This window comes from Glandiceps talaboti, chromosome 16 (genome assembly GCF_964340395.1).
Source record: "Glandiceps talaboti chromosome 16, keGlaTala1.1, whole genome shotgun sequence".
Classification (NCBI taxonomy): Eukaryota; Metazoa; Hemichordata; class Enteropneusta; family Spengelidae; genus Glandiceps; species Glandiceps talaboti.
The window spans coordinates 19,697,626-19,769,714 of record NC_135564.1 but is presented as its reverse complement, the minus strand read 5'-3'; the positions used below and the strand labels follow the sequence as shown (position 1 = coordinate 19,769,714).

At 35.5% G+C, this 72,089-nt stretch overlaps 2 protein-coding genes and 1 long non-coding RNA gene across 3 annotated transcripts; all 3 read left to right on the top strand.

Annotated features, from left to right (window-relative positions):
- Positions 1 to 19,262: 19,262 nt before the first annotated feature.
- On the top strand, positions 19,263 to 24,169 carry LOC144447205 (uncharacterized). Its single transcript, XM_078137108.1, has 5 exons — positions 19,263 to 20,083; positions 21,112 to 21,316; positions 22,632 to 22,730; positions 23,196 to 23,348; positions 23,870 to 24,169. The coding sequence occupies exons 1-5, from the start codon at positions 19,263 to 19,265 to the stop codon at positions 24,167 to 24,169; spliced, it is 1,578 nt and encodes a 525-aa protein (XP_077993234.1).
- Positions 24,170 to 39,936: 15,767 nt separating this feature from the next.
- On the top strand, positions 39,937 to 40,812 carry LOC144447204 (uncharacterized). Its single transcript, XM_078137107.1, has one exon. The coding sequence runs from the start codon at positions 39,937 to 39,939 to the stop codon at positions 40,810 to 40,812; it is 876 nt and encodes a 291-aa protein (XP_077993233.1).
- A 16,721-nt stretch (positions 40,813 to 57,533) lies between these two features.
- On the top strand, positions 57,534 to 65,652 carry LOC144447301 (uncharacterized). The gene is made up of 3 exons (XR_013482011.1): positions 57,534 to 57,858; positions 59,047 to 59,491; positions 65,080 to 65,652. It is a non-coding gene; the product is annotated as an uncharacterized LOC144447301 (long non-coding RNA).
- Positions 65,653 to 72,089: the final 6,437 nt, after the last annotated feature.

Here is a 72,089-nt window from a genome sequence, read left to right as displayed (position 1 = left end):
TAAAATTTACTAAGGAAACAATACATTATTTTCCTAGGTTGATATTAACATACTATTGAAAAGTTTTGCATTGTTAGATTATTTTAGTGAAGAATTCCAATATTGAAGAAAACGACGTCTCGCGGCAAGATCCATGGCTTGATTAACTCTTTTGTAACATTCATTTATATAATTGAGAAAAAGAAAGTGACATATGTAGTCGATTCCACGTCTCAGAGTCCTGAGTTATGTTCAAGGTACTCTATCATGATAAGACACTGTATTTGCGCAGTAATCGGGTCGGATGTCTTCTCTTCCTTCCTTTTCGTTCGCGATACATTTAATGGCGCTTGTTAAAATTATCAATTTTATCAAGGATAAAGAAGAACACGATATACTCAGGTATGTCAATCTACTTCTTACATTATAAATTTTACATAAAATTAAGTCGTGTGTTTATGTTTTGTTAAGTCTTGTCCATATAATAGCAGTCATGAATTCAAAGTATACACACATGACACACACTGTGTGATGAATATGTTCAGTATTAGTGATTTGTAAGATAATTTTATTTATGTTGAATTATAGCCTCATTAGTATTTCTAAATTAATGTAACCTTTGATAATCGATAACATACTGTTATTCTTAACTTCTAACTGGTTATACTTTTCTGTTTTTTTCAACAGGATGTTTGCTCCACTTTCTCTCTCTATCCACTTTTATTTGTTTTTTATTTGGCCAACATTGATTGGTCTTTTTGTTATTATAATTTCAGTTATTTATTTTCCGTTTCTTTTTTGTGAATTTTGATTCACTCCAATATGACGTACAGAACGCAGAAACTGTTTTTTTTAAACCGCTACGCAAAGCGCGTTTTTTCTTTTCTTTTTCCTTTTTAAATATATTTTTCATGAGTCCTCGAAAGAAATTGCAGAAAAAGAAAGACAATGAACAAGATATAGGAACAAGGTAGACACTTTATAAGCTAATCAAACGACACCGTATATACAATTATATATACAATTAGAATATTTATTTTGAATATATGTAGTATGTAGTTTTCGGAGCTATACGTTTTGTGGTATCATTTGCTATTACTATTGCACTGTACAGTATTGTGATTATGTTCATTAAGGTTTGTTAGCACATCTTCAATCTCTCACTTTCGGTGCAATCTACATGTCTGTCCAGTTTATTTGTTTCAGATTTTATCAACAAGTGCATTCTAAGTCGCGTTAGACGATGCCAAAAGGAAAAAAAGCTCGTAAACGAAAGGTCAACAACTCTCCGTACCACAGGTAAAATACTTTCAAGTGCACTTGGTGGCATATTCTTATGATTCAATCGGATAATTAGAAGTGGGATTATACTAGCTGATTTAACGATTAGACAATTTTAATCTCAATGGATTACAGAACTAATGAGAATTAATTAATTAACTTACACACCAGTAAGATGCAGTATTTTGTCTACTTGCAAGCATTCACTTTAATCTTTAAGTTTTCAATGTTTGCATGAAACTTAGGAATAATGTTATCCACAATAATTATGTATCCGTGAGAGTCACCGATCAATGAATGCACATGTAGATTTCAATACATAGACAATATCTTGAGGAGTCCTATATTGCAGAGTCGGGCTTAACGCCACCATCCTGTCGACTGAGCTAAACTTAGAGGCGTGTATGTTGTCATAATAAGTCATCGATGATTGTTATCAATATTGGAACTTTGTCACATGACAACTCCAAATCTAACATAAAAGTAACTACAACAAATCACAAAATTTGTCATGTTAATTCATTTTTCAGACAAACAGATGGTTCCCCGGTCAAACATGAAAATCCAACATCATTGACTGGCCTGCCGCAACCAAACTTCATTTCAGATTATGTGGCAATGCTTTTTGATATAGCACAAGAAATCAAGGATCAAGAACTACGAAAGATGAAATTTTTGCTTGGTAACTAAGTAGAGGAATTATTTTAAAATGTACTTGTGGAATATTGATGAGTTCTTGAAAGAATTAAGTGCACAAGATATATAGTAAAGTTGATTTAGAATGTTTAAACATTTTCAGTATAACAGAATTGTTACAAAGTAGACACATTTTGAAAAAGATTTAATAACACAAATACGATACTTGGATATTATTTTGAGCGTCCGCTTTTATTGTTACAGAGTAATTTGTTACTTTGCTCATACATATAATGGCGAGCGTTCTTTAGGTTACATATTATGATAACCACAAATTGATTTAGTAGTAGTAGTAGTAGTAGTAGTAGAAATATAATATAATGACATGCAGATTTACAATAATTTACAATAAATATACGTATAGAGATAAACATCTGCCCAGTCCCTTCGGACTTATAAGTCACTTTTTTCAAACAAATTAAACAAACAGAGAATCTGTAAATGTACATACAATATGTAAACATAGACGTAAAACACAAAGAACACATCTATGGCGATATTTAGCTAAACAATTTTTTGTCCTTCTCTCAAAAGCATTATTATACACATATATAGAAGTAAAACTAGAAATAGAAAGTAACAGCACGTGTAAAAAGTTACACCAAACTCTTTCTCACCTATAGCAATTATGCATAATCCATGACACAAGTTCTAAACTCTTGAATCCACAAAGAAAAAAAGGATATGGCTGTGTGTTTTGCACATGAATTCATGTTCCCTGGAAGTCTTTGAAACTGACTGAACTGAACTGACAGAAAAACTGTCATTTTAAGGTGTTTGTAGACGCGTTTGTAAAGTTTTAAAACCTAGAATACGTTTCACAAACATGTCGTCTAGCAAAATAGTAAAAGTGAATGTAAATATTTTAAATCACCTTTAATGCTCTTTGAAAACTTCACAGAAAAAGCCTGATTTATATGAAATAAACATACTGAACATTTCCTTTGCTCAACAAGTATCATTATAAATCAAATGATAGTAAATTTGTCAGTTACAGAGGGACCGATATAAGAGATTGAAATCGTATGTGTCAGATCTAGACAGAACAAAGATAAAACATCATATTAAAAGAATAGTCAGTGGTGCTTATGCTTTGTAGTCAAACAGACATATTTTACTTATTTATTTCAGTTGACAAGCTGCCACGGAGAGATCGTGCTGAAATAGAAAGAGCAGAAGATCTGTTCGAGAAAATGTTAGACAAGGGTTACATAAGCAAAACAGATTTTTCATCGTTGGAGCAGTTGCTGTGTAAAATCGACAGACTTGATTTGGCTGAAAAACTTAAAAGTTTTACAAATAGATAGAAACCTTGTTATTGTGAATTTGTATATATTTATTTTGAATGAGAGAACCAAAATATGCAACACCTTTATTACTTCTTAGTGTCCAATATTAGTAACTGTGACTCGTTTAATGTGAAGCTGACTTAGTACTGTACACGTTTCCTTGATAGTGATTTGGTATCCAATGCGTTGTTACATACATTTTTTATATGAAAATATAGTAAAAGATATTAACTGATTTTAGGTTGATAAATTTGGAAACAGGCGAAATTCTAATACAGAAGTACAAATGTATCGATATAATGGATCCTATTGTTTTTGGCCAAGCACTTTAGCAAAACCAACACACAATTATAACTACAAAAGGGAACATTCCAATCAAGTACAAAGACACGTGAATAACAAAAGAATACAATTAGAAGAAACAATGGAAAATGCTATTAGTAGCGAGAACAATAAGTATCTAAAACCTAATCTCCGGTAATGTTATTATAGCTTTTGTTAGTTATAGTATCAAGTTCAAGTTAGAGTGCTGGGCTTGAAACAAAGGGAACCATTAGATTAGCTTTCAAAGAAGAGACTGGATGTCTGGAGACATCGATGTCGGCTAAATGTCAAACAAACTTATTACAATTTCAAAGGAATAGAATTTGTATGCATTCATAGTCGGCATTGACTGTCATAAGAATATATTGTTATAGAAAGTATTTGTTAAGATGGCAACGAACATTGATGCGTGGCAATGATAATTTGAATATCATGTGATCATATGTAAATATAGTAAACTCCCAACCAATCGGATGTTTGAAACGTCTCTTGACGCCGGATGCAGATTTAGAATAAGAATTGTGTTGTGATATTAATATGCGTTGCATATCGAGAAACGCCCCTTTTCTGGGCTATAAGATAGGATAACTATTGTAACTAGATATGGAGAGAGATGGGTGGAGTGATGGATAGGAGCTTGGGACTTGTTGGGTAGATTTTATATCTCCCGAACCTGTGTTGAAGTGGTGTTTGAGCCAGTGCTGAACAATAAATCATCTTGTAGTCATATTTTGGTCTAGTCCCTGTGCAGTGATTCTGAGAGTACCTCTTGCTAGCTAATTCCCTGCTAGAAGTTAAGTTGCTATATCGAAAGAGAATACCATTAACGAACCCATAGCAACATTTGGTGTAGCGTATCCGGGTCCTGTTCAAACTGACCAAATATACGACAAGAAATTTTAAGCACAAGAAGATCTAAGAAAATGGCTGCACAACCAGAGAATGCCGAACAACAAGTTGATGCTGAAGAACAGGTGTTGCCAAGAATCGATCTTGACATGGGAGAAAATGATTACGAAGAAGTCGTTGTAAATTACGAAAACTATGAAGCAGAAGACACAGAAACTGGTGACCATGACCAAGAATGGAAAAGTTATGTTATAAGCAGATCCCCCAGTGACTATGCAAGTGCATATCACCATGAAAGGACGATTGAGATGGTGACAAATATAGCAGCAGAGGACAGAGATAGTGATGAAGAGAGATCGATGGGAACATTTGTCAACTTACGAACACTGACAGTTTATCAAGTAAGATGTATTCAATAATGTGTTCAGAAGATAGTTTACTGTTCTTTTAATTTAGGATATTGTCATTCTGTTTAATTGTTCTAGAGAGTATATTCAACCAAAGATCACGACGTGAGAAATCCTTAAGTTTTCAAGTTTTTATATGTGGTTTTGAAAGTAAGATGACCAAGAGATGGTCGATGTGATATTTTAGGCCCAGACGATGGCCAGTGTTTAGTTAAAATGACCTAGGAGTGGTCGATTTGAAGTTTCTCATTGTCTTTTAATGGATGAATATATTCGCTAGTTACACTGATAGGATTTATATTTTAAATAATAGACTGTATCTATGACAACAGGCGTGTTAGTAATAAGATGTGGGCTTGTTAAACCATGGAGATATAGACAGATTTAGAAATGATACACTTTCGGCCAGAAATAAATTATTGCTCATAATTAGGGGGACAACATTTGATCACTGTCATTCACAGAATTTATAGTCTATTGAAGCGTTCTAGAGAAAATGTTTGACTAAGTTAAAGATGAAGAAAATACCGATAACGTTGTAGCTGTCTCTTTTTAATGACCCAAGGAGAGGTCGATTTATAGTTGAGATGACCCAAGGAGTGGTCTGATTTTATAAGGAACTACAGGAATGTTCCATAGTTTTATTTTAGGTTAAAGATAGTCAAGTTAAAGTATTTATTTGCCTTTTGTTTCGGAAAATATATTCAATAGATACATTGAGGTAGGGCGTTAATTATGTGAATAGTCAGGAGATCAAGAGTTCTTTGTCTAATTAATAGCGATACAATCAGTAAAAAGGCCATTACAAATGTAATTATGATTTCGGAGTTTATCGAGAAATTTTCATATTTATTAGAATTTTATCGATTCATCTGTATGGACGATGTAATATTTAGTTAAACGGAAGGGTTATTCAGCAAAACATAATAGTTGGGAGATTGAAAATAATTTAAATAGAAGTATTAAAGAATACCTTAAACGCAATCCTGTTAAGATAACTGGAAAGGCAACGGTGGCCGCATTATTCAAATAAATCTAATTCCATATATCTAATTAACTCGAACGGAATATAGAAATCCTATGTATGAGTGACAAGTCACTATAATGAATGAGTGCGAAAGTAAATGTCCTGGGATCCTTGTGTATAAATGAGTAAAAATGTGATGTGTGTTTGTGTAAATAGGATCTTCTTCCTCTAAATATGGGATATAAATGGTTAGCGAATGATGAAATAACATATCGTTGTCTTTTCCAAAATCTTCTTTTAAATAGGCATATGGCACTTGGCACTGCGTCTAACAGGGCTAGAGAAGGTTAGTGTAGATAAGTTTAGTGATGGACATTCGTCCACGGCAAGCGCGCAAATCCCTACAGGTTTAGGTAAAACGCATCAAGTAGATGTAGAGCCGCAAGCGCCCACTAACTTACAGAATATTACTGGTGATAAGGAAAACATAGAATTGAGTATAATGAGCGTCAAAGAATCGCAAAATGTAAGTAAAGATATTACTAGTACAGATGAGGGACGTATTATGATATGAGCGGGTTTAACGTAAGCTTGGACAGCGATAAATCTGCCTACGATTATGCTCGTTCTGCTCCCTAGTTTTATTATAACGATGAAAGCCGAACGAGGCCATTTTTAATTTTTTGGACGTCCATGTAAATATTTTCTTAATCGAATCTTTGTTATTTTTATTACTTGTAAACTATGTGTTTGAAGATTTTTTTTCGTGAACTTTATATTTACAGTTTCTTTTCTTTTCGATGACCTATTGTATCATGGTGATGGTATACTGTATTTTCAGACATTTTTTTTGAATTTTACTATTTTGTATTACTTGGTGGTTGTATAGACTAAGACTTGAAATGAAGGGAGTGTTACATATATCATTTTATTGCTGTCACTGCAAACCGGGACGTTTTGCTTGAAATGAAGGGAGTGTTACATACATTTTTTATATGAAAATATAGTAAAAGATATTAACTGATTTTAGGTTGATAAATTTGGAAACAGGCGAAATTCTAATACAGAAGTACAAATGTATCGATATAATGGATCCTATTGTTTTTGGCCAAGCACTTTAGCAAAACCAACACACAATTATAACTACAAAAGGGAACATTCCAATCAAGTACAAAGACACGTGAATAACAAAAGAATACAATTAGAAGAAACAATGGAAAATGCTATTAGTAGCGAGAACAATAAGTATCTAAAACCTAATCTCCGGTAATGTTATTATAGCTTTTGTTAGTTATAGTATCAAGTTCAAGTTAGAGTGCTGGGCTTGAAACAAAGGGAACCATTAGATTAGCTTTCAAAGAAGAGACTGGATGTCTGGAGACATCGATGTCGGCTAAATGTCAAACAAACTTATTACAATTTCAAAGGAATAGAATTTGTATGCATTCATAGTCGGCATTGACTGTCATAAGAATATATTGTTATAGAAAGTATTTGTTAAGATGGCAACGAACATTGATGCGTGGCAATGATAATTTGAATATCATGTGATCATATGTAAATATAGTAAACTCCCAACCAATCGGATGTTTGAAACGTCTCTTGACGCCGGATGCAGATTTAGAATAAGAATTGTGTTGTGATATTAATATGCGTTGCATATCGAGAAACGCCCCTTTTCTGGGCTATAAGATAGGATAACTATTGTAACTAGATATGGAGAGAGATGGGTGGAGTGATGGATAGGAGCTTGGGACTTGTTGGGTAGATTTTATATCTCCCGAACCTGTGTTGAAGTGGTGTTTGAGCCAGTGCTGAACAATAAATCATCTTGTAGTCATATTTTGGTCTAGTCCCTGTGCAGTGATTCTGAGAGTACCTCTTGCTAGCTAATTCCCTGCTAGAAGTTAAGTTGCTATATCGAAAGAGAATACCATTAACGAACCCATAGCAACAGCGTTAATCCATAATCATGTTTTTAATGCTGCACTAGCGGCAACTGAAAATTATATACAATATTTTACTCGACAACAATCACGACTTCAACCTGCTCCTGCACTATTTACGAATAATATCGCCCACCGATTAGACTGCACAATATCTAATTATTATTATCTTAACAATTTTCAGTGAATATATTGTGTTTGTCTGATCGAGAAAAGATACTACAGTTACAAAAATATGCAGTTTTAATAGGGTGACGGATTCAAACGAGTTTTAAATTTGTCACTACTACGTCATCTACTGATAATATTGACCACTAATTAACAAATACAATGTCTTTATATAAGTAACTGACCAATTTGACCAATACACGTATTGATAATTGTCTGTAATATATATATAGTTCGCCTAAAGCGATATGTGGTATACATGTAACTGTTGATAGCTGCTATAAAATAGTTCATGAATTTTGCTTAGAATGAACGTTAAAGCCCCGGTAGCTGTGGAAACGTAATGTTCTTGTCTTTAATTGTCAGTTTCTAGTAGATTTCATCTTCACTTCTGCACTTCTTTGTTAGTATTCCGTACCATGAGTGTGTACAAGTTTTGTGTACAATCACTTTTGATACGAAATGACATAATATTAATGATATGGTACTAGTCTATGAGTTTACATACTACTCGACCACTGTAGTTAACTGTTTTAATATGACGAACTTTACAATACCGGGATGCTTTACTGCAGAAATAATATGAAAAAATGTCATAAATTACATCTACCTAGGATTTAAACCTTATTGTATATACATTTCAATGACATAGATTTTGATAATTATGGAATATTCAAAACGTGCTTTTTTAAGGATATTTTCTGCTTAAACATATACTCACTAACTATATTCATCCAAGAAGTATTTTTGTATGGAAATCATTTTGAAAACAAAAATATAAATATGCCGTCTTATAATGACATGCAGGGAAAAATTACTACAGACGTACTTTGCGTTGAATTTATTTTATCTGTTTTTGACGATTATAATACACATTTATAGAGCTATTGACATTCCTTCTTGATCCAGTTATTATGAGTAATCCTAAATATGTTTACCTGTAAGAGTTTTTCTTTAGTAATGTTAGTTTTTATATTTCTTTTTTTTAATAGCAAGATTATTAATCACTAGTTTGCATGGTTTGTCAATATAGATACTAACACAAAATGGAGCTTTGAAGATCAATGTCATGTTATGTCAGTATACGTAATATAATACTTTGTAAATATATGATAAAGCTATGTATACACGATGAGTACATGTCAATCCTTTTACAGAGAATAATATCAACTTTACAGCGATTGTCACAGACTAGTATGTAATCTTTGGATGAGTGGATTTGCCATAGCATCACGACCACATGATGTATAATCATAGTCCTCAGTGTCATTTCGTTATTAGGCATTTTGTTTGCTTGCTTCCGGTTACCCGACCCCACCTAGTTTTTCGCTACCGACCCTAAAATTGTTTTTACATATTCAAGAAAAAAATAATGAAATCGCGAAATTTGTGAAGTCTTGCGAGAAATAGTGGACGTGGAAAGTGACATCAACTTAAAAAGACAATATAAAACTGTTCCTCCAATCTGTAATGGCTGTACATATGATGAGAAGAAACCAATAACACAGAGATCATATGGAAAACAGTGGAAAACACCTATTCTGAAATTGAGCGTAATCGTAACCACACATTTTTTAGGCCTAGCATTGGTAAATAATGATACTTAGACGAGCTCTCTCACTACACCACTTTGACCAAAGCACATGCGCTGAAGACTGAGTTCGTCGTTGCGGTCGCTCCACCTCAGCTACAGCTTCCACATTGCAATGTGGCGCCAGACAGGCACCTGTCCTTTGGTGATCAGAACCAAATCGGTACTCTCATTATAATTTCTGATATGAAGATGAAACACGTGTACAATTCACACATAAATGTCAAATCATGGCTATATAATTAAACCTTGTTATTTATGCAAATGAGAATTGTAAATAGGGGGAAATTGATTAGCTGCAGATCTTTAAATGTGTGGATGCACAGTATCATCGCACACATTCTTATAGATAGCGATTCACTTCGTCCCAATTTCAACTCGTCCCATTTCAACTCGCCCCAATTTCAACTCGCCCGATTTTCAACTCGTCCCATTTTCAACTCGCCCCAACAACACTAGTAAACGTTTATAAATCTAAACGATACATGGACTCGAAGTACGGGGACAGAAAAATTTACATGATTTTACCTACGTGACCAGTTGAAGCGTAGCAAATGTAACATTTCATAGCAGAAAGTGGTGTGGGTTTTGGCTAAATGTTTGGTACATCTAGAACTTATACTAGCACAACAACTTTCCTCAGTCATGGAATACCATTTTTCACATTAGGACTATGATATTTACAACCCAAATAAGAAATAAATTATGATGATAATAACCAGGGAGAATATTAGTGACTGACACTCTTACGACTTCCACGCGTACGGGTTTTGGAAACTTGTCTCCTCTCCCTAGCAACTAAGTATTGTATTTGTAGGATGTGTTTACAGCACAAGTGGTACTTTATAATAGTGGAATACGAGATAACATAGACCCTCCAAACTGAGTACTACTAGGTTCGATTTCATATATGCACATGTAAATTTTATTGTAAAGAGTTGGGGCGAGTTGAAAATGGGGCGAGTTGAAATTGGGGCGAGTTGAAATTGAGACGAGTTGATCCGTCACCTTCTTATAGTGGAAGTGCACCAAAGAGCAGCCGTCTAAACTAAACTCCAACTGTGAACATGTACACCCCAAAGAGGTCTTCTTTATAGGTAGAATTGGTGAAACCCTGTGGGAAAGAGGGCACTACACTGAGATCATCAGTATATCCCTTTCAAATCATATTAAACCTGGTTGTTGCTACAAAATACACAGTTCGCCTCAGGATACCTTGGTTCGATTTAGAATCACCAGGAAGAGTCCAGAACGTGGCTATCTAATTAGCCTGGTAATGTTGTTTGGCCGATGTTGGGCGCAAGATATATTGTCGAACAAGATGTATCGTAGCCTAGTTTTCGGGCCACCAGGAACGGAAGGCCATTCTCAGTGATTGCAAACAATAGTTATCATTCTTACCTAACCAACCGAATGATGGTATCAATAAGATATGCATCTACTCTCTGAAACTCCACGTCATTCACACCGTCACTTACATCCCATACGAGACATGGTAAACGTAGCAAGTCGATCAACCAACCAATACCGAGACATCCAAATGTAAACAAGTAGAGAACCGTAACGTCCAAGGTAGAAATGATGTGCTCCCATCCAGCCAAGAGGAATGGCCAAAATGTAAGTGTCAAACAGTTTCTTGTTTGCCATATCAAAAATAGTATTAGAGAAAGAAGCTAGATGAAGTATGACTCCAAAGTTACTTAGTCTGGTTTATAGACCTTGGATGACAATGGCGGAACTCTACTTTAAATTTCTGTTTCTGCTCAAGGTGTTGCTTTCTTTGTTGTTCGATGAATATTAGAAGACGGAACTGTGGCGGAATATTAAAGGGAACTTATTAAGTTTCATACAAATTGAAAGACTATGTTTAGAAAAGAATTGTAAGATATTGAGTAAAATTAAATTATACTCTTACATTAGTCCTTTCACTTATAAGATTAATGCATGGTCACTCAATTTTCTATGATCGTAGGATAGTATTCCTCAGATTGTTGAGTTCAAAGAGAGGTTGGATGGGGTTGGGGTTGGGGTTGGGGTAGGGGTGACTTCCTTTAACAGAATGAAAACATGGAAACTGTCGACAAAAAGAAGTGTATGCTAATACATATGCTATTTCACTCCATTCAGAGCTTAGGTCTGTGGTACGTATACGTATGAAACGAGATTGTGAAATTTGCACCGAAAGTTTTGGTATCCTTGCAGTAACGATTGATTAAACTGTATAAGAATTGATTGACGTATTTTATGTGACGATTAATTCTAATTCAATCCAGAACATTTTTGTCTTGAGTATCAAAATATCTGATAGATCCAGGTCCCCAAAATAACATAATAACCGTGATGTGAATTAATGTGATTAATGGCGTAAATAATTTTAACAATGATAATTATGTAGATTGAAAAAAAACGTGTCGTTGAGAGCGCTACACCATGTTCTAGCGACAGAAATGTGGAACGCAAACAACGACGAAGCTTTCTCTTGTTGATGTTACTGTTCTTATTACATTATCTACTCATTACTTTGATGGGAAATTACGTATATTTGCAATTTTATAATTAATTCTTTTGTATTCTAGATCTGTGGCTAGATAAAAGTCAAACATAGCACAGCAAGTATGGGTGCACTATCTCAACTTTGAGATTTTGCAGAATTTTGCATTAATATATGAAGATATAACTTGAATCATTTTCAATTCGTTCCAATCCTCAGTCTAATGCAGTGATAACAGAATCCAAGAATCAAACAAACAACCAAACAAACAATGGCCAGGTGAGATGCATTTGTGTCTATCTATCTATTTATCTCTCTCTATCTATCTATCTATCTATCTATCTATCTATCTATCTATCTATCTATCTATCTATCTATCTATCTATCTATCTATCTATCTATCTATCTATCTATCTATCTATCTATCTATCTATCGTTCTATCGTCTGTCTGTCTGTCTGTCTGTCTGTCTGTCTGTCTGTCTGTCTGTCTGTCTGTCTGTCTGTCTGTCTGTCTGTCTGTCTGTCCGTCCGTCCGTCCGTCCGTCCGTCCGTCCGTCTGTCTGTCTGTCTCATATATACATATATACATAAATGAGCAGAGCTTGGGGCACAGTAATGAATTAAAATTACTGTATGGGAAGAGGAAATACGAATTCGCAGACACTGGATATTAGGCAATTGAAGAAGGTTGAGACTAACTGCAACTGTTTAAACAATAAGGTCTTGAGAGAACGGGCGGAAGGATGTGAGAGACTTGGAATGACGAAGATCGAAAGGAAGATTGTTCCATGATGTAGGGCCAATATGAGAGAATGATCTCTCGCCAAAAGTCTTTGTATATATATATATATATATATATATATATATATATATATATATATATATATATATATATATATATATATATATATATATATATATATATATATATATATATATATATATATATATATATATATATATACATAACTCGGTGAGTATCAATCAGCTAAGACAGTGATCGATACCGCATTGGTAGAGCGCAATAGTTTTGATAGTTCTGGACTCTGTCCCAGAACTATCAAAACTATATATATATATATATATAACTATATATATATACATATATATATATATATATATATATATATATATAACTATATATATACATATATATATATATATATAAATATATATATATATATATTATATATATATATATATATATATATATATATATATATATATATATATATATATATATATAGTTTTGGTAGTACTGGAACTCTTTCTTGGTTGTAACTCGGAGTTTCACGCATAGTGCGATCATCAGACACTCTGAGGCCTACTCTCTGGGTGTGCTGTATATATAGGGTGTAGACAATAGAAATACCATCACTATTGTCTGTCGGTGGGTAGGTGTTGTATGTGTGGAGGTGTTGGTTGTTATTGTGTGAGTTATTGGGTGCGGACAAGTAAGTGTTGGCGGGTTGTTACATGTTGGGCTTTGATGTTCCGTTAGTTAACGGGTTTAGTTTAGGTGATAGATGCGCTATTGAAGTTGGACAAATAAAACTTATTCTCGTGTCGGCATTTGGATATCAACTCAGTTCTTTTGCTTAGTGTGGAGCTTTTGTCTGCTTTAATAATAGTTAGTTTTTCGGTTAAACACAGGTTGCATCGTTTTGTTTTATTGGTGTATGCTTGGGCTTTCTTGCTGATGGACCAGGATACGGAAAAAGGCTCATTGTTTCTTTTCAGTTTCCAAATGTGTTTTGATAGTTCTGTGCTGTTTTCGTGTTTTTCATGTTTGAATGACTGTTTGTGGTTGGCGTATCTCTGTTTGAAGTTGTTCTCTGTTAGACCGATATATACTTTTGTTTGTTTTCCGTGGACGGTGGCTTGGTATACGATGTTTTCCGTTTGGCATTCGCCGTTCAGAGGGCATGTGTCTTTCTGTCTGCAATTACAAGGTTTTTGAGTGGGTTTAGTTTCGCTGTTGGAGATGGTGCGCTTTCATTATGGTAGCCATGTTTGGCATGCAGCTATAACTGACTTTGACATTGTTTCTGTTGAATATTTTGTGTAACTTAGAGTCTACTGGGAAATGTTTTGCGATTAGGTTGAGGAATCGTTTGCCTACATTGGTGGCTACGTTTTTACTGTATGGTGGGTTAAACCAGATGGTGTTTCTATTTCTGTTTTTCTTGTTTTTCTGCGTCGGGGTGCTGGTGTACGTGATGTTCTCTTTGTGGCCGCTGGTTTTTAGTGCATTTTGGTACAGTGGGGCTGCCTGGTTGAAGATGTGTTCGTCGGATGATATGTCGGAAATTCTACGGCAGATGGCTGACGATATGTTCTTGATGATGCTGGGTGGGTGGTTAGATTGCGTGTGTATGTACATGGGGTTGTCGTTGGGTTTTCTGTAAGGGTAATATTTACCGTTGTTGAGGTTGAGCGTTATGTCTAGAAAGTTGACGGTTTTCAGATTGGTGAGTATGGTTATTTTTAACCCCATGGCTTTGAAGGTTTTAGTTATGTCTTTTCTGATACTTTCTGATTTACTTCCGGTGGTGTTCTTGAAGGCGGCGAGTCCGTCGTCCCTATAGAGACCTATGTTTTCTTTACCGTATTTTTGGGCTAATTTGTGTAGCATGAATATTCCGACCAGTTCGCATATTTCGGCCCCGTCGTTGCTTCCCATTGTGACGTCAAATGACCCATTACTATTCTTTTTTACCCATGGTTTGGTTTTATCAAAGAGGAGAGATTTCCGCGCGTGCATGATAATTTGTTTGTCTTCATCTGATATGGTGGTGTATTGGCCGGCAAATTTGAGGGATTCTAATAACAATTTTTCGGTTATGGACGGGTAAAAGTCGCATATGTCGAAGCAGGCGAAAGTGTGTTTGTTTTTGTCCTCTAAGTTTTTGAACCATTCGATGACTGACATAGAATTTTTCCATTGGTTGACGGCGACTATGGGTCTTATGTTTTGGAGGATGGTGTCAAGTATTTTTTTTGCTAATAATGCCTATCTCGCTTTTTGCGGGGTTGATTAGTCTGCAAGGTAAACTGTGTTCGAAATTGTCTTTATGGTCTTTTAACGTTATAAAAGCTTCTTTCTTGGAGAGTATTTCGGTCCTATCGTCTAAATCGAGTTTTTGTGCTATACTTTTTGCTTCTGCGTTAATGCTGTTGTAGGCTCTATCGCTGGCGGGTTTGTAGTGTTTGGTTATATTATCTCTAAGGAGTTTGTTGTATTGATCTTTTTGAAGGAAGTATAGGTTTCTGGTTTTATCGGCTGGGATGATCATTTCGCGGGAGTTTTTGATTTTTCTAACATCGTTTCTAAGTGTGGTTTGGAACGGGTCATTGATTTTACGGAATTTGATGTCTTCTATGAGTTTTAACATATCATTCTCGAATGGTCGGAGTTCGTCGATTTGTGGCGGGCATCTTTTGCTATTGAAACCGAAATTTGTTTTTGTAGTGGTGCTATCGTTTTCGCCTGATTGTTTTTTGAGAAAAAAGAATGCCTTCCAGTTTTTTTGTGTGTGTAAGTGTTCGAAGGTGGGAGGGGAATGTTCTTTAGAGAGTAGTTCAGGTTTACCTTTCGTGGCTGTTCCATTCTGGGTCTGGTAGCTGGTTGAGTACATATATACAGCACACCCAGAGAGTAGGCCTCAGAGTGTCTGATGATCGCACTATGCGTGAAACTCCGAGTTACAACCAAGAAAGAGTTCCAGTACTACCAAAACTATATATATATATATATATATATATATATATATATATATATATAATATATATATATATATATATATATATATATATATATATATATATATATATATATATATATATACAGGGTCGTAGCCTTACCAAATTGCCGGGGGGGGGGGGCAGAACTTTGTCTTGGTGAAATCATGTAGTTAAAATTTAGAAAGGGCCTAATTTACACACATTTGCATACAATATACACAATATCTATTTTAGTATACGTAATCAAATATCATATGTAAGGCCAGAAAAAATAAAAATGCCGGTCAACGGGTAACCTAACCCATCACATTGGGTATGTAGGTCGATTTCATTTTTTCACAATGCTTGACAAGGATAAAACAAACCATATATAATGACAGCAAAATATTTCAGGTCGAGTTTAGATAGAACTTATTTAGTCATCTTGTCTGCATAGCTACAGTTAGGAAATGTACACAATTTACGGTTAAGCAAATGGTGTAGTTCCTCTCACCCTCTCTTCTCAAAAAATGTTAAGCCCCGCCCAAATGAAACTCAAGCATTATTTTAACTACCCCTTCTGTCACCTACCGTACAGTGGAGATATAAAATCATATGGTACAATGATGCATAAAAATATCACTGATAGCCAACTACAATAATACTCCGAACGAGATTACTTTACACAGGATGTGGATTTCACATGCATTAGGAGATGTCTCTAATTAGCTCTAACCTATACAGGGAGGTACTTAGCCAGACACCTTCCATCTTGTTTTGGGAGAAAGAAGGAAGGAGACAACTCCAAATGTGAAACAATTTCAAATAAGTGTAGGAGGCCATCTAGAGGCATAAAATATCAAACCATAGACACAATTTAAAGTCTTAAAATGCTTGAATATGGTAATAAAATACCAGAATTGAAACAATTATGCTATGCATGACATGTTATCTGGAAGTGTATTTTGTTATGGCAAAGCTGAAAGATATTTTGCGGATGTGCACTTGCTAAATGACTTCTCCTGAAGTTTAATTTGGTTCCAAAAAATCCCGAATAAAGAGCAAAACATTTCAAGACTTTAAGACTTTTGATGGCCCAATGACTGCTCAGCCCACTCCAATGGTCGTAAACTTTTGTTCAATTCTTTTTAGTGCACATTGGATATGCAACAGCTTAATTTAATCTCAATACATGCTTGTATGCAGTCAAGTAAACCACTGTATAAGATATTATATAATTTGGAATAGACTCAAATGTATATTGTTACATGTACTATTCAGAAAATATAATTGCCCCAGAAAAATAAATATGGGTAGGTTGAACAGCTTTTTCATTTTTTCTGGCCTAATGTCGTATCTTTCAAAGTAGTTACCGAAAAGATGTCACATTCGAAAAAAAAATGGATGGTGCTTTCTCAAATAAGTAACACAACAAATAATCATTTTCTTTACCCAACTCCCAAAATGTTTATGGCCTCGTTTATGTCGGAACCAAAGGTGAACTCAGTGAATTCTCCTTGTCATTATCATTATAATGGAAATTGAAGTTTGGATTTTGATGTCGAAGGTACAACTCTATTTACAAATTCAGGGCCATTCTTTTCATAACAAATTGTCGCTTCAAAATGAATTGAGCGTAATAACGGTATCAGTGCAATGATATAATTATATCAAACAACATTTTAATCAAAGACAACGTCGAACATAATTATTGAAAGTGGATCTTCAAAGAGTGGGTCGAAACTGCGTACTTCCAGGGCCACCAAATATTCCGAAAAGATATCTGCAGTTTTATCAGTAATTGTTTTAATATAAGGAACAAGATGTAAATGAGATCGAGCGCATCTTCGGAGTCACTGCATGCAGCATAGCAGGCGACCTCATGTTGAACGACCTTTTCCGTCTTTTTTTTTGAGTTTCACTCGCTGACATTATACTAATAATTGCGACTTGCTATCTTCAAATGAAGGAGACTTTCAAGACTACTGTTATTAACGGAAAATGCACAGTGCATGTGCGCATTTCTTTTGTACTTTCTCGCACAAAGAATTTTTGATTTGCTGCAAAAAGTTATGATTTTTAACTGGACACATTTTTATTCAAAGTTAAGCCAGAGTACAATAGAGATATAAGATACATATTATCGAGGAATCAATGTACAGTCACTTTAGTGAACCATCAATTCAAATCGCGCATGCTAGGAGTCGTCACGTAAATAACGATTTTAATAACATCGTTATGTATTCAAAAAGTAGGTTTTTTCTTTCTTTTCTCCAAAATCTCGGGGGGGGGGGCTGCTGCCCCCCCCCCCTTGCCCCCCCCCCGCAGGCTACGGTACTGATATATATATATATATATATATATATATATATATATATATATATATATATATATATATATATATATATATATATATATATATACTTAATTCAAAATAAGGATGTTATAAGTCGTTACTCAGAGTTTCACTTATAACTGTATAAGTTATTACACATATAACATCCTTATTCTTATATTCATTATAATGCTCTAATCTGCTACTAATATTGCATTGAACTACTGTTCTCTCTAGTGAGACTTAATTCAAAAGAATAAGCATATAATAAGTCGTTACTCAGAGTTTCACGCTTCGAGCGATCATCAGACAACTAAATTTGGATTGTCAAAATCGGTACATACTCTTAATGTTTGTATGTATATATTGCGTATATACCGATCAAGTCTATAATGCTCTGTCACTAATATTTGCATTGAGCACTGTTCGCTCTAGCGAGACACTCATATTCATATAAATAAATAAATAAATAAATAAATAAATAAATAAATAAATGAATATATTATATATTATATATATATATATATATATATATATATATATATATATATATATATATATATATATATATATATATATATATATATATATATGTATGTATGTATGTATGTATGTATGTATGTATGTATGTATGTATGTATGTATGTATGTATCCTAACCCGTTGCAGCACCAGCTGACAATCTGAGACCTTTACTTTCTTACCATGTTTACACTGAGAACTATAAATGACACAATTCTAATATTTGACACAGTATTACTTATCAACTTGACTGCAGTCACATACACACCATTGCCTCCCTTTATATGATTGTGAGTGTTTTTGTGGAAATACTTCAGACTATTTAATAGCACAGTACACCTATACGTAATAACCACACCTTGTGCCAAGTTTCAATTGAATACCAAGGTGTTATCATGTCGCTATTTAGGTTAAATGTTTTCTTTAATAGCAAAAAATGTGGAGGTCAACAGTATAAATTGAAAAGTAGTAAAGTCAATGGTTGTATTGTATATCTCTGGGTGTAACCATTCACAGCCAACTTTATACTAGTAAGTATCTGTAGTAGGGTTTATAAACTCTGTCACCAGACGCACACCCAAATTTAAACAGATAGCCGTGTATTTGGGTTATGCAAAGACTCTAAATCAACAGTGGTAGTAAGTTCACTCTCACTGTCGGGAAGACACCGTGCGTTCACTGCTGTGAATAAAGTATGGGGAATTCGACGTCTGGAGGCGAGAATGACGTTCACCCAGGTTATCTACAACACCGCAGAGCGATGCAGGATTCGGCGGGGACGAACACGGGGACTGACAGTCATCAGAATCGAGGTATCGTAAACACAGGACAGGTAGAAGTCAGAACAGTACCGAATCTAGCTACAACTGAAGAGGTACGACACCGTCAACGAAAGTCAACAAGCGTTAACACAGAAACCACCCTTATACTCGCAGTTAAAAATGGAGTGAGTAGAAATAACAGCAGTACGGTCGAAGTTATACGTGCAGGTATCTCTAAAGAAGAAAATAACAGCAGTAAAGAGTTGCCTGAAGGTATAAGTAAACCTAAACTCATAAAGCCGCCGTCCACTAAGTATGCATATCAACAGAGCAAAACCAACAAGGTGAAAGGTCAACAAAGTGTTCCAGATGACGTAAAATATTCTAGTCACGTTGAGATAGATGTCAGCAATGCAAGACAAATCATGAAGGAAGGGAATGTTGATAAACAAACACCTGAAAGAAAATCTGGGGTTTTACAGTCCTCGGGTTCAAAAAGTCAAGAAGGTAAAATGGAGTCTGGTATTGAAGACACTCCTACAACGAGCCAGCAGCTAGGAAAACGCGGAACTGAGTATCAAGGGTTGACGTTGATCGAGTCAAAACCAACCCTAGAGAGGATGAATGGGTCCCAAAAACCAGAATTGGACGTAAATAGGTTACAAAGTCAACTACAAAGTCTAGAAGACGAGAATTTAAAGCTACAGCATGAAAATAAAGCATTGAGAACTATGGTGGATGAGTTGACGACAAGGTAAGTGATTTAGAACGTATTTACACGTACACGTACACACCGAGAGATATACATGGAAATAGAATCAAAAGGCCCATGACCCATTCCGGTTAGTGCTACTAGTATCTTACCAGTGGAGCCATATAGATAGGCTCTCTTTTTCTAAAACATTTACATAGCTGTATCTGACAAGTATTTTTCACATCTAAATTTAGTGGTTGCGGGGGTGGCGGCGGGGGTGTGGGGGTGGGGGGTGGCGGTGGATGGGGAGCTTTAATCTTAGTCTGAACTGCAGGAGTACTGTAATAACATGTACACAGTTCATATAATGAGAAAGGTCAATCCTAAATGTAGAGTAAATAGTTGTCATTCTTGACGAAACGTATATATTGACAATTACACCAATAATTTGTGTAAGGTTTGCTTACTGTCTACTTGTATTTTTCCATCACTGATCACGTGGTGTATTTACCGAATTATTTCACAGAATGACGTAACATGTGGAGATTATGTTCCCGTATACATATGGTTGAAAGAGTAACTGTTGTTGTTTTTAAATGCCGCCCTGCCACTATGAGAATTATCTATTTTAATCTACAAAGAGACTAGTAACTGTAACAGATGTTATATCTTACATAATAGATGTATTGTATTGGTAATATTTTGTTATGATAATATTACAGTGTATTAATGCGTAACAACCATAGTGGGGTGGAGGGGGGGGGGGCTGAGAGCATGGCGATTGTGTAGAGAAGATGGGAAAGGACTTGTTAGAAGGAATGCAATTAAAATAGTATAGAGGGGAGGAAAAAGAGAGGCAGAGATACATGAATATGTGTGTTTTTTCACTTAAAAAAATCGACCGATAGTTGCCATGAAAAAGTAGTCAAAAATATAACAAAAATAGGATCACCCTAACGAAATTTACAGTGAAATATGCAAATTACATTTTGGATCAAACGGATATTGATCTCTGTAACCAGTCACCCCCTCCCCAACCTCGACCGAGTGATACATTTTAATTAATGACGTCATGGGTATATCTCTAGGTATCTTCCTGAGTACAGTCGTAGAAGACGTCAGAGTGACTCTGTAAGGAAAGCTGACGATCTGGCAGAGATGGTCAAACAGTATAGCGAACTGTATAACAAAGAATGGATGACGTGTAAGAGAATGCTAGATCGAATTTCACCCCTTGGACGAGGACCTAAATACGAAGACTGTCAGTTGAGGTTTCTGTGTGACGTCATCGTGGTAAGAACCAATAGGCATCTTTAAATGTTCAGTGTATCATTGGTTACTGATATTATCACAACCTTTCACTCGTCATTTATAGTTTATCAATTCATCTTACTTTACTTCAGATAATGGTTTTGGTGAATTTTACTAGGTGCTTACAATCTTGATTTATCATTTGATTCTCAGACTTAAACATTGGCTGTAATAAAACCAGTACATCAAGCATCTTATTGGTCAATCAACAGGTGGTCGTGTTTGATATTTCAAAATTGCAAGAATTGATATATTCGTTTAGAGTTCTGTAGTAATGCCCATATCGTGATTTTAACGGCAGCAGTTTGCATAAAATGATTCCACTCGACATGAAAAGACAAACAACATTCATATGATAAGATCAGAAATGTTATGTCTACATTAATATTTGGACATTGGCATATTCTACCAAAAATAACCTGTGCCGTACCCATTTGCAAACAGAAGCGTGTTCATTATACATGTTGTATTATCTACTCACTCTGAATTGCAGTTATCTCTAGTAGCTAACAGTTGTCAAGTGTTTTTATAAAACACAGATGACTTGTTAAAACAAGGTGACTTGGTGATAACCAGATTTAGATTACTATTTGTATTCAGATTAATACTTGTTTTCCACTTTGCGTGATCAACATTTATCGTACGTGTGGCTGATTTAAAAATAACATGGTCTTAAATGTTATCTGGAATTTTCTGGTGGAAAGTTCACCTTTTTTAAGAGCAATGACGCTAGATGAAAGGTCACCCTCTCATAACAAGTTTATATTTAGAATAAATGAAATCAGTTTAACTTCAAGGTTATGAGTAGAATCATTTGTTGGGGGAAAGCTGTAGGAAGGGGGCCTAGATTCCAAATTGTGGTGTGCGTACGGGCGAGTGACGATACCAGTGAAACTAAGTCCTGACAAATCAATTCAAACCCGGTAGATCTTGATACCATATAATGACATTTAGAGCGGAGAATCAATTAATTTAAAGTTACGTTTATTGACCATATCAGAACGTAACACATATTGACCATTGAATCAATTATCCTATGACTTTTCAGACGACAATATTTTAATGGCTGGAAAGCCAATATTTCAATGGCGGGAAAGCCAATATTTCAATTGGCGGGATAACCAATATTTCAATGGCGGGAAAGCCAATATTTCAATGGCGGGAAAGCCAATATTTCAACGGCAGAAAAGCCACCGTACAATGAATTATCTGTCCTTGATATACAGTTTCTGATTGTTATCGTTTGTTATATCATTTCTTATTTCAATATCTTATTTTAGTTTATTTACTCACTTAGGTAGCATATGAAACCACACGTCGTGTAGTGCAAGTTTTTGAAGATAAAACAACAACGGTATTATTGAACGGCATCAGATATACGTCCAACAAGAATCAGGTATGGTAACAGTTAGCCCTGCTTTTATGGCGAGTGAAGGTCCATGACTCGATTCTGACTACCCCTACCCCCCCCCCCCCGTGCAACGTACACTACAGCCATACAAGTAGGGCTAGGTAACAGTAAGCTTGACATTAACCCTAATGTTGGAATATTTACGAAGACGCCCGTTGTGTCAATGTCTGGGATGTTGTGTATAAATTATCACATAAATCCAATACATTAAAATGCATTTGACAATGAGATACTTCACCCCACGACATATATACTGAGAGACAAATGACATACATTAGAGAGAGGTCAGAGGTCATCATATTTGATCAAAGTGGAAAGTACTTATGTGGATCGAAATTAATGTCTGGACGACGAACTTCACTGCTGGTATTACTTTCTCGTTCAGTAGTCGTTTTTTGTCCTGTTTTACTACCACCCCGCAATATCAATAAATGTTTCTTCTTCGATCAGGATGAAAGTTCTCCAAGTTCTGTTGAGGACCCCTACTCAACGATGGTTAAACATGACGAAGAACTGCAGAGGGCGCTCAAAGTTATGGGTGAACGAAGTCTGAACTTTGTTCGACTATTATCCCAAAAGTGTCCATTAGATGACATAGTACAGGTAATTTCACCAGTTAGACTACATTTATTGAACGTTTTTTTCAGCATTCAGCATTTAGTTATTCCTGAATATCACACTATATATGTGCAAGCTGTATTGTGTATAAAAATACCAATCGAATGGAAAAGTGAGGTACTTTTTTTCATTTCAAGTATATCTTGTGGGAGAATTATCAGTTGATACAGAACTTTGTATAAGACAGTGCCATACAGTTTCAATTTTCGTTTCGTGGGTGAGATTAGATACAGCTTTGTAGGATTTTAACTCGTTTAGTTGTATTACTTAAATATTTATAGTTTCAAATTTACGAGGTAAAATTTCACCACCACTAAGGCTGAGGGATTCTAATCTATTTTTCCGGACTTTCAAGTCCCGGGTTTCAAGTCATACTTGGTCGTTGGTTATCTCCATCCTGATTTGTCAATGAATGGCCATGGTTTGTCAGCAAGTGTTTCCGCTGAATCGAAGCCCGCCCTCATGCGGTTGGAAGATAAGTCATCTCTCTTTTGCATCTCTTACAGCGGGTTAACAGAGAATTGAAAGAAGACTGGTCGTCTGTCTTAACGCCAGCCGTTGAACATAACACAGATCTTAAGAATTACATAGAGAAGTCATGTCGTTTGACTTATCAAATGAACACCCTACGACCACCTGTAAGAATGTCGTACAACGAGAAACGTTTTGTTGCATTACATCACGACCCTGTCCTTGGGACAACCATGTCAGCTATAAAGAAGGGTATCGTTGATTTCCATATCTGGCCTGCATTAGTGGATCATGGTAATAATGTATTGGTGAAAGGAAAAGTACAGCTTGACTAGCAGGGATTTGATTGGGCGTAATGGCCATCAATTGCAATGACGATCCAATCAGATACAAGAACTCACTGAAATTCAAATTTGTGCATCACAATATCAACATGTCCTTCAGTATTCTGTAATAAACGCTGTATATATAACTGAATGTTTAAACTATGCCAAAAAATGCTGCAATATTTAACGAGAAAATGGTTTCATTCTTTAAAAAAAGTTAATTCCTTAGAATCAGAGGGGAAACAATATCATTTGTTTTAGTTTTTTCACATGGATCTGTGCAAGTTACCGTCGCGCTGGTTCTAATTTTTCCACACACTGACAATATATGTGACTAAACCAAGTCATGTGGGAGTTGAGTTTGGAAAATTATGATGTAAAGGGACCATTGTTCTCATTATTTCTCTGCATTGACATATTAAACATCAATTCTAGAATTTCTAAGACGTGAATACAATGTTATAATTGTTGAAGTAATCATTGCAATGTGACATGTATGTATTGAGCCATGTAATAAGACTCGCTACCCAAGACTGTCATTCCCATGATTGCACTGTCCAATACAGTCGTTGGTGGCGCCCAACACGGGATAGCACTGAGAATGGTTGGAGCACCGTCAATTACTGCAATTAGATGATATTTTCAGAGTCTATGTACTGAACTAGTCTATTATCCAAAACTCCAGAGTACAATTGCAAAATTGCAACTGCAAAATGGTTATAGACTTCCTCAAGTCGGATTTCCACATGTGTAAATCAATCTGTGTTCACCCCTGATGGCGCTGTCACGCAGAGGCGCACAGTTGATATACATTGTATACCTGAACAGGTTAGTCCTTTTCTTTAACTTTATTTGCTAATCTATTAACAAAATTAGTTTTTTACGTCCCTGCAAACTAAATGTATGGGACAGTCAGTGTGCGCTAAGTTTGATCCCGCACCCTGTATCACTACGCGAGTGAAAGTGCGTTTTGTCTACAAATATTCCTCATCTCAGCCCATGGGGTGTGAGATTCTATTAAGCTCACACAAAGTATATCACGCTGGGTTAAAGTACGAGTCATATGACTTAACGTCAACAATCGAAACAGTGTGTCATTTTTCCAAAGCAATCATTCAAACGTTTATCAGTTTCCAAACCAAAACCACCATGCACATTTTCAGATAAATGAACTAAATGATAAGTTGATTAAATTGTTTTGAAGTGTTTATTGATATCATTTTTGATAGGATGTGACATCTATGCAACCTGTCATCTATACTGGCATTGGCTGATCACGCGCACGTACAATTGGTAGTTTAGATGACATATATGGATACCATCTATGCTATCCTGTGACCCATACTAACTTAGTCTGCGTATGCTTGTAATGAGATGTGAACATAATTATAATATCGGTAGTAAAATATGGGCGATTTAAATAGTAATGCTAGGAACAAAACATTGGGAAATTCAATGCTATTGTATGTGATTGACATCGTCGGTGTCTATATCTATTTGACGTATATATATATATATAACTCGATGAGTATCAATCTGCTAAGACAGTGCTCTATACCGCAGTGGTAGAGCGCAATAGGTTTGATAGTTCTGGAACTCTTGCTTGGTTGTAACTCGGAGTTTCACGCATAGAGCGATCATCTGTTGTTAACTACATATATATATATATATATATATATATATATATTATATATATATATATATATATATATATATATATATATATATATATATATATATATATATATATATATATATACATACATACATATGCATCGGATTTATCATGATACCGGTGGCCTAATTAGTAGCCAATATTAAAACCATGGACATTCAATCATTTGCTCAATATTTCAATATTCAATATTTCTGTGAATACGTGACTGAGAATTATCTACGTATAAAGTTAGAAATCCTGCATACATTTCCATTGCATGTATACATTTTCAGTGTATTACAATATATCCAGTTATGCATTATCATATTTGACCAGACCTTAATATCAAGTGATCAGATTACTGCGATTTTTCTCGACAGAAAACTCTCTGCGTAGATTTTCCAATGATAGGAGTAGATGATTGGAGTATAAATCGCTGGTGATCAATAGGTCATCAGTTCAACTTAAATTGTTCCTTTACATCTACCAACTTTCTGAGTTTAGCTTGGCTGGAGATATAGGAAAGCTTACGCGGTTAGTACCAGCGCAGAATGCATTCCAAGTTATGTCACCATGGGTGTTCGAGAGAAAGCATTGGCGGTCGTTAGCTACAATAATTGTAGTGTCATATTTTGTTTGCTACTTTTTCAAATTCAGTTCAACTTAAATTGTTCCTTTACATCTACCAACTTTCTGAGTTTAGCTTGGCTGGAGATATAGGAAAGCTTACGCGGTTAGTACCAGCGCAGAATGCATTCCAAGTTATGTCACCATGGGTGTTCGAGAGAAAGCATTGGCGGTCGTTAGCTACAATAATTGTAGTGTCATATTTTGTTTGCTACTTTTTCAATTTCGTTTGGATTCGGTTTTGGTGTTTTCGGGATCATTCAAATCACTACAGTAACTAATTAAAAAATATAAAGCGATGATGACAAGTTATGCATGCCTATATCCCCCTTGTCCTCCATAAGGCTGAGGCAGAGGGGGGTACGTGTACTCATTTCTTCCTTGTTTGGTTTGTTCAGTAATAAGCGGTGCAGATGGATTACCGATGCCTCTACCAGCTGCTGTCTGGTCGTCTGTCTCCTCTTTGCAACAGCAACCACAAAATGTGCGACAATCTAGCGGTTGGTTTTCTCCAGTTTGCAGTGCGTCATTGGCGTCATTAACCAAACACACTAAACGAAATGCATCAATCAGCCAACCAATGATAAGAGCACCGAAGGTGAACATGTACAGAATTCCCCATTTACGCCTTCTTAAGTAGAATTGGTGAAATCCTGTTGTACAGAGAAGATTGTATATCAGTTTTATACACCTTAACATTGGTATAAAGTATGTCACATGTTTTATTCGAATTACATGACCTTCTTTAAAATAGAATATAGCCTGCAAAGTGATACTAGCTGGGTGTGCAGATACAAGTCAGTCAGTCTGTAAGTCTATCCATAACAAAATTGTATCATTCTCTGGAATGGTTGTAAAACAACACGCCTCAATACGGCAATGTTTATGATGCACTGAGTGGAAGAATATAAGTTTTAAAAGTTATTTTCATAATGAATAATTTTTAGTAATGGGGTAAATTTCATATAAGTTGGTGCTTATGTTAGTGATAACATGATATATTGTGATTGGGCAGTTTTTAACAACATGAACGCAGACACCCATCTAAATGGCGTCTCAAAGATTAAACATTCAGGTTTATTGAGCAAACTATAATTGTAACCCAAGTTTCAGATAGAAAGCTCATTCCTAAAACTATGGATCTATACATGTCAACATTGACACTGTTTGGCAAGGTCAAAGGTCACGGTATAATTAGAAAGCTTAACTATTAATAATATTGGGTTAGGCACTTGAATGGCTTCCTATAGTATGTATAATTTCTTTGTGAGTATTAGGCTCAATGTATATTTTATCACAGATATGGTCCCTTATTTCGTCAAGAAGGCCAAGGTCATGGAATGAAGTGACGTACATATGCAACCTAAAATGTTTGACATTTGTGACAGTTTGAGTTGAAATTGACTCAGAGACGGACGGAAGGAAGCAAGCACGCATCGACATTGGCCATTCCTATAACCCCGGCCCCCTCCAAGCTGGGCCGAGGCCGGAAGATACTACGTTGTGTTGTCAAGCCCTATCACACCTCTAAACCATGATTGTACGTTATCAGCAGATGCAGAAACTATTCTGCCAGTATGATTGTAATCTACATAACGACTTCTAATCACAAGTTCAAGGCAGGGCCTAAATCTTTTGATCTTGCATATCGTATCTTACAGACTAGGCTGAGTTCGTTTGGTGCTAATACTATTAATGAATTCGAAGGCATGAGAAGTGTTAGTATTAGGAGAATGAGCAGTGACGTATTCGTGATAGAATGGTGACGTTTTTAAACATTTTGTATTATTAAGAAAAATGGAACGTTTTTATGTGTTCAAACAGCGTTGTCTACATGACCACTTGAATTAATAGTGAAGGTACGGAAGTTTAGATTGATACATTATACCACTGTGACAAAACTAATGTTTCTTACCTAACCAGCCAAATGGTATGAGTAAAATATAAGCATCAATTCTTCGAAATTTGCCATATCCGGTATTAACCTCATTTACAAGCCATGGCAAACGAATCAAATCGACAATCCAACCAACACCAAGACATCCAAATGTAAGCATATACAATACGCCCCATCCGTAACGTTCAAGGTAAAACTGGTGTGCTCCCGTCCAGCCAAGAGGTGCAGCCAACACATACGCGTCGAGCAATTTCTTTTCTGCCATACCTGCAGCAGTACAATGGTGACAGATACGCAATGGCGTCAGATATGCGATTCATGTAAAACACAATTAGACCTCGGATAGAAGTGACTGACGTAAGTCTATTTAAGGTACATGACATAAATTACAGGGGGAGGGGGCTGTGGAAGGTATTGCAATTGGCGAACAATTGCTTTTCCCTTTAATTTGAGAGTAGACTAAACAGACGTGACTCTCCCTCCGTGCACAAATATTCCGCAATATGTTGCTTATATGTTTTGAATAAACTCATTACCAATACTATGGAACTTTTTCCCACTGTACAGAATATGTAATGAGCCAATTATATACATGTTCATAAACTTATAGATTGTGGTGTGATACTCGAGATCTGTTATATACACTGGAGAGAACAGGATGCTGCTCACTTCAAGGTTTACGGATATACAACCATTAATAATGACAATTTTGTGCCGCGTCCACCCATTGCCGATATTAGCAGACTCTTGACAAGTAAACTTGACCGCTATCCTTTACCTTTGTCCAATGTACAGTAAAACTACATGGTATTTTTAAGCAACGTATGGTTTTGTTTCATCTGAATTTATTGACTTATTTCTGTACACCGTTGGTAGAACAATTTATGTTGGTGTATTATGAGTACACGTAGATTGCTACTTAGTCTTGTGCTTCTCTCATGAGGTTTCCAATATAGTTGTAACTTAGTATCCTTTGTAAGCTCCACATACTACATATGGTTACGAGTGATCGCTGACTAGGAATTTAAAAAAAAATCTTTTGGCAAGTTTTTGAGTGGCCTAAAAAATTAATGATCCTCAACTTGTAAAGACATGAAAAAACCAATGAGCTACAACAACAACAACAACAACAACAACAACAACAACAACAACAACAACAACAATTAAATAATATTATATAATAATAATTTTGATACTAATCAAGTTTATTTAAATATTAACAACCCTATGTATGGAAGTTTGTTATGCTGAGTTCTAAAAAGGGGGTAATTTTATGAACATCCATTGCAATACTAACCAAAATCACCATAACAGGTGGATTATTTTTCCACATTTTAATATAAAACACGGAAAAAAAATTTAGTAAAAGAATTTCATTGCTTTTGGCATGTATGAGTCAGTGCTATGTACAATCGACATTTGTAATAATTGCTGAAATTTGTAATAAACCGAAATTTGTAATAAAATTGACATTTGTAATAAATTGCCGATATTTGTAATAAACTGACAACATTTGTAATAAATTCTGTGAACGACAATTGTAATAAAAATAGCACATATTTGTAATAAATTTCAGAAAAATATGTGTAATAAACCTGAAATTTGTAATAAAAAAGTTAAGGGGGTCCCTCTCTGACTTTCAAAGGAATGGAGTTAGTCATTCTAAACTTGGAAGTGATATAACATATCGTCTTTACAGGTTTCCTAGAATCAATTTACAACAATTATGTCATTCTTATGCCACTTGGCCCTTTGAGTCAATCAATCAATCAATCAATCAATCAATCAATCAATCAATCAATCAATCAATCAATCAATCAATCACCTTCTATCTATCTATCTATCTATCTATCTATCTATCTATCTATCTATCTATCTATCTATCTATCTATCTATCTATCTATCTATCTATCTATCTATCTATCTATCAATCAACCAATCAATCAACCAACCAACCAACCATCCAACCAACTAGTCAGTCAATAAATAAATGAATGAATAATGAATGAATGAATGAATGAATCAGTCAGTCAGTCAGTCAATCAATCAATCAATCAATCATGCAATCATGCAATCAAGCAATCAGTCAATAATAAGTCTACTTATCTTCCTATCTACTTACTTACCTACTAGTACCTACATTACCTACCCAACAATACTTTTTTACCCCTATGTACCAACCCATCAGTTCAAATCATAATTCCATCACTTGGATCAACATGTCGTGCTTTATTGAACGAATGCAAAGTTTAATCATTGGCGGACGTGTTGTTAAATTGACTTTGTCAAAAGATAACTGGCTGGCTGGTTGGTTGGTTGTTTGGTTGGTTGGTTGGGTAATTGGTTGACTGACTGACGGGCGGATGGAAAGACGGGCGTATGGAGGGCAGATAAAAAGTAATTTCAATCTGTTTTCTAACCTGAATTTATCTAGTTCTTGAATGCTGCTTCCTATAGTGTACAAGCGGCGAATGCAAGAGTTGTTTGTGATTGTGAAAGCTAACGTTATCTTCTGAGTGATGAGTGAATGTGCGAACTAGCAAGCGAGTGAGTGATCATGAGTGAATGAGTGAGTGAGTGAGTGAGTGAGTGAGTGAGTGTGTGAGCGAGTGAGCGATTCAGCCACTTAGCTAGCAAGCACATAGCGAAATAATCTGTCAACCATATTACAGATCTTAGCTAAAGTAACAACAAACTGATTTTCTCAAAAGTAAATAGGAAGAAACCGTCAACCAGTCTTCATATAGCTCAGGAGATTATTTGGAATTATTCACATATTAGGATTGGAGGAAAATCAGTGTTTATAGAAGGCTGTATGATCGGGGTATATTATACATTAGGGATCTGTTTGATCCTTATGGTAATATTCTCTCTTGGAATGATTTCAAACAGAAGGTCCATGTTCAAATTGCCTTATGCTGGTTTACTAGATGCAATCCCAAGTAAATGGAAGGCAGAGATGAGATCACATTTTCCCAATGTTATTCAAACACCTAATGTGAATCACTTTGTTCCGAAAGTTGGAGAAAAATGGCTTGATAAGGTTACTACAAAGGTATATGATTTGTTATTACACTCTGTTTTTCAAGCTGCAACGGTATTGGGGAAATGGGATTCCTCATTTGATTGTTCACAGTTTGACTGGAAAACTATATGGAATCTTTCATTTAAGGTAACCACGGAGGATAAAATCAGGAATTTTCAGTTTAAAATCTTTCATAATATTCTCGCCACAAACCATTAAAGTCACCAGTTGTTGCACCTAGTGTCCTGAAAATGAAGATTTACATCACCTCCTTTGGGAGTGTCTTGCAGCTAAAGTTTTTTGGGACAAGTTTATTTTACTTCTTAATTGTGTTCCTGATATTCATTTGTCCATGTCAGATATGATTTTTGGTAAGTTTGGCATTTGCGCCAAAATCTTCAATTTAGTTAATCACCTTATCCACTTGGGCAATTTGTTTTGCTCCAATTTTGGATCGTTCATTAGTTATCTCAAAAAAGTGTTAGAGATATGGAAATTAAATTTGCCCACAGAGAAGCCCTGGAGCATATAAATGGGAATCATTAGCGTTGTAATTATTACGTTACTGTAAGTCATGCAACTGGTTTTTCATCTGGGTAGGTATTAGTTTTATTTCTGTGATTAAGTTAGGATTCTCTGCTTAATCTTTTCATTACAGATCTTTCTGTGCAAGATATATTGTAACATTATTCTTTATCATTTGTAATTTTTTTCAATCCTATGTATTGAGTTAACCCCCCCCCCACTCTCCGTTTGTACTTTCTGTGTTTTCTCTGTAATGTATTGTTTACCTTTGTATTGTCTTGCAGTTGTATTGAATAATAATAATAATAATAAGAAGAAGAAGAAAAATGATTTCTCTAGAAAACATATAAATCAGTCAATGATAATTAGACTTATCTACATACATCCCTACCTTCCTACCTAGTAGACCTACTAGTACCTACATATCTACCCAGTAGTATTCTTTTACTCCTCATTTTCCAACCAATCAGTCCAAATCATCAATCCATCACTTGCAATTGATCAACACTTCGTGCTTGTATGATCGAATGTATATATATTTTTGTACAGACAAGTGTTGGTTGGTTGAATACCAACAAACTGATTTCTCTAGAAAACATATAAACGGCGATTTCACAACCAATAGTCATTTTATGGTGCATTTGGGGCAAAAATTGAAAGTTTCGTAATGGCTTGAGAAGTAATTGTCATCGGTAATTTTATCAAATATTGTATAATAATAATGATTTTAATAATAATAAAGTTATTTGAAAATTAACCACCCTACCAAGCTAGCTAGCCACTTTGCTATAACACTGTGAATGACCATATAGACTGTACTGCGACGACACATGATACGTCTTGATCAAAGGGGGACCTAGCGTTCGTTCGATACTGACGTGGCCATGGAAAATCAGACTGTCGTATTTTTCTTAAAAGAAGCAAATCAAAGAGATGTAGCGACTTTGAAAACCATGGATTTTATGAACATCTGTTGCCATGGTAACCAAAATCACCATCACATCTTAGTAATTTTTCCAAAATTTGACATAAAACATTTTAAAAAATATAATTTAGTAAAAAAACGTCCAACTCGTCTCAACGCAATGTGCGTATATGTGTATGTACATATGTATTTCCGAGTCCCAGTGCATGACGCATGCCAAATTCAAACGATAATGACACTGGATATAGTTGGGGATATGTGGAAGTCATGGTATCAGCGATTGTTACAGGAATATTTATATTATTATCCAGAATTTCTCAGTCATGTGGCTTGCTGACCAGTGTGATAAAGATATAGCGACTGTTACACTGTGCGTGCGCGAGGCGAACGACGTCACTAGAATGTAATACAATGTAGCAATAGCTTTTATGTGAATCGCGTGCACTGCATTTATGTGTGTATGCAGTGGTACACACATCATATACAAGTGAAACAGACAATCATAGAAACCGACTCACTAGCCTATTGTTTACACGACTTTGCCGAATGACGAGGAATAATCATTACTAAGTACTTTATACGAAGTTGCTAAAATCATCCATGACTAAAAACAGCAAGGGGCATCGCAAAACTTTTTTTCAGACATTTCATTTACGAATGTTATTGCACTGCAGTGTTTTTTAACGGAGTGTCTGGTGGTGACCAGCGCCAGATCTGAGATTTTTTATGGCATCAACTCGAGGGGTATTGCTATGAAATAGAGGCACTGGTTACCTTTGAAAATGGTTGCCTTAGTACACTGAATCCACAGAACTTTCAAAAGATGTCTTAATCGTGAGCAAGCGTGAAACTGAGATGACGTGGGTATGGGGGATATTAATGGTTATTTACCCCTAGGGGATTACGTAGCATATCCTTGAGCGATACACATTTTGACCTAAAACCTGTTGTTCTGTATCACTCTGTAACAATGTCGTTATTGTAAAGATTCAGTTTGCTTCATCGTACATTACAGTATAGCATGACAAGTTGAGAACTAGACTTCTGTCTAGGTGTAATACAGGTCGACGTCAACATGTGCGTTAGTACACAGACTGTGGTTAGTACCGTGACTTAACTGCGTTTCCTACCCCAACCCGAATTAGCACTTACCATTTTTACCTCCCGTAAGGGTACGGGAGGTATTAAAATACAAATGTCTGTCTGTGTGTCTGTGTGTGTGTCTGTCTGTCTGTCTATGTGTCTGTCTCTGTGTGTGTCTGTGTCATCATTTTCTAAAATTTGGCTGGCTCAATTGTAATGAAATTTGGAATATAATTGGTAATAGCTAGACCTGATTAGGTTTTCAGCCAGATCGGTTAATGTTTAATTAGAGAAATTTACATATTAATGAAATCAAATAATTAAGCCATGTCTTAAGACTGCATACTTCAATTTCAATATAATTTAGTATATTCGTTATAACAACATACATTTGTCCTATAAAATTTGATGATGTACCTTACAGCGTTAACGATTAATTTGCATAATTAATTATTTTTGGTATTATTAAGCTATATATTAAGAATGCATACTTTATATTCAACATAATTTAGTACATACGTTAACCATAAGAAAACACATATGTCCTATAAAGTTAGTTGATGTACCTTACAGTGTTAATGAATGATTTGCATAATTAATGATTTTTGGTAATTAGGCTATATCTTAAGTCTGTATTAAGCAGTATCATACACTCTTACATACATTAACCTATGAAAGCACGCTTGTCCAGAAAACAAAGCCTATTCCAATAGTTTTTTAGTTCAATGAGTTATTTGCATAATTAGTGATTCCCTTACGGGCGGCATTCAGTTTAAATCTGGTATGATGTGCATTTCACCTGTTTATATATCAATCATGCTCAATGAACAAAAACACACAAATAAATCCCTAAAAACTATACGCACTATACTTGGCCATCACAATAATGACTTATACATGGATCATATCCTTCGTGGTACATGGGGCCACCTGCCTATTAGGTAATAGATACATCCATGCTATGGTACATATGTACCTGACGCTGTCACTGTTGTTGAGAAAAAACACGAGTTATCACATGTGAATTACATGTAACAGTTTTGAGGAGTGAATGTGTTTAGTTAATCAATGTCAAGGATAGTAAGAACGTGTATTTGACCACGAAACACGTAATCGGCTCCATGATCAAGTAAAGGTCACGCCTGTGGTGACAGGCGCCTGTCAGCAGACTCTGCCCTTTTTAAAGGTCAGTAAGCATGTAAGTGTTACCGGCTTCCCTGACCAATTTACTGGAGTTCCCCGGGTGTGGCCCATGATCAAAGTGAAATGACAGGAAACATACATATAATGCCTCGAAAATTGTGTTTGAACTTAGTCTAAATAAAGAAGGCAAATCAGCTTCATAAAATATCTTCCATATGATATTAATTTTTAAAACAATAATGCATGCGTAGTCCGGATTGTTTGTCTTGCTTTCAAGCAGACTACCGAGGGTAGATTGCTTTTATTTTGATACATACTAACATGTCGCAATCAATGTAAAAAGACTTTGAAAACCATAGATTTTATGAACATCTGTTGCCATGGTAACCAAAATCACATTGAAAACCATAGATTTTAGAGTACATACATGAACACATAAAAACGGACCTTTCCGAGACTTAGTCACAGCCAAGTCTGGATGACCAGCCTGTGGTTCTAACCACAGTCTGGTCAAATGACCTCAATCAGCACACATTCCTGTGCTTCCTCCTGTTGTGTTCATATAAACATGACTATGTTGATGGATACCCACGTCATATAGTTTAAAAGATTGTCTGTGGAGTCCTGGTTGAACATTGGACAAAGTCAAAACAGCTACATGTACCAAATGAATATTTAATGAGCGATGACCACAGCCCTTTATTACTAGTGACATTTACAACTCATCAAAATCACCCTTGTTTATAGTAATGATGAGTCCCTTAGTTTTCTGTCGGCTGCGCAGGCAAGTAATGAGTGAAATATCTAACGCTTCAGGCATACTGGGTGCAAAAACCCCTTTATGGTTGTGATTAAATATTTACATCTAGTTTCATTTAAAAGAATGCATTATGTCTTCTTATTGGATAACACTTATCTTTGTTGGTATACGTGCTATTTTGCAGGTATGAGATGGCGGGTACGGTGGATGGTACAAAGACAACTTAAGTTTCAAAGGTCCATCAACCGATGTTAAATATATATGGTGATGATCCAGGTTCACTAAACTAGTTTACATTCATGATCATGACATGCTACAATACAGTCACTCAATACAATCACTGTAAAATGTGATACTGATCTTAATAGTTATATCCATACATAACACTTTTAGACTTGGAGAACAGTTATTTTCGTCATTTGGAAGTATCAGCATTCGTACACCCACGCCAATCACTTCAATTCTCCCTACGTATACCTCCGGACTTTGAACATATCAAGATACGAACTATGCAGTTACTACCATTAACCTTTTACAACGGACTCTTCATCGCGTCGAACGACTTTTTTTGAAAAAGTGTTTTTTAAACATCGGAACATGACTTGGTTTGATCCATATAAACACAGGTTTTCTATTAAACAAAAATGTTCACTACTATAAATACCACCAGATACAAAGTCAATCACAAACAATGTAACTGTGTAAGTGGCATGGTCACTCAATAGTACATGTGTATCAAAACATGAAATATCGATGTGTACATTATAGAAGTTTACGTGATACAACAGAGCTTTGTAGTGACCTCAGACCACTAAAATGTTAATGGTCTGAGTATGTAGTGACCCAGAAAGACATCGATTACCCACACAAAAGCTTACTTTATGGCAATATTAATATCTCCTTAAAGGTGCACCTCATCACTGATCATTTTTCTGTAAAAACGTTTTATCAGTAATGTCATGATTCGTCTGGTGTAGTTTGGTGGTGTTGAGCTTCTATATATCTGATTGCCAAATTTAAATGCATTTATAAATTCTGTGGATCAAGCGAATCGTAAATGATATATTCATTGCTGCGGGTCGGTGTCGTCATACAGGTGGTCTCTTTTGCCAGTTTCATGGATTTAACATACCACTTTTGAGGCAAACATTAGATGTTTTATCACCAGTGTCGTATCACTGGGAAATGTCCTTTTACATTTAACTGGTGTAAAAAGCGAATATACAGCGCCCTCATGTGCCTGAATTTTGACGTAGAAAACCACTCTACATGTGATATTTTTATTACTCCTTAATTTGGTAGATGTATACTTAGACTGTGTAGCTGTGCCACCTTATTACTATTCAGCTGGTATTATGCATACGCTGCTATGAAGATTGTGAAAGTAGTTATCATCAAATATGTGGTGGATCGAGATTGATGCGCTTGTATGAAATATATAACAATTATTCTTTTATTTGAGGGGAAAGGGTTGTTGATGTGGTGATGGGTTGTTTATTTAACACTGCAGCCGGTCCTGTACACAGTTTTTCTTTATGTTGATATTCAATTATAACAGTAAAGTATATTTGATACACGGATGGTTACTGTGTTCATAATTCAATACACGCATCGATTCAGTAAATCATGAATTCAGTTAATTTATGTTGAAATTATGATCACTTGTCATAAAACCTACAATAGCTGCAAGCTGGGATATTTTTGTCATCAAGTAACTAACGATATATTCACTAAAATTTGGTGAATTATTTTCGAAAGACATTGTATCTGCTAAGTAGTAATTACCTGTATGTACTGTCGTAGCACGTTTCAATCTTGAACAAACGCTTGATTCTGAATCTGTCTCTATGTTAAAACTGTACTGGTGTAACAGGAGAGTCATTTTTCACTCTGATAACCACAAAGTATTCAATGAAAATGGTTAAAATACCAATATTTATACACTGTACATGTAAATCAGTGGTCGATATTATCCATAAGTAATACAGAAACAGGTTGAAATCGTAAAAGCCGTTGAGGGCGTCAATTTTGGATGCGGACCCAAAAATCAATTTGATTTGATTTGATTTGATTTATCTTGTAAACAGCAACAAAAATAGGTGATGGAATACTTTTCCTGATGTACCATTTTACGAGTAATTTATTGTACCTAACAAAACATGCACAAAACCAGTTATAGGTACAGTTAGTGCTTCTTAATTGTTTTAACAGAACATGTATGGCAGTGCCCCTCTGTCTGTCTGTCTGTCTGTCTGTCTCTCCCATAAAAGGGACACATTTTAAGGCTGGATAGTCTCTCTCTCTCCCTCTCTCTCATGCATACGTATAAAAAGGAGATAACGAAATCAATCCGCTTTTAGAAAGCATACAATCCATTAGTATTTCTGAGAAATTTCATTACGTCAGCTTGTGACATTGCTGAACTTAACTATAGCAACTTTACATCCTTCATACCCTTTAGAATTATACCATCCCAGATATTCGTGGTCTTGTTTACCATTATTTGAAATTCTTCAACTGTAATCTATGATCGTAGTATATTCCTTAGTTCAAAGGGGATGGGATGGTGGGGGTAGAGTTGCATGGTTTCCTTAAATGGAGTGAAACGCCACTTCTCAATTACGGAAACTATCGACAAACAGAAGTGTATGGTAATACACATGCGATGTTCACTTCATTCCAAGCTTAGGCATGTGGTACGAAACGAGGTTGTGAATTTCACACCGAAAGTTTGCAATATTTAGTGCGCCACTAGACTGTCGACAGTCGCTTGCGCCTTTTCCCCTACGTTTTATCTATCCGCGCTCCGATCCGGCGCAATAGCGGGTTTTCACCTAAGCACTTATACCGACGGTCAACTACGATCCCCTTGTTAATGAGATATTCATATGCAAATACGGACGTTAACCTGAATGAACACGACCTAAACAACAATACAGACTCATTAGTCTTTTGACAATATTTAACGTCATTGAAACCATCTGTAATTCTATATGCAAATCTTTAGATTCCACCAATCAAAAATTGTAGTATTGCTCAGCTCAGACACTGCAGCAGTAGCTGGCGGTTTTAGAAACAGTGAATTTAGAACAGAATACAATGTTCTCAACTTGAGAACATTGTATCGTCATTGGCTAACGTTGGAAGACTCTGGCATGCAAATTATAATGAGATGTCCATTGAAATATTGAAGTATCAGGTTAAATCATCCTTAGCGGAAGACAAACTTTGCACTGTATCTAGACAAAGAGTAGAACTGTGTTGATTGGCAAGGGCATTTAGAGACTTCTCTCTAAGATCTAATAGTAGAAAGTACGAACCATGAAAATTAAAAGGTCGAAATATTCACGGAAATAAACCGTTAATCCTCATTCGACATGCGTTCGTAGGTTGTCTAGCCTGGTTGCTTTCAAAGTGGAAGTGAAGAACGGTAATGGTGCTACTTATGTTCTGCTTTAATTCCATGAATTTGACAAGACATTTTTTGTGGCAACCTCTATTTGTCAGAGGTGAAACTCCAGAGTAAAAGTAGTAAAACATAGTTATAGTTATAGCCCACCAGAGCTTGTTGAATTCCAAGTACATGTATAATATACATGTACTTGGAATTCAACAAGCTCTGGTGATTCTCCCCAGTACGTAGTCGAGCAGCACAGTTACGCAACCATATCGTACCATTACTTGTACTTACTCTTTGTCATGTTAATTTCCATACATCAACTTTCGTTGGAGACAAATATGTCAATTGATTATTGACCTTTTCGTCGGCCATGTCGATTTATACGTCACTCTGTCTTTGCATAACAATATATTTTCGTCGGCTTTCGTTCTAAAATGTGCTTTCGTTCTAAAATTTGCATACGTCCACTTTCGTCGACGTTAAATATTGTCAATAGATTAATGAGGTTTCAGTCGATTTATACGTGGCATCTATTCATGCTTACGTTCGTATTTGCATATCAATAGTTTGCCGTCTGCATATATCGTTCGTCTACTCTAAGGTGAAAACCCACTAACTACTATAATCGTTAGCATAATGGGCGTATGGGTTGTAACAGCTTTTGAAAAACGCTCCGTATAAAATCGCTAAAATGAACATTGTAAGCCCAGTAAATCATCCCAAAGTATAGCAAGATGAAATGTAATGATTGTGGTCAGTCACGAGGAGTACGTCTTTGCCAAGGAGACCTTGACCTTTGCAAGAAATGTGAGGCGAAGCGGTTCCCAGCTCCAAGTTCAAGTTCAAGTAAGCACCAAGACAAAGACAAGATGGCCGACCGAGAAGAACAAAGCCAGTTTTCCCAGATCTTGTCAACGCTAGCATCACTGAGTGACAAGATCGAAAAAATACCAACCGTTGAAAGGAAGCTTAATGACCTACAGGCATCCGTCGAATATATTAGTACTTTCTTTGATATGTATAAGGAACGAATGGAAAACATTGAGGCAGAAAACAAAAGCTTGAAAGAACAACTAGTGTCCATAAACGACAACTTAACCACAACACAACAAGAACTGAGGGATCTACAACAGTACACAAGGCGAAACAACTTAGAGATACACGGTGTCCCAGAGCAGCCTGACAAAGATACCGACTCTCTGGTAGTAAAAGTCGCCAATTCAGCCGGCATCCACATCTCAACGAGCGACATTGACATCAGTCACCGTTTACCGTCCAGAACACATGCACACCCACACCCAAGACCAGCTCCGATAATCGTCAAGTTTACCAGAAGAACTATCCGGAACAACATATATTCTGCCCGAAAACACATCAAGAACAAATCTACAAGAGACATGAACATTGACAACCACACTGATACCAGAATCTTTTTCAACGAGAACCTGAACCCCGCCAACAAACAACTTTTCTACAAAGCAAACGAAAAGAAGAAGTCTCTACAATGGAAATTTATTTGGACCATGAACGGAAACATATTGGTGAGAAAGAACGAAGAAAGTAGAGCAATCAGGATAACATCAGTGAACGACATTGAACGTCTGTGTTAGCAAAGCAGTATGCTCATTAACTTGTATATTTGTAAATACCATAAATAGACTTCTGTAAATAATGGTTTCTATTGACACTCAGCCATCAACTGTAAATTACAACTGTAAAGCATATTCACTGGAACAATTTAACTCAGGTACAACTTCTTTAACCTCTACAAATGTAAACAGGCAACTTTTTTCTACCTTTCACTTGAATATCAGATCGCTAGGAAAACATTTCGATGAGTTAGTTTCATTCTTAAATAGTCTACAGACCAATTTCCCTGTCATTGCGTTAACTGAGACGTGGTTACATAATAAGACTGAATGCTCATTATTCAATCTCCCGTCTTACAAAATTATCACCTGCAATCGTGAACATTCCCAAGGTGGAGGAGCAGCTTTATATATTCACATTTCATTGTCATTCTCCCAAATTAACACCTTTCAAATTGCACACTCCGAATCAGTATTTGTACAGATGTATATAGACAAAAAGAAATTGGTAGTTGGCGTAATATACAGGAGGCCTAATACCTCAGTGCATGAATTTTTTACGAGCTTGGAAAACTGCCTGGACTACATGTCTTCAAGGAATAAGAATTGTATAATTTTAGGAGACTTCAACATAGACGTCAACCAGAATTCCTCCATAAATACTGAGTATAATGCCCTCTTAAATAGTTATAATTTTGTACAGACAATCAACACCCCAACTAGAATCGCCACCACTACAGAAACAATTATTGACCACGTAATAACTAATATCACAGATTATTTAATTGATTGTGGGAGTATTGACACTGATATCACCGACCACTTCCCAGTTTTCGCAAAAATCAATCATTTTGAGTGTGTATTTAACGCTAATTCAACCTTCTTCAAATGTGATTTTTCAAAGTATAATTGTGAGGCATTTCTGTCTGATCTCAGCAACATTTCCTGGCAACCAGTTTTTGACTGCTCTGACCCAAATAATGCTTACACTGCTTTCTGTAATATATTTTATCAACTTTCCTCGAAACACGCCCCAATTGAGCACTTTAACATTAAAGGTTCTGGATTTAGCAAGCCATGGCTATCAAAGGGCTTGCTAATTTCGACCAGGACTAAACACAAATTATTCTCAAAAGTAAAGAAATCACCCAATAATAGCGATATCAGGAACAAATACAAATTATATCGTAACATACTGACAAAACTTCTCAAATCAGCGAAAAGGCACTATTACCACATTAAGTTTCTGTCCAATACAGGAAACACAAACAAAATTTGGAAAACAATTAACGAGATTTTAAACAAAAATAGCAAAAACTTGTCACCCCCCAAAACAAATAAAAGCCTGTGATCATACTGATGTACTCTTGACAGAAAGCAGTGACATAGCTGAAACTTTTAATGACTTCTTTTCAAATATTGGACCTAATCTTGCAGCAAATATAAATTCTCCCGAAAGTTTTGATAGTTACCTTACTGACAATTACCCCAATTCAATCTTTTTTCGTCCAGTTAATGAAAACGATGTTGCCAAGGAAATCAGTCGCTTAGATCCCCGGAAAGCTATGGGACACGATCATATTCATCCTAAACTCATCATTGATTCTGTTCATTACATTTCTCGTCCACTAACCCACATTATTAACTGTTCTCTCACTGAAGGCATATTTCCAGACCCACTCAAATTTGCAAAACTATCACCAATCTATTAGAAAGGCTCAGTGCTTGAAGCCAGTAACTATAGGCCCATTTCAATTCTACCGATACTCAGTAAGTTTTTCGAATCAATTGTACATGACCAGCTAACCACTTTCCTCGACAAATTTAATATTATTATAAATACCCAATATGGATTTCGGAAAAAATATAGTACAAAACTTGCTTTAGCTGATTTGGTTTCAGACATTACAGAGAAAATGGACAACGGTCTTATTACATTTGGCATCTTTATTGACCTTAAAAAGGCTTTTGATACTATTTACCACCAAATTCTACTCAAAAAACTTTCTTACTATGGAATCAGAGGTGTACCTCTCCGCTGGTTCCAAAGCTATCTGGAAAATCGTCAACAGGTTGTTAATATCAACGGCTTCACTTCAAATCCAAGACAGATCAAATGTGGTGTACCGCAAGGATCTATCTTGGGACCTATCCTTTTCTTGATTTATATTAACGATATTAATAAATCTACTGATGCTTTCAACATTCGACTATTTGCTGACGATACTAATCTTTTCAAATACATGACATCCACCCATATTAACCTTTCTCTTCTCAGTAAACCTCTTGACAAAGTCAACCTCTGGTGCAATGCGAACAAACTTACAATTAACATCGAAAAAACAAACTATATGGTCATAAAAACGCCCCAAAAATCCACCCACCGGGAAGGACGTCTTTGTATTGGCAATACACCCGTAGAGGGAGTGTTGTCAGCCACATACCTAGGCGTAGCAATCGACCCCTCCCTTACTTGGAAGTCACATATTGAAAAAGTGAGGAACACAATCTGTCCGAAAGTTGGCATGATTTCACGCATTCGGCACTATGTTCCTAAATCTGTCCTCATCCTCCTCTATAATAGTCTAATTCTCCCCCACCTTAGTTATTGTGTTGAAATCTGGGGAAACACTTATCCAACAGCCCTTGACCCACTTTACCGTCTACAAAAGAAAATAGTTCGTCTCATAACCTTCTCTGACTACCATACACACTCTACTTCTCTCTTTAACCAACTTAATATTCTTGACATCTATAAACTTTGTAAACTTCAGACTTGCATGTTCATCTACGATCTAAACCATAATCGCTTTACACACACTCTTGACCATTACATCACATACCAGTTGTCCCATAGCTATCCAACCAGTGCTAACAACAGTGGTAACTTTCCAATCCCTAAGGTTAACCTCTCAATTAGTCCACACAACTTCAAGTACGCATCTATTAAAACCTGGAACTCTGTGCCAATGTTTGTAAGAACGATAAACAATAGACATATTTTTAAGAAAAACTTAAAGCAGTATCTTCTGAGGGAATAGCCTTTATCTGTTGTCTCTTTCAATTTGCCACTGTAATTTTATTTCTGTAATTTTATTTCTGTATATTAGAACTTGTGCTTGTTTCCTGTTCTTATTTTACTATTTTTTTCCGTTATGTTTATAAGCTTCCATTTAATTTTGCCACCAACACTTCTCTTTATTTACTAAGAATTGTATGTTTGTTGTTATTGTGAAACTCGTACCAACCCAAATTTGTATTTATTATCTACATGTACGGTCCATGGACATTGATTAGTTCCTACGAACTATTTCCACGGCCCTCACCAGAAATGTTCTATCCGTTGCTTTCAGAGTTTGTGTATATATTTTTCTCTTCTGGTGGAATAAATTTCAATTCAAAAAATTTCAATTCAATTCAATCGCATACTGATCACTCGGGCCTTCGGCTCTTGATATCAGTATGCGGTTATGGTAGTGTTGCGCCGGATGGGAGTTAAGATAAGACGTAGGAAAAAAAAGGTGTGAGCGACTGTCGACAGTCTAGTGCGCCACCAATCACAATGCTATCGCTAGCGGTTCGCTGTCGTCTGATCTATCCATACATGGGCTATCGACAATCTAGCGCCCTCAGTGATAACGACAACTCACTATTTCTCTCGTTTGGCACATCATACATCGCCATGCAGTTTCTTCCAAAGCATGTAATGGCACGTGAAGTATGTTTATTTCAGATGGAAGGCGAAGTATTTGACGTGAACTTTGGGAATACGGAAATTCTTTAATTCATTAGGGGGTTGCAACATTTTTTCTGAGCGCTGGAGAGGTGGTGGTGGTGGGGGGGAGCTGAAAAAATGTTTGACTGAAATATTTTCTCACCAATTCCCCTTTCTGTCGTAAATTCGGCTTGTTACACCACAATGATCGAAGCCAGTATCATTCATGTTAACGTTGTTCTTATTGACGTTGTTAATGTAAATCCTAAAATAAGCCGTGTATAAATTCATGTATTATAAAGAAGTCCACAAATTTGGCAGACTACCAATCTTACCCGTCAGTTGGTCTAATCACGTGACCAATTTAGATGTGCGTGGGTGTTAGGTTTATCATGACTTTGTTGACAAGTGTCTATCTAGAGGGTTGCCAGGGAGATTTAAGTTGTTTGGAAGGTTTGACAGATATGGTATTTGGCTACGGGCCAATTTTGTAAGAACACCTACATGTACATGACTAGTATAACACCTGGAGTTTAAAGGTGTTCATTTTCTTGCTCTTTACATTTCAAGTTTTATTCTTGCTAACGTGAAGAAAAAATAACACCACCGGTACCACTGATTCTATCACACCATCACACCACCACCACCACCTCCTCCTCCTCCTCCTCCTCACCACCAAGAATTGTTCGTTACATTATGTTACTGCGACCATTCTAAATTTTCCTATGATGAGCTTGCAATTGTGTATATACCGCCGTAAGGCCGTACCAGTAGTTCCAAAACTATATTAAAGAAATGAAATGGATCGAGATGAACCTAATCTCACACAAATCATTGATGTACTGTAATAAATACAGATTGTATGTGTCTATGTGTTGATGACATTTGCCCAATTAGGTTTTTGTTTGTTTGTCAAACCGTGATGTCGTCATCGATACTATATTCTAAATTTAGACAATAGCCTGATGGTTACCATTTTTGGTCATGTTTTGGAACGGTATCGGTTATTGGGCTACCTGCCATAATAGGTGATGAAGAATTAATATTTAACTCTTTGGTTGTAGGAATACTTGTTGTGCAACTACGTTGAAGAAAACGTTTCGTTGAAACACCCTGCCATCGAGTCATGATCAGTAAATTGTGACGAGCAATTTCATGTTTCCCGTCTACAGCAGTTGTTTTGTATTTGTCCTGCAACTATTGTTGCGGTGGTTTTCACCCTCTGTTATCGCATAGTTAGAAGCCAAAACCTAACCAAATTAGAAGAGTTAATGCTGGTTTGAAGTTTTCGACAACAAATATTTGAACATAGGCAAACGTGTTTGCACATTTCACACCAACATGGATACTCTGGTATGAACAATTACAGTAACTGTATTGCAAATTTTTTCTTCTATTTTCAAGCTTACGTTCTAGAACCACAGTAAAATGTAAGTTTTGCCCAGGCATGTCATAATCGTCAAACACACATTCCAAAGATACCCCTTCTAATACGCTTTTAAATTCCTAACAAGTTAGTGAGTTCAAAATATACCTGATCAAGTGTCAGCGTTAGCGTTTGTAATTGAATCCAAGTTTTGAAGTTGTCTTTTTTTTCGCGTAGTGGATGGGCTTGATGGCATTGTCAGGAATTTGTTCTGTTCAAAAGGTTTTATTTCAATTTGAATTTGAATGTTTATACTTTACCCAAAGTGCCAATGTCGTTGTTGGCTTTAAATGAAACAAGTGGTTGTTATATCGTACATTATAAGTTCACAACGTACACATTTACCACATGTTGAGTTGTTCGTATCTTCGAGTAGCTTTGAACTTGGTTTTGTTGGGAATGGGAGAAGCTGCAGTGTCAGTCCATGGATGTAGCGTCCTTTCTACCTCCATGGTCAGTCTAAACTATAGCGTACCTTTGAATGTCACGTTGTACACTTTATCGAATGGAGTAGACATGTATGGTAAATTCTTCACTGGTCTGATATGGCAGGTGAGACAGATGTAGGTCAATTTAATGGTGACAGTAACACTTATCGGTTATCACGCGATCATTTAAGTAGAAGGGTGTATGATTGAAACTAACGGTGATGTCACCCACGTCATCGAAACTATCGAATGATTTAGGAATTTGTCATTAAGACTCTAACTTTGCTGCCTTCTAAGAGGACTAGTCTTAGTGTTATTTAGCTATCCACCTAGTCTGGATGCCAACATGGTATTGAATCATTTCTAACGATCTTTTAGATTCGATGATGGATAGTGTACTAGACTACTATCTACACTTATACAGAAATCCTTATTACAAGATAGATATTGGCTTGAGACACTGTTCAAGTTCAATTCGGCTCTTGAGTTGAACAGTAATTATGATCTAGGACCTTGGGCTACAAAGGTGGCTGATCAATCTAATAAAACCAATCGTAAAATAACTTCTGATTATATGTGGAGAGAGGCATCTTTACTTGTAAGCAATTCCCAAAGTTGCTTATATTTAATAGTGTAATAATTTATATTAAAGTGTGACCAGGATTCATAAAAAATACAGCGACTGAGATTACAATATAAAGTAGGTATCCAATGAATTAGGGACTTGCAAACATGAAAAATAAAATGTTGAAAGCTCTCTGAAAATCTATAGCTATATATTCTAGACCCTACCTGTTGGGGTTGAATCTGAAGATATCTTTACCCCATCTCTTTCAGCATATTTCTTTCAAAGCCACGAATAGCCTATCATAAACATTGCTTGTTGATCTCCAATTTGTGTATAGTCTACGGTACGTTCAGTAATTCAAATGTGTCGCCAATGTAAGAAAGCTGATTAATTAATTAATTAATTAATTAAAATAAGAGTCTTTAGCAAAAGATTATCAGTTTGTATCAGTTCTCAGTAGTCTACTTTTGACAGAGAAGTTGGGATACTGTCCTTCAGAACACTTTAAAAAGTGTCATCACTAAAAGAAGGCAAATTTTGCATAGGTTGGCACCATTGAGCGTACAGAATGTGGTATACAGTAAATAAACTAACTGTATCATGTGTTGCATCATCCTACTAGCGTAGGGGGCAAAGACGAATGTATTCACCTTGTGTGACATGCGCTAATTTGCATACAAAGCATTGATATCGAGTCTATTTTTGTATAGATTTATCATTTACTATAGTATTGATTTTTGAATGCTGAACCGAGTCTACGTGCAATTTTACTGTTCTGAGATGGTAACCGGATGATACAAACAAGAGATCAAAGGTCCATTGGATACTCAGTAGTTTTCAGTGATTCAGTGTTTTTTCTTCTTCAGATCTTTTTTAAAAAAATTTTTTTTTTAATCTACATTATCATAATTATTAGTAAAGTTAAAACTAATCTTTTCATTCGCGCCTTTTTACTGCACAAACAGACCAGCGTTCCAATCACTTGTCACAGTGCGCTAGCAAAACAAAAACAGCGCCAAGAACTGTCACACCATAATGAGGACGACACTCGGAGAATGTTGTCAAAAATATGAACACGAACATAAACGAGTTTAACATGCAGGTAGTTTTTATCCGTTAAAACAAAATATGATCTTGCAGTCTCGAGAAGAAATCCACGGAAACACCTTGCCGCCTCCATCAATTCCAAGTTCAAAACACAATCTTTGAAGTTGGTGAGAGGGCCATCGCATCGTAGAATCAGTCACTTTACGTAGAATAATCGGAGCGGTACAAATTTTCAGACCAACCTAGTTTTCGGACAGATAACGACTCGTCTACGTTCTCAAAGGAATTATCGTTTTGATATGGCCACGCATTCATATATTAAAAAACACCAAGTTTTACAATATGCTTTGCTTTAACATTAATTTTGCTTTGTTGGTATTGAGAGCACAGTGATCGCAAAATTCCGTATGTCGCAACAAAGCCGATTTTAGTTTTTTCGCCGCGAAAGCAATAGGCGTGAAAATTATATTATAAAGTACACTAAATATAATTTCATTGTCATTCAAATATAGTCTTTATGATAATATTTTTTATGATGCTTTTACATAATTACTAATATTTTCAATTAAATACGGGTGTCTTTTCAAAAAAATGTAGGAAAGGAAACGTATCTGGCGCAAACAAGTACTGTACAATGTATATCGGGTATATCTCGGACAAAGCTTGTTTTCACACGTCTAGATGTAGACCACGAAGCACTGTGATCGAACTCGAAGTTGGAGAAAGTCCATAAGCATTTCTTTTGTGAAAACAATAAACTTAGTGCAACGGTGATTAAATATCATAGCACTAATTCTTTTTTTTAGTATATTCAAATAACAGGAATGGTGTGAAGTCGTGACTTGTGAGACAAGAATGTAAATTGGTGTGAAATTTTGTGTTCGATTATTGGGTTCTCAGTGTGCACTCAGTGTATGGTTACACCTTTGAGAACAATGTAGGATAAAATGTACTGTCGGCTTTTAAGCCTGTCCTGAAGGGAATCAAGTAATTATGATAAAAACCAATAATGGGTGATACCGTTTTTACATAGCATTTTCCAGTTGTAATGTAACACGATTATGTCCGAAAACTGAGACGGTGATCACGAGTGTACGTAGTCTAAACACAGCTCATATGTGGAAGGTTCCATCGAGATCATAAACCTTCATTTAACAAATGTAGTAAATCTGCAGTGTCGGCGATGGTATGTTAGTTCTAAAGCTGCCGTACGTAAAACATTGATACAAATATTTAGAGGTTTTCTCAAGTTATCGAAGTCTGACTAAAGTGTATGCTATATTACATAGAGTCTAGGCTCTGACACCTCTAAAACAATACAATTTGAATGGCAAATTTCTAACAAAAAATCACGATAATTTAGAAATACATTTAGCATTGCTTGTTGATGAGACCGCCAAAAAAGTCTCATCTAGGCAAATATTGTTTATCTTGTACATCCCCATTTCAGAAATATAGCGTGGTCATGGTAGCTAGGTACACATTCATAAGTGGTTTATTTACCCAAATATATAAATGATTACAAAATGATTGTAACAAAACAAAAGAGAGAAGGATAAATGGGGAGTCATACATATATACATACATACATACATACATAACATACATACATACATACTTGTATACATACATACATACATACATACATACATACATACATACATACATACATACATACATACATATATACGTACGTACATACATACATACATACATACATACATACATACATACGTACATACATACATACATACATACATACATACATATTACATACATACATACATACATACATACATACATGTACATACATGTACATACATACATACATACATACATACATACATACATACATACATACACACGTAGTTGTAGTTTAGTAATAAATCATGCAGGCGATATGTTTGATTGGACGTGGACAGACTTCAGTTTTTGAAGAAATAAAATGTCTGGTATTCCGACATGATAGTAAAACATGATATGAAGTAACTACCACTAGGGAAATATTGAGTAACAATATTTGGCAAAGATTTAGACTTAGTAACTTTGAATAATCTGATATGATTATCATCACAAACTATAAAATAATGCCGGACAAATTAGAACGAAGGAAATATCTTGAGGTGTCTAGTAAACGCTACATTGGTTCCCCATACAACTGATGATGAAATAAGAGGCATAGGTCTATTGTACGTACAAATGGTAAAGTTTACAGCACAATTTGACCGTTAGCTTAGGGTTGTCTTCATCCTGTAATATTGTACAAATTGAGTTTCACTATTTAAATAAAAATATTTTGTGATAGAATAGCAAATTGCGCATTCCAGGAAATATGTGAAATGAACGATCTGGTGGAATTTAAATGAAATCGAGAAAAGAAAAAGAAAACAATTCTGCAATTGACACTTGGGTCATTGCAAGTTTAACCGTCACGTAGTTTGATTTCTTTCATTTTTCCTTTCTTTTTAATAAAACTAAATTTATGTGAAATATCACACAAATTGCCAGCATACCACAAAGCATTTATCACAGTAATTTTGCCTTATTCTTATCGTTACATCATTTTTATATAATTATTTATAGTTGGTTGTGATAGTTCCACTAGAATGCTATATACGAGGTATTTAATAAGAAACTGATCACAATAAAAGCAAGTGTTAAATGACTATAAACATACAACACACTTTATATGTGCAAATATTGCTTTCTAATACAGAGTCAAAATAATTTGATTTGTATGTATACATATAATGGGAATATTGATTAACGTTCAGTATATGCAGTTATCATGGGGAGGGTCATGTTTTACAAAATGGGACAAAGGGGAGGGTCACTTTTTACAAGTGGAGAATGGGGGGGGGAGGGTCATGTTTTTCTTAACAGACCATGTGTGATTTCCTCCGGCCCTCCCCCCTTGTAAATACTGAAGGCTCCCTTAACAAAAAAATAAAAAAATAATACTAGACGAAGCGGCTCGCTGTCGTCTCGAATTTTTTTGTTTAGGTGGGTGCAACATTTTCTTTCAGAGGGCTGGAGGGATGGGGGAGGGGCGAACAAATGTTTAACTGAAATACTTTCTCTCCCTCTTCTGCCGTAAATGCACGTTGTTCTTATTGACGTTGTTGATGTAAATCCTAAAATAAGCCGTGTATATATTCATGTATTATAAAGAAGTCCACTTCAAGACCTGAAAACTGGATAAATTTGGCAGACTTCCAATTTTACCCGTCATGCCAGTTGGCCTAATCACCATTTTAGATGTGCGTGAGTTGTATTCACACAGCGTTCATCATGTGACTTTTTTGACAAGTGTATTGTGGTTGCCAGGATCGGGAGATTTTTACCAGTCATTTTATTGTTTGGAAGATTTGACAAATATAGATCGGTTGGCTATGTGCCAATTTTGTAAGAGCACCTACATCATGACTAGTATTTAGTACCACACTAGGCTGGATGCCAACTGTGGTGAAGGTATAAATCGTAACGATACTGTGTAGGAACTAGTCTAGTAGCACACCTTTATTTTAAAGGTGTCAATTTTCTTGCTCTTTACATTTCAAGTTTTAGTCCTACTAACGTAGAGAAAGAGATACAATTAAACATCAAAAAGTAACAACAACAACACCACCACCACCACCACCACCACCACCACCACCAACAACAACAACAACAACAACAACAACAACAACAACATCACCACCACCACCAACAGCACGAACTAGTGACCACACTAACTTTTCCTATGATGAGCTTGCTTAAAGCAATTATGTACACACCATCCTAAGGTCGTACCAGTAATTTCCAAAATTATAGTCCAGAAAGAAAACGGATAGGAGATGAACGCAATCTGACAGAAATCATGGTTGTACTGTAAGAAAATACGTGTCTACTTGTTGATGGCAGTTGATAGTCGAGTATGGGTTATGTGTTTGCCAAACGGCGATGAAGTCATCGAAATTGTGTTCTAAATTTAGAGAATAGTCTGTTGTTGATAAGCTACCTTTTTACCTTTTTTGGTAATGTTTTGGAATGGTAGAAGTTATTTGGATGCCTGCCATAATAGGTTCTAGTCCAGACAAGCTAGGTGCCCACGCAACGGAATGCGTTTGTTTATCTTGGAGGAGCATTTGGTAATAAGTGATCGATCCAATATAGGTTACTGATAGTTTATTATATATATATAATTATCAACATGTAAGCAGGTGTTACTTTATTGAATGAAGGAGACATGTATATTGAATTCAGACTGTGGTATACAGAATAGAAGCCTAAATAAAATAACTATATCATGTGTTGCATCATCCTAGCTAGTGTAGGGGGCAAATATTATTTTCACACTGTCATTGGACTAATCGTAAGGACTATAATCTTGTGTACCTGGCAGGTCTAGCTGTTCACCTTGCGTGATATGTACTAATTTACATACAAAGCATTTGATATCGAGTCTATTTTTGTAGATTTATCATCTACTATAGTATTGATTTTTGAATGTCGAACCGAGTCTAAGTGCAATTTTATTGGTATGTGATGGTAACCGGATGATACAAGCAAGAGACCAAAGGTCTATTGCCGGATACTCGGTAGTTTTCAGTGAAGTGTCTTTTTAAATCTCATTTTGATGTAACTGCATTATTATAATTGTTAAAAAGTTCACACTCAGTCTTTTAAAAACCAAAACCAATCATTTCAAAAACAGTTTTTATCCAACAGCTGTTCATATTGTAAATGAGTCATAATGTTGGTGTAGTGTCCTGGTTTTACTGAATATATTCTTTGTTTTAGTAATCTGTAAATATTGTTGTTTGTTTATATCTCAAGTTTTTTGCAGAACTACAACAAATTTCATTGTACAAATACATTTTACAATAAGGTATTATTATTATTATTATTATTATTTACTGCGCGCCTTTTTTACTGCACAGATCAGCGTTCTAATGTTAGACCAGTACACGTTCGCTTGTGAGCTGGCAAAACAAAAACAGTGCCAAGATCGAACTGTCACACCACAATTAATGAATACGACACTCGGAGGAGAATTTTTGTAAAAAATGTAAACACGAACAGAAACAACTTTAACATGTAGGCAGTTTTTATCCACTGACTCCAAATATGATCTTGTAGTCTCCACGGAAACACGGCCCCCATCCACTCCAAGTTCAAAACATTATCTTTAAAGTTGATGAGAAGGCCATCGCATCGTAGAAGCGAACTTGACGTCCTAGCTGAGCAGTTAGAAAAACAAAGTTTGAGCGACGGACAGACAGACAGTGATTGTGGTTTAAAACTTTCATAAACTATATCGGACTAAGTTTGGGAGTGTCAGTCACTTCACGTAGAATATGAGTGCGGTACAAATTTTCGGACAAACTTAGTTTTGGACAGATATCGACTCGTCTATTTTGTCACCGGAATTATCTTATTGACATGGCCAAGCATTCATGTATTTAAAAACACCAAGTGTTACTATGCTTTGCATTATTTTTGCTTTGTTGGTATTTAGAGCACTGATATCAATGATCGCAAAATTCCGTATGTCACAACACCACCAATTTTAGTTGTTTTGCCGCGAAAGCAATGGGCGTGAAGATTGTATTATAAAGTACACTAAATAATAATAATAATGTTGGGTTTTTTATATAGCGCTTTCCCACGCTCTGCTCATAGCACTTTACAATTATTACCCCTGGCTCTGATCAGAACGGCACAACGACCCTTTAGTCTTTCTCAACTCCCCGGGGAGCATACAATCCATTACAGCCATTTAAGCACATAGGATTAAAGCCTTCACATTGCAACCTACATCCTACCAGGACCCCAATTATACAGCTGGGTTGACTGAGGCACTGTCGTGGTTCTAATCTTGCCCAAGGACTTTAGCCACTCAGAAACACACAGCAGGCAGCGACAGGGCTCATTGTCATTCAAATATAGAATAATCTTTATGATAATATTTTTCATGATGCTTTTACATAATTACTGATATTTTTAATTAAATACGGGTGTCTTTTCAATAAATTTAGGAAACGTATCTGGAGCAAACAAGTGTGTCAGGTATATATCGGACAAAGCTAGTTTTCACGCATCTAGACGTGGACCGCCAAGCACTGTGATCGAACTCGAAGTTGGAGAAAGTCCATAAGCATTTCTTTTGTGAAAACAATAAACTTAGTGCAACGGTGATTAAATATCATAGCACTAATTCTTTTTTTAGTGTATTAAAATAACAGGAATGGTGTGAAGTCGTGACTTGTGAGACAAGAACGTAAATTGGTGTGAAATTTTGTGTTCGATTATTGGGTTCTCAGTGTGCACTGTAGGGTTATACCTTCGGGAACAATGTAGGATAAAATGTACTGTCGGCTTTTAAGCCTGTCCTGAAGGGAATCAAGTAATTATGATAAAAACCAATAATGGGTGATACCGTTTTTACATAGCATTTTCCAGTTGTAATGTAACACGATTATGTCCGAAAACTGAGACGGTGATCACGAGTGTACGTAGTCTAAACACAGCTCATATGTGGAAGGTTCCATCGAGATCATAAACCTTCATTTAACAAATGTAGTAAATCTGCAGTGTCGGCGATGGTATGTTAGTTCTAAAGCTGCCGTACGTAAAACATTGATACAAATATTTAGAGGTTTTCTCAAGTTATCGAAGTCTGACTAAAGTGTAACCTATATTACATAGAATCTAGGCTCTGACACCCCTTCCCCTTACGAAACCAATACAATTTGAATGACAAATTTCTAACAAAAAATCAAAATAATTTAGAAAATACATTTAGCATTGCTTGTTGATGAGACCGCCAAAAAAGTCTCATCTAGCGCAAATATTGTTCATCTTGTACATCTCATTTCAGAAATGTAGCATGGTCATGGTAGCTAGGTACACATTCATAAGTGGTTTATTTACCCATCAAATATATAAATGAGTACAAAACCTTGGTAACAAAACAAAAGAGAGAAAGGTAAATGGGGAGTAAGGTGATAGCTTAAAGCTAGTCTAGCCTGACCCCCCGACATTGTACATTGCGACTGATAACAATACATTAGCATTGCTTATTGTTCAGTCATCGATAGGACTGAAATACATAACTGAAAAACAAATGTACACACACAAGTCTCTTTACTACTTGGGAAGTCTATACAACAGACGAAAAGTCTATCTCATCAAAGTTTACAATTTTATCACTTGTACTGCTCTACTAAATATTGTTTCAAAGATTTCCTAAAATATGTGGAGAACTTTTCGACCTGGTGTGAATAGGAATAACATTCCAAATTCCTGCACCTTGATTTTTACACATTTATCATTCTTTGGATGTTTATCCACTTTCCTACCAAATGATGTTGATATCTGCACAGAATATACTGGTATTTGACTGTTACCAAGGGCGTGGTCATGGTTGCTTCGGCACTGTTCGTCAATGCCTTGAACAACATTGGCAGGTTAACACTTTTAGAAACATTCCCACCAAATGTCAGCCCCATCTATCAAGTAGTTCTTGAGTTCTAATTTTTTTTACCCAATTTCCCATTTTAGACATCATTTACATATCATTAAAACACTCACTATGTTCTGAATAAATCAGCGTACCTACATTCCAAGAAATATATCCATCAAATTTCAACACAATCTTCGAAGTGCGTACACACACACACACACACACACACACACACACACACAGAGACAGACAGACAGACAGACACACATACATACATACATACATACATACATACATACATACATACATACATACATACATATTACATACATACATACATACATACATACATACATACATACATACATACGTAGTAGTAGTAGTAGTAGTTTAGTAATAAATCATGCAGGCGATATGTTTGATAAAATGTCTGGTATTCCGACATGATAGTAAAACATGATATGAAGTAACTACCACTAGGGAAATATTGAGTAACAATATTTAGCAAAGATTTAGACTTAGTAACTTTTAATACTCTGATATAATTATCATCACAAACTATAAAATAATGCCTGAAAAATTAGAACGAAGGAAATATCTTGAGGTGTCTGTTAAACGCTACATTGGTTCCCCATACGTATACACCCAATGATGAAATAAGAGGTATAGGTCTATTGTACGTACAAATGGTAAAGTCTACAGCATAATTTGAACGTTAGCTTAGGGTTGTCTTCATCCTGTAATATTGTACAAATTGAGTTTTCACTATCTAAATAAAAATATTTTTGTGATAGAATAGCAAATTGCGCATTCCAGGAAATATGTGAAATGAACGATCTGGTGGAATTTAAATGAAATTGAGAAAAGAAAAAGAAAACAATTCTGCAATTGAGACATGGATCATTGCAAGTTTAACCGTCATGTAGTTTGATTTCTTTCATTTTTCCTTTCTTTTTAATAAAACTAAATTTATGTGAAATATCACACAAATTGCCACCATCCCACAATTTAAGCATTTATCAGAGTAATTTTGTCTTATTCTTATCGTGACATCATTTTTATATAATTATTTATACTTGGTTGTGAAAGTTCCACTAGAATGCTACATACGAGGTATTAATAAGAAACTGATCACAATAAAAGCAAGTGTTAAATGATTATAAGCATACAACACTTGAATCATACATTACAGTGAATGTCAAATCCCTAAGGTTAATTCAACAAACACACCCATGCATGTGAAGACAGTGTAGAATGATAAATATAAGAAAAAATATACAATTCGCGACAAGAAAAGACCCATAAATTAGCCAAGATAAACCATCTGTACCATATACATTTGTCTTTGTAAACTACAAGATGTTATTTCAAATAGCAATGTGAATTCAAAATGTACCTTTTGTGGGTTGTCTGTGGCCGAGTGGTTAAACCACTTGCCTCTGTGGTTGGGGTTCGAACCCATTCAGGGTTTGATTACATTAACCATGCTGTAAGAAAGAAGAGTGTCGCATGTTTTACACGGGTACTCCGGCTTCATCCAGCACTAACAATCCTGTTATTGGGCAATGTCTGTTAGATGCTTAATAAATACATAAATAAATGAAAAAAAACCAAATAAATAAATAAATTTTCTCCAGAACCTCAAAACGCTCCAAATTAATCCCGGCAGGGATCAATAGCGGCACAACGGCCCTTTATACTTCCTCAACTCCCTGCGGAGCTAGTTAGCCATCAGCCTCAAGTCACTTCTAAAGTTCTTCAAGGTTATCAGCTCCTGGTATGTGGAGGAATGCTGGTCATATTTAGTGGTTTTCGCTCTCGAAATTTTCAAGGTGTTGTCAACTTTCAAATTATCGGAATACTTTCAATTTATAAATATCTCATTCTCGTTGCCGATAGCTTTTTTTGCTTTGATCTCCGAAGTGGCATAGACAACTATAATACGTAATTTCAGATACATATAACTCCGTAATCGCCATCTATGATGACTCTCACTGTTTCGTATACTTTAGTCATTGACTTTTCACACCTGGAAAAACTGATATTAGCGGTAATATTGAACTTGCGGTGTTCCTTGTCGATTATGTATTTGTTTACCTTTTTTTAAACAAAAACAACAACAAAAAACACACTTTATTGACAATATCTATGATCACAATCGTAAATAATTTTCTTTTAAATTTAGTTTGAACTGGACTGGTGTTCTTTATTCAAGATAACACTCTATAACTAAAATGGGTTCTCCCTTTGTTGTGACGGAAAGGGTCATTTTAGGGAATCAGCAATAATTTGGTACTTCATTACCTGCATGATAATGGTACAACCGACTTGTAAGTAGCCAATCACCGTCATTCAAAATATACCACGTGACATATTTTTGAAACGTTATCACCATTCTGCTTAGATGTGCCTAGCAGCCCACATCGCGGACTAGAGGTAAGACCTGTTTTTACTAATTTCCTAATTGTGCGAGTTAAGTAACTACGATTTTAAGAAAATGCTAGCGTCTACTGTGATATCAATATGGAAGTAGGATTTAATATATTTCATTGGGAAAAAAACTGACCGTCATTAGGCTGGACCTAACTACAGTTTCCGACTGCTTCCCTTCATTATTAAACATTTGTGTAGGCTAGATTTAGGGAAGAGGAGCTACTATAGTAGCGTGCGTGAAAAAACTCCTAAAATTGCGCTATATCATGTGTCATTGTGATTGACTCTGAAGACCGACTTTCAACTGTCCAGCTTATATAGAACATATTTGCCAATATGGCTAATAATATTTCATATTTTACTATACTGTTATCATGATATAAAGCCGACAACAAACAGAAGTAGTCTTCAATTTGAATTCATTAAAAAATGCGTGAATAATTCACTGACTACGATACAGTAGAAATGTGATAGCAAATTTGAATGCGTAGATAGCGCATGTAAGCTAATGAACGTAGCAAAGATGATATGATAGAAGAAGTTTATGTAGTTTAGTCTGCTGGTTGTAAAAAATTAAAACAAAATGACGGTGGCTCATAGAGCGAATCATTTTAGTATCACTCATTGGTGTTAGATTTCGTATCAGTTAGCACCACTTCTCTCTATACATACTAGACTGTCAACGGTTGTCTTGACTTTTTTGTAATTTATCTTTTATACCATTTTTGTTGTGTGTGTGTGTGTGTGTGTGTGTGTGTGTGTGTGTGTGTGTGTGTGTGTGTGTGTGTGTGTGTTGCACGTTCCACGAAGTCAAGACGTATAATTATATTTGTGTGTTAGATATAGAATGCTGAGTGAGTAGCGCGCGTTCAGTATAGAATGTGTCCTGTACACAGGCTGATTATTAGGTTATACACGATTAGCAATAAACTTAAAAAGAAAGAATATTTCAGAAGGTTTTTTAGGAATATGACAAAATGTAATCCACATCTTAATACAGACTGTATATATAATAGTATTCCCTTGTAAAATATTCGTAAACTGGAAATGTGTGGTTGGACTAAGATGTTACTGCTTAGACGATTGGCACCGACTGTGCTCCAATATGCGGAAGTGACTGGATATTTATATGCGATTTTAAGTATGCGCTAGGCGGCTCTTACGTCATTCTTTTTTTTTTCTTCCTCCTAGGGAGTTTTGTATATAAAGTCGTATGTAAATTACAACAGGAATCGGGTCATTGCGTACAAAACAAGTTACAACAACATGGTTTGAGGCATGCTGCATGCTGGGGCATGTGGCGGGTATCATCAATCGCCGCCGAGAGCTACAAATTACTCTGATTTTCTACGACATATACCTGACCATCTCACTAATACATCCATGGACAAACCTAGGATTTATCACCAGTATTAGTTTTCACTGATGATCACCTGCCGGTTTAACGTCTTCAGTACTTCATGTGTTATGTTGCGATTCTGCCTGCATGTCACAGATGGGTGACATGGTGCGTGCAAATTATGACACCACTATCCTGTGAAATTCAGTAAAAGTGCCTTGTGATGCCCAGTATGAAAGACCTACATTGAACAGACCGAATCATTTCCGGTACCTAGAATCCTAGATATAACCAGAGGTGAGTCTCCCTACATGTAATTACAGCAACAATTGAACACTACATATTTATTATAAGTGTAAATGATGTATGACAGTTTCCCTTTCAGCTTTCACACCTTTAATATTTCATTTTACATGTAAATTACACTTGACTGCAAATACCTGAAAACTGAAAGTTACTCGTGTTTAAAGTAATGAAGTTCTCACGGAATTACATTTCCTAAAAAGAGACGAAAACATTATTTATCTTTTTTTTTTGACAACTTGTGTAGTTAGTTGTTTACAAACAAATATCACCTATCCATCATGGAACTTTGGTGATATACTTCCATTCTCCCAGGGAGAAAGAACTTATTGCCACAGATTACTGAAATATACTCACTTCATACCTTTAATAGCCAGATTTAAATGTCTTCTGTAAGGGTATAGTCTTGCAATTTCATGATTTATGCAAGAAATTTAGCTCTATGTCTGTGATTTTTCAAGTCCCAATGAAAGTTAGTTGTCAAAAATGTTTTAATCACTACAGGAAAATTGTCAAGATTTTGTGAGTGACGAGCCCTCACTGTACACTAATTAGTGTGTGAAATTTGAAAATGATATGTCCATATTTGACTAAAATTGAAACGATGATAGATATTTCACTAGACTCTCTCACAGTCCTCGGAGCTTCGCTTTACTAAAATTAACGCTAAATGAATTATATTGTATGTACCGATACCATCTACATAACGTACTCCATGACCGTACTCGAATAACCTTGTACTGTGCACCCTCATCGACCACATAGAGATAACTATTCGTTGACGTGTAACTGCGACACTCCCTGTTTTCGGGCTTTGCAAAAACACAGAGCGTCGCAGTCACACGTCAACGAATGGTTATCTCTATCATGGTCGATGAGGGTGCACAGTACAAGGATATTTGAGTACGGTTATATAGCTGGTATCGGTACATGCAAAATAATTCGTTTAGCTTTAATTTTAGTAAAGCGAAGCTCCGAGGACTGTGAGAGAGTCTAATATTTCAGCTGTTTGTGAACTCCACCCCATTGTAAACCTATTTTAAGGCCAAAAAAAAAAATAGAATTGTTTTCTGGTGAGTTTGCATCACTTAAATACCCTGTCTTGATCTTCTTCAGGGAAGACAACTGCAGAACTAATCATGAACAATTAACAAAAAAAATTTGTGTCCTCACACCACTTTAGGCAATGTTTCCTGACCAGAAACAACAAATTCTTTTGTGTGGCCACCACATCTAATCACTTAAATATGCCAATAATTTATTTAAACTAAAAGCTAAATTGATAATGTATTCAGGACGGATGCGATTTGGTATCGCAAATGTATGTACCAAGTTATAATAAATTTGAAGGGTGCATTCTTGAGATATAGCCTAATTACCGAAAACCATTAATTATGTAAATTTCTCATTAATATTCATTGAATGTTTATCAAAACTAATCACTTCTTGCCATTACCCTACGGAACACGTCTCCAAAATTTCGTTTGAATTGAGCCAGTCACTTTTTAGAAAATGGTGACACACAGACACACAGACACACACACACACACACACACAGATTTTTCAACCCAAATATAAACCCATCCTTACTAAATTGAAGGTAAAACTAAAAAAGTATAGAATTTCTTTTGTGTTTTGTTAGTTCAGATGATAAACTTTCATTTGCTAAATTCCTTTCGGATACGTGTAAGACAGAACAGAACTGTCCATTAGTTACATTATGAATGTTGTAATGTGACATTTGTCTACATGTATGTATTTACTATATATACCATGCTTTCCATAGCATATTGTAAGTAATCACGCTTGTACAGTGTAGTTAACTTGTCATTGTCACATCACATGTATATTATAGTTTTAGGTTAAAGTTGTAACTTGCCATGTTGCATTAAAAAAAAATGGATATATAACGCTTGAGAATTCTTTTAGTATGAACAAATGAAAGGGCCCAAAATGTCTTGTGTATATGTGATATCAATATCAGTATGGTTTAGGCCATTAAATACTTTGACTAAAGCACCACCACTACCTCCATGCTTTAAAATAATCAGCTTTGAGATTGGGTTTCATCTAGATTTTATTTTTTTCAAAATGAAATATTTTTGTTTGCCGAAACTCAATCCACATTCCAGTGGATTGCTAAACAGTATAATACATCCCAGTAAACTTTATTTTATGAACGGTTTTGTCATTTCTTAGTAGTTGTAGGGCCGACTGTATCACATTTAATATAATTTTTATATTTATGTCAACCCGGAAGTACATAGACACGAAAATAGACCAAGTGACTTTTACATGTAATTAGTCACAAAATTTTACTTTAACTGCTGATAACCTTCAAATTTATTTGTTTTTATTTTGTAAATACATTCTGATGTGCCCTAAGGACGACACTTTAGAGACTTGACTTGCTCTATGGGAAGGTAATTCTTTTATCTTTAAAAATTCTATAGCCAGATCAATGTCGCTGTGTACAGGTCTACTAGAAATGTTATGTACCTGTAGAATATGTACTAGAAATAAAACATCATATCTTATTACTCTTCCCCCAAATTAAGACAAAATCCTTAAAGGAAACAAAAACAAAAAAGAAGCTCCAAAACATTAAAAAGAGAACAAAATTACAGTAAGGAGTTGATGAAGCACAAACAATTCCAAAGAAAACAACAGAAGACAGTTCAATTGGAACACAGGATTTGAAATAAGTATGGGGTTAGGAAAAGTGAATTAGAAGTAGAGCAAATACTAAGAGAGAGATGGAGCGAAGTTAACAAGTGAAAGCACTTAAAGACCAGATTCTGTTTTTAGCACAACTGAACTGATAATTCAGTAGTGTTATAGGCATGGCAAAGTGTCTGTCTGTCTGTCTGTCTGTAAACAACTTAAAGTCAAAAAATGCCACACCAATTGCCATATTTGATGTGTGTGTTACCTTTGGTGTCTAGTTGGAAAATTGTTCAAATCAAAATGATCTTATCACCAGTGTGTGATTTGGGTTAAAAAATGTGGTTTTTGGTCAAAAAACTTAAACTCAAAATGATGTGCAAATTAGGGCTAAAAATGTGTCTTTTTGGTCAAAACTCTTTAATTCCAAAACTACTGAGCAGATTTGGCTGAAATTTAATGGGGGATGCATCTGGCGGTATATAGACAAAGAAATATTAAGCATATTATGATCTCATCAGTGATATGCAAATTAGGCATAACAATGTGAATTTTGGTCAAAAACTTGTATCTCAGAAAGTACTTTGTCAATGAGATTGAAACTTGGTAAGGTGTTATTCTGCAAATTTTCATCAAAAGATTTTGACACAATTGGCCCTAGCAACCATGACTACATAGCAACAACCAAATGGCAGTATATTTTGATTAGATAACATCATCATCTGATAGGCAAGTGAATAAACATTCAAAAAATGTATGCAAATATCCCTAGCAACCATGACCACGCCCATAGCAACAGTCAAACAGTGGTAGGGATTCGTAGACAAGTGAACCAACATTAAAAAGTATATATATGCAAATATGCCTAGCAACAAGACCACACCCATAGTAACAGCCAAATCACAGATATTGCAAAGATAACAACAGGGATTAAAAGACAAATGAACAAACATTCAAAATATGTTTGCAAATATACCTAGCAACAAGACAACGGCCATAGCAACAGCCGTATGATCACTTATATTGCAAAGATAACATCAGGGATTCATTGATAAGTGACAAACATTCAAAAAAGGTATGCAAATATGTCTAGCAACATGACAACTCCCATAGTAACAGCCAAATGATCCTATATATTGCAACAATAACAACAGTGTTGGATAGGCAACAGGATTATCATTCAGCAAATGAACCCCTATACCTAGCATGGATCAGCATGTGGGTAAACATTTTTTAAAAACTATACAGTTGTGCTACAGTGCCATCGGCGCTATTTTTTAAAGACAACGGTTGTAAACAAAAAGCTAAAGAAGTGGCAGGATCAGGGGAAAAAAACCTGATAATACCACAACTTGCACAAAATCTAAATAGTATCATTAGTATAACAGGTGACCTACCTAAACTTTGTTGATGATATTAATAACAATTTGAAGGTAGTAGGTAATAACAACACACAACAAAATAGCTAAGAGAAAGACAAGGAAATGCACAGAATATCAATTTGGAAATATACAAACAACACAACCTGACATGTATAGAGCTGTTACCTATGAAATTGACATCTGTTATCAGTGTCCATTTTCTTGCAAGGAATATTGTTGTGCTAATTCTTTTAATGAATGGCCAAGCAAAGATGATGTTGCAACAATTGACCCCAAATTTATTAAAGGAAACTCTTGAGACTCTGTAAACTTGTTCTGTGAGAAAGATTGGTGAAGAAGAGAAGTCATAAAATAGCATCAAGAACAAATACATTTTAATTAATTTTCAGGGGGGGGGGGGGAGGTTGTACAGTGATCTTGTGAAGTTCATTGAACTACATGTATTCTCCATGATCATGTGAGGTTTGCATACATTTAAAATTCACTGTTATTCACTGTCTAAGATAAAAATTAATATCATACGTATGAAACAATGAGTACATTACAAGTATGTAAATTCATATTGAATTGATACTAGTGTTGAAAATTAAACACTTTGAAAAGTAGAAAAATTACTTAATTATAGTCTGTACTGTAATGATTGAAGTGGTTAGAACTACATGTACATTCAGGTGTTATTGGTGTGTCTATCAAATTTCATCAAAGTACCATGTACAGTTTTTGAGTTACAGACATTTAATTCTTGCATCATAGGGATATTAAATTGCCTATACTATACGGTGCGATGTGTACCAAATAACAGCTTTGGGATTCGAAACTTGAAATGGTACAACTACATGTATATCAAGTATTGATTATATGGACCAAATTCCAAGATATCTTTTATGATTATAAAGTTAGTCTTTTGAATATTGCAAAAAATGACAAATTTGCGACACACCAAAAAAACCTATGACAAGTCTAATAAAATATTTGTGAAGTTTACCACTCTCCAAAAGTTCTTAAAACATGGTTATGGTTATGCATGGTTAAAATCGTTGTATAGCATGCATTTCATTACTGATAGGTGGAAAAATAAAGTTGTTTTTGAAACACCTTCACCAAATAATTTTAGGTTTCAAGATGATTGATGACCTCATCACCTCACTTGTTATTTTGGAAGTTTAAATTCTTGAATAAGTCTTGACAGAAAGACTATAATTATGAATATGGTGCGTTCACCCAGTGAACTAGTATGAGTGTTGACAACACGTTATGTAGTGACACACCGAGTATTTGCCTCAGACACCAATGTTTCCAATATTGGTGATATTTCCATTGTTAGACCATGGATATACTAGACATTCATTATTTTACATCTGACACTGTAAACATGATAATTATTATGTAATTCTATACATGAAATTTTATTAAACTATCCTGAAGAAAATGACTAAAACTAATAACCTACAAGTTGTTTTGCTATATCACTTTTTTGTACAAGTATTTCTGTGTGTGAATAGTACAGTAACCTAGATATTTTGTCTTTCATTCAAGGTGCCAAGAATGATAGCCCAATCATTCAGACTGTGTACCATCAGTGTTTTCATTCATCACAACACAAAAGAAAAGAAAGAAGGAAACTGATCTCCAGAGATGTGAAAGAAGGATCAGCAAATTTAAAGTTCTTATGTTGCCAGATGATGGATCCAACATAACTGAGCAAGACACTACAGTTGGAAAACAGCAAGAGATGTTCACTAGGGAAATGACTTGAGAGAATAATGATGAGAGTGTGAAACTGAGATCAGAAGTTGCGAAGCTAAAGAATATGAATGTTCAGCTGATTATTGAAGACAAACAATCAAAAGATGACAATCAGAATTTGAAAAGTGAAAGGGACAGATTGAAAGAAAGAGTAGATGCCATTGTTTTTCTGAAAAAAACTTTTAGTTCAAATGAAAAGAAGTGTAGTTTATATTAGCAGAAATCAAAAGTAACAAAATGTATTTGTGTATTTCACAGGATTACCTAACTTTGTCATAGTTAAAATGGTTTTTAGCACAACTGAACTTGTTCAGTAGTGCTATAGGGATCGCCCGGCGTCTGTCTGTCTGTGTGTGTGTGTGTGTGTGTGTGTGTGTGTGGATGTGTGTGTGTGTAAACAACTTAAAGTCAAAAACCGCTGAACCGATTGCCACGATATTTGGTGGGTCCATTACTTTGGGTGTCTAGTTGGGAAATTGTTCAAATCAAAATGATCGCATCATAGGTGTGTGATTTGGGTCAAAAAATGTGATTTTTGGTCAAAAAACTTAAACTCAGAAACTACTGGGCAGATTGGTGCGAAATTTGGTGGGAACATTCTTAAGGTGGTGTAAAGTAAGATTTGTTCATGACGGGATGATTCCATCAGTGATATGCAAATTAGGGCTAAAAATGTGTCTTTTTGGTTAAAAATCTATAATTCTAAAACTACTGAGCAGATTGGGCTGAAATTTAATGGGAATGTATCTAGGGATGTATGGACGAAGAAATGTTAAGCTTACCATGATTCCATGAGTGATATGCAAATTAGGTGTAAAAATGTTCATTTTTGGTCAAAAACTTATATCTCAAAAAGTACTTGGTCAATTAGTCTGAAACTTGGCGAGATGTTTCTGAAACTGTTATTCTGCAGATTTTCTTGAAAACGTTTTGACAAAATTGGCCCTAGCGACCATGACCACGCCCTTAGCAACAACCAAATGGCAGTATATTTTGGTCAAATAACAACATCATCTGGTAAGCAAGTGAGTAAACATTCAAAAAATGTATGCAAATACCCTAGCAACCATGACCACGCCCATAGCAACAGCCAAACGGTGGTGTATTTCACAAAGATAACAACAGGGTTTAATAGATAATTGAATTAACATCCAAAAAATGTATGTAAATTTGCATAGCTACAAGACCACGCCCATAACAACAGCCAAATAATCACGTATATTGCAAAGATAACAACAGGAATAGAAAGACAGATGAATTAACATTCAAAAAATGTATGCAAATACCCTAGTAACCATGACCGCGCCCATAGCAACAGCCAAACGGTGGTGTATTTCACAAAGATAACAACAGGGTTTAATAGACAATTGAATAAACATTCAAAAAATGTATGTAAATTTTCCTAGCAACAAGACCACGCCCATAGCAACAGCCAAATGATCACGTATATTGCAAAGACAATATCAGGAATTCATACACAAGTGAACAAAAACATACACAAATGTATGCAAATATATCTAACAACATGACCACGCCCATAGCAACAGCCAAATGATAGCATTTATCGTAAAGATAACAACATGGTTGGATAGGCAACTGGATAGTTATTCAGCAAATAAACACCTATTGTTAGCATAGACTAGCATATGGATAAACATTTTTAAAAACTACAGTTGTGCTACAACGCCATTGGCGGTATTTTTAATTTATTTAATTGCTCCTCATATTAAGACGTATTCACAAAACAAATTGACACAATTCCAGGAGTTTTTATCTGTTCTTATGAAACTTAGGTTAAATTTACTTGATGAAGATTTATCATATCGATTTGGAGTTGACCAGTCCACAATCAGCAGAATTTTTAACAAGTGGGTCCCAGTAATGTCCTCAAGGTTGTCATGCCTGGCAGAGAAGATTTACGCTCATCCATGCCATTATTTTTTAGTGATCATTTCAAAAATTGTGTTGTTATTTAGATTGTTTTGAAGTTGTTAGTGAAAGACCAACAGATCTTTTAACCAGGGCACAGACATGGTCCAATTATAAACAGCATAACACTGGAAAATTTTTGATAGGAATATCACCACAAGGTAACAATAATTTATATATCTAAAGTATGGAGAGGGAGGGTCTCAGATGTTTACTTGACTGAAAGTTGTGGAATCCTGAAAAAATTGTTACCAGGGGATGAAGTACTTTCAGATAGAGGGTTTACTATTGGAGATTCTGTTAGTGCTTATAGGGCAGTTTTAAAAATTCCTGCATATACCAAAGGGAACTGGAACTTGAAATGAGGGATATTGATTGGTCCCGGGAATTAGGTCATGTGAGAATCCATGTTGAAAGAGTGATTGGCCTTCTAAGAAATAAATATAGAATATTACAAGGAACCCTCCCCATTAAAATGATCATGAATAAAACCTCTGGTGGTAATACTGTAGTGGATGACATAGCCAGAGTTTGTGCTGCTTTGTGCAATCTTTGTGAATCTGTTGTTCCCCTACATATTAAAAAATAAAACACGGATAACTCACAGTCTGCTTCTAGGATGCCTGTGTTCTGTAAATCATCTCTCCAGAGACACCCAGGTTCACTCTAGTATTTGATATAGTTTCTAGAGGCAGTGATTTTAGCCAATCACAATCCAGCAATGAATAAGTGCAAAAACTTTGAGTGAAAGTATTCTGAACAACAGGGATTTCCAACTTTGAAGATAATTAAAATTGTGTAAGTATTGGTAGCAGTTGGTATAAAAAGTTTGTTCTAAACACTAAAACAAGTCTGTGTATTATACTTTGAAATGGCTGTACAACTTGAATTTCATTTTGCATCTTGCCCAATTTGAAAGTAGATTTTGAAAAAAAATTGTTATTTATGGAGAACAACTGTATTAGGCGTAAAATAAAACAATCATTTGGTGATATTTTTCATTGTTAGCATTCTGGGATATTTGAACTCTCCCAAACTCTGCAAAAAGTTGTATCCACATAGCCTCTACATTGTATACCTATGCTATACATGAAATGTCAATGTCTGACTGTCATTAAATTTAATTGTATACTAGATCATAATGCTAAGAACTTTCAAAGTGGTCGTATGAATGTGTATTGTTCTCGTTAACAAAACAAAAAACAAGGAAACCATGTCAGTGTCTGTCACTCAATAAATTGCAGAGCACTAAAACACTAAATATTATGTGATCAACATCTGTTACAGTATGTTCAGGAAATGATTTTAATTAACTTAAATTAAGCATCAGTAATTATTAAAGGCAAGGGTTTCAATCTCCAGGTCTTACATCAGTGTTTATCTTATCAGTGGAATCAGGAGGATTACAAAGGGCTATTCCTTGGTTCTAGACCAGACAACTGCCATTAACACCTAACTTGTAATCCTAGGTCAATGTGGGGTGCATTGTAACAATATATGAAGTTTCAAATTGTGACTTAGATTTGGTCACTTGTAACCTGTACATGCAAAAACAACTATCAAATGGCTGGTAAAAACAATGTTGGATAGTGTCAGTAATTTATTACAAGTTCATATTTTACCTCAAATTACATTATAAATGATAAATATATACTGGTATTACTGTTTTAGCTTTAATATACTACTCAAATTAATTGTACAGAACTGATATTGAACAATTTTTTATGTCCTAATGAAATATTAACAACAAAGGGAAGATATCTAATCAAATGTACGAATTCAATTTGAACTGTTTGAGAATAAAAACCCTATACTTTGTAGTACTTGTTTTTCCGTTTCTTCTTTAAATTATTGTCCTGTATAGGTACATACTACTGTTCAGTGAGGCAAGTTCAAATTTTGACAACATGGATTTCAAATGTACAAAGGGGTCACCAGTGTCTGGCCGCCTGTAATTTCAAATGATATATATGCAAGTATATCAGTGTGTTAAATATGTTTTATTTACATTAATGATTTGCTACTCATCAGACAGCACATTCTGTTGGTGTTGCTCATTGTTTCACTTAGTTACCTAGTCATCGTCAACACTGTGGTGTGTTACTGTGTAGGACTATCTATTTTTTTCCTGTCCTTTTCTTTGAACAAGTTGGACAAAACAACTTCCCGTTCTTAGCATGCTTAATTATCAAACAATCCAAGTTATAGTATTTTCACTTGACACTACAAACAATCATGTCCCTCACAAAACTCTCACCATGACAATAACAAACAGATATATCTGAATGTGTGTCAAGACCGATCTTTAAATTTCATGTTTTATTTTTGAATAATTAGCGTCACAATGCAAATTTAAAGACTACAACTTCCAAACAACATTTCTTCATAAACGTCATATGGTCACTAAACGAAATCAGTAGCATATATTTGGAAATGCCAAATGATATTAGTTTAACCTTAAACAGTCCATAGTGATCGCACTATTGTCTTTCTTTACTCGTTCACGACAAATTATTCACACTTTTTAATCATTATCAGGTGTTAAGGTGGTGGCCCCCCCTATCTGTAAAACCAAAAACAGGCTGACACCCCTATCACTTAATTCTAAATCATGATGACCCCCCCCCCCCCCCCCCCATATGTATATTATATATGTATTATATATTCAAATGAATATAAGTGGCTCGCTGGAGAGAACAATGCTCGATGCAAATATTAGTAGCAGAGCATTATAGACTCAGAGTTTCACGCTTTGAGCGATCTTCCAAAGCGTGAAACTCTGAGTAATGACTTATTACATCCTTATTCTTTGAATTAAGTATATATATATATGCTCCGAGTTTCACACTCAATGCGATCATCAGCATCAGACAATATATATATATATATATATATATATGTGTGTGTGTGTAACTTTGCCCAGTTCATGGAATGGTCAACCTTATGGAAATGAGAGTATAAATTACAATCTAAAAGGGCCAAATATAAAATTTTTGGGGCAAGAGTTTTGAACTGGTGTGTTGATTATCGAACTTTAATAAAACACAAGCTACACCGAATTATAAAAAAATAAGAATTGGTGATGTGATGAGTTTGTAAATACATGATAATAAAGTTGTTTGATTGATATTATTTTGTGTGTATCCTATAAACGATGCATATCACTGGGCATATCATACAATATCCACTTCATAACCTGGGCAACATGATTACCTATTTCATGAATTCAACAATTTCACAGATTGGGTGTTTTATATATATAATATTCACATGACAGGTATTTTTTTATCATGACTCAGTGTGGACTGCTTGACTGCCTTGCATCTACTTTTTATACAAGATCACGGGTTAGTACTATCATAATTATAATTATTGACTACACAGGGTAAATATATTCCAAAAGGAGTTTAATATAGCATCTTGACAGTGAAAGGGAGGTTGAGAAGGGAATATGTATATCTCTTATGGGGGGTCCTAGGGGGTCTCTTTAACTCAAAGTCAATTTTGAGACTATTCAGACATTTTCAGAAAATAATTTCCAAGCTTTACAAGACAGCACCAATATGTTAAAAGCAACTATATAGGGTTGAAATATTAAAAAAAAAATAGTTTGATAGCATCTTAACAGTAAGAGGTAGGGGAAGAGCTTGAGACTGGGATGTGTACACCTCATGTGAGGGGTCCTAGAAGCCCTGGAGTCTTAATTTACTCTGAAAAGTCAATTTTGGAACTATTCAGACACTTTCAAACAATAATTCCAAGCTATACAAGACAGCACCATCAAGTATCAGAAACTATTCTTTATAACGTACATAGTGTTGAAATATGTTCTTAAAAGTTAAATAGCATCATTATATTATCAGGTGTTAAGAACACACTGTTCTCCTTGACTCTTCAAATTATAAACCTCGATCATTGTTTGTTTTTTCATTCATTTTAGTTCAACAAAATTAACTCTTGGGGTTAAACCAGCTATTTATATATAATAGCTGGATATTAATGGCTAATAGTGGCTATTAATGGCCAATAGCGTGAATAGCTGTATAGCCAGCCCTGGAGAGAGCTAGTGGTTGATAGCTAATAGCCAGCCTATAGAGAGAGCTGAGGGGTTGATAGCTGATAGCCAGCTATTAGCTGGCTATAAATGGCTAATAGCGTCTGTTAATAGCTAATAGCTTGAATAGCTGCATAGCCAGCCCATGGACAGTGCTAAGGGGTTGATAGCTGATACCCAGCTATTAGCTGGCTACTAATGGCTAATAGCGGATATTAATGGCTAATAGCTTGAATAGCTACATAGCCAGCCCATGGACAGTACTGAGGGGTTGATAGCTGATACCCAGCTATTAGCTGGCTATTAATGGCTAATAGTGGCTATTAATGGCTAATAACGTGAATAGCTGTATAGTGGTTGATAGCTAATAGCCAGCCTATGGAGAGTGCTGAGGAGTTGATAGCTGATACCCAGCTATTAGCTGGCTACTAATGGCTAATAGCGGCTATTAATGGCTAATAGCTTGAATAGCTGCATAGCCAGCCCATGGACAGTGCTGAGGGGTTGATAGCTGATAGCCAGGCATTGGCTGGATTTTAATGGCTAATTGCGGTTATTAATTGCTAATAGCCGGAATAGCTGCCTAGGGTGATATTTATACTATATTCCTGGTTTTACAATTATAGCTGATAGCAAGCTATTACTTGGCTACTAATAACTAATAGTGGCTAAAATCTACTGGTGGAAAATGAAAATATCCCGAATAGCCATTTCAAGCTATAATAGATCTATTCTTATTTCTAATATAGCTATTAGCCACTTATGCAATCTAACAATACCGCACCTGTCTCGACATCTCGCGATCGTGTCACATTAC

Excerpts from the sequence above, each read along its gene's own strand:
- LOC144447205 (XM_078137108.1), top strand. The coding sequence starts at position 19,263 with ATGGGGAATTCGACGTCTGGAGGCGAGAATGACGTTCACCCAGGTTAT. Across the intron at positions 20,084-21,111 it reads GTGGATGAGTTGACGACAAG|GTATCTTCCTGAGTACAGTC; the intron begins GTAAGTGATTTA and ends GTATATCTCTAG. Across the intron at positions 21,317-22,631 it reads TTCTGTGTGACGTCATCGTG|GTAGCATATGAAACCACACG; the intron begins GTAAGAACCAAT and ends TTACTCACTTAG.
- LOC144447204 (XM_078137107.1), top strand. The coding sequence starts at position 39,937 with ATGAAATGTAATGATTGTGGTCAGTCACGAGGAGTACGTCTTTGCCAA.